Here is a 72,089-nt window from a genome sequence, read left to right as displayed (position 1 = left end):
TCTTTTCCCTTATGGTACTAGGGATTGAACCCTGGGGCATTCTACCTTCAAGTAACACCCTCCCCCCATTTTTTTGTTTGGGACTGGGTCTCCCTAATTTGCTGCAAGTCCCCCTAGTTTTCTGAGACTAGCCATAAATCTGCAGTTCTTGTCCTCACCTCCCAAGGCTTGAGTGCATTTACGAATATGCTTAGGAAACCACTTTCAGTACATTCTTATTTCATTCGATACAGATAGGACTTTTGAGAGCTGGATACCATTTTGTAGTTCCACCTAGAAAAAGAACTAACAATAATTCAGATCTTTATATTCATATGTTTATTCTACCTAGATTTTGTTTATACATGTAGAATCTATGGTTAGAATTCCTAATTTTTTAATGCTTTCTTAAGAATTTTTTTAGTGACCTCAAATTTTTCATGTTACTATTCTCCACTCCATCTCTCACGTTAAAGCTATATTTTCAGGTGCATTATTACTATATATAGAGCCAGTAGTAAATGTATCAAGTGATTTTTGGCTCATTAAAGCAAAATTGTTTGAATAAACTCTTTATAACTGTTGGAATGCCCCAGCCTAGTCCCAAGGCCATCTCTGTTTCTGTCTAGATAGAAGATTTCTTATCTGCACTTCTTTAGCTCTTGGATTTCAATTCCAATTTGACTTATCTCTGAATTGTGGAAGTACTTAATCAACAGTTGGGTGACTGCTTCTCAAACTTAAGTACAACAAAAACAAAAGTTAGATTTAGCTCTTGATTTCCATCCTCAGATCTCTCCTAGTAATCATCAGTAGCAGCCCCCTTCCCTTCATGCATATCCTGAGAACCTTCCTCCATTTCTCCATGCTTTACATTCTTGAGTCATTGACAAGATACCCATAATCCGACCTCTTTGTTTGCCACTTTTACTATTTTCAGTGTTTACTTTCCTTTTTTTAGGACCTTTATTACTCTAAATCCATTATCTTTTGCCAAGAGAATGTAACTTGCTTAGTAGTCTTGCTCCTTACATTGTCTTCTCTAGTAGCAGCCAGAATAGTTTTAAAATCTAAATTAACCCATTAAGTCCCAAGTTGTCAATTCTGCAAACATAATAAAAGTTCAGATAATATTTGAAAGTTACATAAAGAGGGTATAATTGCTGCACAACTTAAGTTTTATAGGTGTTGCACCTTTAGGAATATGGGACAATGTGGGTTTAAATATGTTACCTGTGCTCAAAACCTTTAAAAGGCCTCCTACCTTTATGTCAAAGTAATACCTAGAAACCCACACCGCTCCTTTTCGCTTCTGTCACCTTCCAGCCCTAGTGCTCATCTCTGGCTTTACTCTTGTCTGCATGCCTTCCTGTTCTTAAGACTTACCCTGTTGTCTGTGATGCTTCTCTGGTAGATACTTGGTTTCTGCACTGTTTTTAGAGTTCTCTGTTTGAATGTGGTGTCAGAGAGGCCTTCTCTAGCCAAGGTCTTCAGAGAGTTCATGTTTATGTTCTCTATTCCTCTTACCTTACTGTATTTTTCATATTAGTCATTTGACTTCTTTTAGGTTGATTTTATTTGTTGTACATTCTTACCACTAGAATGGAAGCCCGTTGAAACATATAATAGACATTAGACATTATTACACCGAGTGAAAAATCTAACTTAAATTTCCGTGTGAACATGTAGAGAGAATATTTTGGCAACAATTTAGATGTTCATAAACTAATGTGTTTGTTCACAGCCCATAAATATAGAGAATAATGTCCAGCGTCTTGAGCACTTGACATATGGCAGGTCCCTAAGAGGTGAGCCTTTTAATCAGTGGATTTATGGAGGTTGAGCAGGATGCTTTTAATTTCTGTTTGACTTTTTGATTAGCTGTATTTTCATATATCTAGGCATTTATGCACCAAAACACTACAAATACTGTGTTGTGAGAGAGAGTGCTGTCTGGTCACTTCTCAAGCACCGTGTGACAGGAGAGGTAGAGAGCTGCCTGAACTCTTCGGTGGCTCTGCTTCAGCGTTTTCTGCTCCAACTTGTGCCTTTTCAGTCAGTTCTCTAGGCAGCTGTTGTGGGTCCTTTCCTGTTCTTATAATGCACTTACGGATCTGGTTGGTATCAGACAGCTATTTCTTTTTAATGTCAAATAACTAGAAAAAGGTAGACTTAGTTGACAGAATTGAATTTTTCTTTTTTTTTTTTTTTGCGCATCTGGGGATGTAACTCAGGGGCATTTGACCTCCAAGCTACACCCCCTGCCCTATTTTTTATTATTTATTTTTGAGACAGGGTCTCACTGAGTTGCAGAGGGCCTCACTAAGTAGCTGAGGCTGTCCGCAAATCACGATCCTCAGGTCTCAGCCTCCCGAATGCTGGGATGACAAGCGTGTGCCACCACGCCCGACTTTGAAAAGTTTTTTTGAGGCTATATAATTTGCTAGGTTCTGAGCATTCTAAGGATACAGTTATGACACATTATTGGCTTATGTGACGCAGGGAGCTTACTATTTAGTAAATAGGCATGTATGCATATTAGCTATACACTAATGGAATTGCAGCGTAGGTATGGGATCCTGTGGGGCACAGAGAAGGGATACCTAGCTCACTTGGAAGTTGCAGCCACACTGAAACCTTGAGAATGATTGGAGGTTAGTAAGGATGGCGGTGTTCTAGGCAGGGAAAATAATTTTCCTAAGACCTGGAGCCAGGGAAGACCTCAGAGCAGTGCCACTGTACTGGAAGGAGGCGTGCAAAGTGTAGTTGTAAGTAGAAAGCCACACACCCAGCTTGTGAAACACCTTACAACTGCATTTTTTCATTTTAATGGGTCATTAAGTTTTGACTCTCCTGTTTGTTAACAATTAGAGTACTGACTCGTGAACGCGAGGTCTCCCAGTGTGGCTTCTTGGTTTTGCTTTCCCGTTGCTCACCCTTCCTCCAACTTGGATCTCTTTCAGCTTTGCATTTTGCCCCTTTTGTGTCCTCAGTTCCTAGTCATCTCGTGTCTTTAATGCATTGCTTCTCTAGTTTGGTACACCTCTGTAGACATTCCTATGTTATTCAAGTCATCTGGCTTCCACTTTAAAATGTCAGGTTCCTTGAGGACTCCACTTACATAGCCCGAGGACCTGGACTAACACTCAGTTCTTAGGAAGAGTTTGATCTTGTATTCCCAGTATTGGGAGGCTTGAGACAGGATCACAGGTTTGTGGACAGCCTCAGTTATTTAGGCCCTCTGCAACTTAGTGCGATCCTGTTTCAAAAATAAAACTTAAAAATAGAACTAGGGGTGTAGCTCAGGGGTAGAATGCTCCTGGGTTCATAAAAAGGAGATGGAGTGTGCGCTATATTGAACTCATTGGTTAGCAAACCTGAAAAGAAGAAAAGACTATCCAAAGAAATTTAGAAGAAGAAATGTCTACCAAGAAAGAGGGAGAAACCAGGAAATGGTGTCACAAAAGGCCACAGTTAGTACCTTGTTAGGAGTCCACGATTCTTAGCGAGGTTGAGTAGGTGAGCCGTGGTCTGGCGGCCGGTCCAGGAGAGCCCTGAGCAGGTGCAGCGAGTTCCACTGCTTGGACCTGTGGCTGCCTTCCCTCGGCAGAGGCCTCTGTGCCCTGGATGCCCCCCGCCCCCCGTCATCCTTCATGTCTTTACTGTTGGTTGGGCGCGAATGACTGCTCTGTGCAGGTGGAGTAATACTGAGTCCATGCTTGCCACCCCAGGTCTGCCTGTCTCATTTATTCAAGTGCTTTCTCTTAGCACCTCAATTTCTCAACCAATTTCTCTATACTAATGTTGACCTACACTTTACTAGTGCTTCCACAGGTGTGGGGTGCCAGTCCATATTACTCCACCCCTGAGACCTTTATTGAAAACACCCTACCTTACGTTGCACTACTCAGATGATTTTCTCAGACTTGTTCCCTTGTCGCCCCTCCCTCCCTGCTCCTGCTCCTGCTCCTGCTCCTGCTCCTGCTGCTCCTCCAGCCCTGGAGCCCAGCGCCCCTTCCTCCTCCAGTCATTCAGGGCATGCACTGCGCTAACCCAAAAGGCTAAATAAATGAATGATTTTGCTTCAAGGTTTCTTCTCCAGACTGTACTAGATGTATACTAATTGATGAGGAGAAAACGGGTTTTACCGGTTTATTTATGAGAAAGAAAAGTTTAAATACTTTTTTTTTCTTTTCTTTTCTTTTTTGCTGATGCTTTTGGATTAAACCCAGAGGCATTCCATCTCTGACCTATACCTCCAACCACATTTTTATTTTTTATTTGGAAATTGTTGAGGCTGGCCCCAACCTTTGATCCTCCTGTCTTCCAAGTACTGGGATTATAGATGTGTACCACCATGCCTGGCAATGCCATTTTAAGAAAACTTGTAGTAATAAAACAATAATATTTACAGTGTTAATGGTATTTTTAACATACAGGATTATTGTGTGCACATTGTTGTGTGGCACATCTCTAAGTTTTCCCTTTGTTTTTGTAAAAGAACTGATATCGAACAACTTCTTTCCCCTTCTTCATCCCTTGTTAAAAGAAAACCATTCCATCCCTTTGTAAAAAGCCATTCTACTTTCTAACTTTTGTCGAAGACAATTAATACTAATGTGATCATGACATGTTTCTCTACTGTAGACTTATTTTATTTCACATAGCAGAAGTCTTCGAGGTCCGTCCTTGTTACAGTGTAATGCATGATTTCTCTTTTCAAGGCTGAATAGCATTGCATGGTTTTATGTTCCACACTTTCATTTTTTGATAGACGTTTAGGTTGCTTCTACTACTTGTCTGTTGTGAATTATGCTGTAATGGTATGAGTGAACAAATATCTCTTTGAGATCTTGTTTTCAATTTTGTGGATATACCCTATGAATCAGGATTACTGGATCATTTTGTGTGTGTGTGTGTGTGTGTGTGTGTGTGTGTGTGTGTGTGTGTGCGTGCGCGTGCGGGCCTGGGGATGGAACCCAGAGGCATTTGACATCTGAGCTACACCCCCTGCCCAATTTTTTATTTTTTATTTTGAAATCGGGTCTCACTGACTTGCGGAGGGCCTCACTAAGTAGCTGAGGCTGTCCGCGAACCGCGATCCCCCCAGTCTCAGCCTCCCGAATGCTGGGGTTACAAGCGTGTGCATCATGCCTGGCTATTTGGTAATTTTTTTATGGGACAATTTTATACAGTGGTTTTAGGCTGAGAAAAAGTGAGAGGACGATTCAGAGGTTGTTTACTTCCCTCCGTACACATGCCTCGTTACCAATGTCCTCCACCACAGTGGTACATGTTCTGGAATTGATGAACCTCCGTTGATATACAGTACCCCAAGACTGTAGTTCATGTTAGGGTTTGTTTGAGGTGGTGTGCATTCTGCAGGTCAGGACCAAGTATGGTGATATGTCTACCATTTCAGTATCAGAGAGAGTATGCATTTCCCGAAAAACCCTCTGTTCTGCCTAGTTATCCCTTTTATTTATCCCTTTTCTCAACCACAGATGATTAATTATGTCTAAGGGTTTGCCATTTCCAGAACGTCATTTACCTTGAAATCATAAAGTATGCATCTTTTCAGTTGAGGTTCTTTCACTCTTACACATTTAAGTTTCTTTGAGGCTTTTTTTCATGGCTTCTTAGCACTAAAGAATATTCTATTTCTTGGTGTGTGGTAATTTATCCATTCATTTACTGAAGAGCTTTCTGCTTGTTTCCAAGTTTTGACAATTATAAATAAACCTGCTATAAACATCCATGTGCAAGTTTTTTATATGTAGATACATTTTGAACTCCTGTGGGTGAATACCAAGGGATGTGTTTGCTGGATCTGAATAATGGTAAGAGTGTCTTTATTTCTGTAAAGAAATGCCCAAACTGTCCTACAAAATAATTATGTGATTTTACATGTCTAGTATCAATGAATAAAGGTCTTGCTCTGCATCTCATCAGCAAGTTAGCACTTGCAGTTTTGTGGGTTGTGGTCATCCTCATAGGTTGGGTGCCTGGCAGTATCTCATTGTTTTTATTTGCACTTCCTCATGACATGTGGCTAATTGCTATCTGTTTATTTTTGGTGATGTGTCTGTTGAGGTCTGTGACTCATTTTTAATTCAGATTGCTTTTCTACTCAAAAGTTCTTGATATTTTAGCTAGTCCTCATTAAGTGTTTTAGCATGTAATTACACATTAATGTGTAAATATTTCTCCTCTTTTGTAGGTCCCCCAGCCCCCGGTACTGGGGGTGGAACCCCCAGCCCTATTTTTTTTTTTTTTATTTATTTTGAAACATGGTCTCACTAAGTTGCTGAGGCTGGTCTCGAACCCGTGATCCTCCTGTCTAAGCCTTAAGTATTACAAGCGTGTGCCACCACACCTGGCGCTCAGTGCTTTTGTTGAACACAAACTAATTTTAACAAAGTCCAGTCTGCCAGATTTTGTGTGTATGTGTGCATGCATATTACCATTGGTAATAGTCACGTACGAAGTCAACAATATACCAAGGTCTAGATTGTCCGCCTGCGTTATCTTATAGGAGCTTTACAGTTGCAAATGTTATATTAAGTTCTTTTTTTATATTTATTTATTTATTTATTTATTTATTTATTTATTTATTTATTTATTTTTGGTGGTACTGGGGATGGAACCCTTCTCCCTCCAGGCTACACTCCCAGACCTATTTTATATTTTATTTGGAAACAGGGTCTCTTAAGCCAGCAAGGCTGGCTTCGAACCAGCGTGATCCTCCTGTCTCTGCCTCCCAAGCGCGGGGATTGCCAGTGTGTGCCACCACGCCCGGCTATATATTAAGTTCTAATTTGATTTTATTTTTCTGAAGGACATAAAGTCTGTGTTGAGACTTCTTTTCTGCAGGGGATGTACAGTAGTTCAGGATTATTTGTTGGAGAACACTGTTGCTCCTCTGCTTGCATTTGCTTGCCTGACTCCTTACACAGGAGGATCGGGGTTCACGAACAGCCTCAGTGGGGCCCTCTGCACTCAGTGAGAGCCTGTTTCAAAATAAAGAATAAAAAGTAGGTCTAGGGTATAGCTCGGCAGTAGAATCCCCCTGGGTTCCATCCCCAGTACCGCAAAGAAAATAAATTGTTAAATGTCTCTGATCATATGACTTAATTTTCTTTTGGTCATGTTGTGGAGAGAACTGGCTTTTGATTTTTTTTTTTTTTTACTTTTTTGATATCTTGTTTTTAATTTCATCAGTATTTACTCTAGTTTTTGTTATCTCTTCTGCTTGCTTTCGATTAGATTTTTCTCATTTTTTTTTGTTTCCTAAGATGAAAGGTTAGATCATTGATTTTAGACCATCTTTTCCAGTCTGTGCATTGATCTCTAAGTTTCCCAATAAGCATTGCTTTTACTGTTCCTCATACATTTCCTTAAGTTGTATTTTCCTGATCATTTAGTATAAATTTTTGAATTATTTTTGTTTGTTTGTTTGTTTATTTATTTTTGGTGGTACTGGGGATGGAACCCTTCTACCTCCAGGCTACACTTCCAGACCTATTTTATATTTTATTTGGAAACAGGGTCTCTTAAGCCAGCTGAGGCTGGCTTCAAACCTGCGAGATCCTCCTGTCTCAGCCTCCCAAGCACGGGGATTACAAGCGTGTGCCACCATGCCTGGCTTATTTTATTTTATTGTGGGTTTGGGGATGGAACGTGGGGTCATTTGACCTCCAAGCTATACCCCCTGTCCTATTTTTTCTTCTTCTTTATTTTGAAACAGGGTCTCACTAAGTTGCAGAGTGCTGCACTAAGTAGCTGAGGCTGTCCGTGAACCACAATCCTCCAATCTCAGGTTCCTGTGTGCTGGGTTTACAAGCATGAGCCACCATGCCCAGCTTAGTTTTGAATTTTTTGAGATATTTTGTGTAAACCATGAGTCTTTAGGAAGGTTTTGGATTTTTAATCTCCAAAAGTTTTGCAATATTTTAGCTATCTTTTTGGTACTGATTTCTTTTTTTTTTTTAATTTAATTTAATTTAATTTAATTTAATTTTATTTTTATTTTTTTTTATAATTTTATTTTATTGGTGCACTGTATTCATACATCATAGTGGGATACAAACTTTTGTAGACATACATGCACACATCGCCCAGTCAACCCCCACCCGATCCCCACCCCATTCTCTCCCCATCCCTCCCTCCCATGCTTGGCTTAGTGGTTGACATCTAGTATTATAGCAATTTATCCAAAATTAAAAATGATAATCTCACATAACAGTTTCATTTGTCTGATACCAAGCTTTTGATGACTTAAAGATAACATTTCAATATTTCTTTTTGCTTTCTTTCTTACCAGAGAATATTTTTTTCTTTTTTTTAGGTGAAACTATCATATATTTATTTTTCAGAAAAAAATCTATCCTGATATGGAATATGGACTCTAGATACCCAAAACAATCTCGAAGCAAAAACAAAGCTAGAAGATGTATATTTTCTGATTTCAAACCATATAAAGCTACAATAATTGAAACAGTGTAGTACTGTTCTAAAGGCAGATATATAGACCATTGGAGTTAAATACAAGCCTAGAGCTAACTTCTTCCCTATATTGTCAAGTTATTTTTGACAAGGTATCCACGAAGATTTGGTGGTGGAAATAATAATCTTTTAACTAAATATTGTTGAAAAATAATAATTACATGGAAAAGAATAAAATTGGACCCTTACCTAATCCCACATACAAGTATTAACTCAAACTAGATAAAAGACCTAAATATAAATCTTAAGACTATAAACTTTTAGGAGAAAATCTGGGTCATAAAACCTCACAACATTGAAATTGGCAGTGATTTCTTGGATATGATTTCAATGGCACAGGCAACAGAAGAATATACAAACTCCCTAAAAAATAAAAGAAAATATTGTATATCCAAAGACAATGTAAACAGAGTTAAAAGTTACTAATAGAATTGGATAAAATATTTCCAAATGCTATATCTGAAGGTATATTAATATTCCAACTAGAAATCCTAAAAATTAACAACAATAAAGGCAAACAATACAATTTAGAGATAGGTAAAAGACTAACATAAATAATGAATCTCCACAGATAACCAATCTTAGTTGTCTGTTGGATGGAAACTCTTGTTTCTCTGGTTCTGGTGAGTGTTACCTATTTCTTCTTTGAAGTTAATCTCTTTGAGTATTTTCTCTAGCGCTGGTTTTGAAGACATAAATTCCTTCAGTTTCTGTTTGTCATGGAAGCTTCTTATTTCTCCATCTAATTTGATAGAAAGTTTTGCTGGATAGGAAATTTTTGGCTGGAAGTTGTTTTCTTTCAGAGTTTGGAATATGTTACTCCAAGCCCTTCTGGCTCTCATGACTTGGTTTGGGAAGTCTGGAGTGATTCTAATTGGTTTGCCTCTGAATGTCACTTGGCCCTTTGTTTTTGTTGCCTTTAAGATTCTCTGCTTGGCTTCCACATTGGTCATTTTGACAATTATATGGCGTGGGGATCCTCTTCTCGGATCCTGTCTAAAGGGAGTTCTATAAGTTTCCTGGACCTGTGTATCAACCTCTTGCTCTATATTTGGAAAATTTTCTGCTATTACTTCCTTGAAGAGATTGTTGATCCCTTTGGTATCACTTTCTTTTCCCTCCTCTATTCCAATTATTCTTAGGTTAGCTCTCTTAAAATGGGCCCATATTTCTTCAATATCAGATTCCTGCTGTTGGATATCTTTTTCTAGATTAGAAACTATGCATTCATTTTTGGATTGCTCATCTTCTAAGAGCGAGATTCTGTTCTCCATGTGGTCTAATCGGTTGTTTGTGCTTTGAATTGAGGCCTTTACTTCATTAATTGCATCCTTTATCTCTTTTTGGCTCTCTCTGAGTTCTTTTCGAAGCACCTCTATTATTTCTACAGTTATTTTCCTGATTTGATCTTCTAGAAATCTCTGATTTTCTGTTTTATCAGGTTCTGATGTTGTGGGGTTGTGCACATTCATTACTTCAGTGTTATTCCTCTTTCCCATGATTTCGGAGGTTTGTGCCTTCTCTGGGTTCTTCCCTTGGGTCACTATGGCTTCACTTAAGGTGCTCTGGATCTCGAGTCTGTAGTATCTCAGACCCCACTACTCCTTTACTGGATTTTATCACAGAGTCTCCGACCCAGGGAGTCGATAGAGGCTGCTTTAAACTATGGGGGGTGCCAGGTTGCACGCTCTCCTATGGTGTGATATCTCTGCCACCACCACTCCCTCACTGGGTCAAGTCCCAGGAGGCACAATACTGGGATTTCTCCTCTGTGGCCCGCAATATTTACTCACTGTTCTTGAGTATGTAGATGTAGCTGTACTGGACTCGGTGAATTCACTGCTGCTGCCGCTGCCGGTGGCAATATGGCGCCTCTGCCACGCCCTCGGCCATGAGGCTGGCGTATTTTTTCTTCTCTGGTTTTGATTTCCACTCTGAATCCCTGCAGCGTATGCTGAGCTCAGCCACTGGGAGCTTTAAATGCTGTCTGCGCAGAAAGATCCCGCCTGGCTGTTCCGCATCGGCTCACCTCGGCTTGCTGTAGCCGTCCGCTGAGTTCGCCGCTGCCGCCGGCAGTATGGCGCTGCTGCCGCGTCCTCGGGCGCGTGTGTCTCCTCTGTGGCCCTGAGCTCTGTTCTCAGTCCGCTTTCTCTCTGGAGCCTGGTGGTTTTTTTTTGTTTTTCTGATGATGGTGTTTTCTGGCTATGAAAGGCGCTGATTTTGTGGTAATGGAGATTGGTTGTTAGCGGGACTCTTAAGCCCCGCTTTTCTCGGTCGCCATCTTCCCGGAAGTCTCCTTGGTACTGATTTCTATGTCAATTTCTTTGTGGTCTTAGAACATTGTGTCTTTTCTAGATTTACTGTTTATTTAATGGCTCAGAATGTAGCCTGTCTTGATAAGTTCCTTGTGAATTTAAGAATAATGAATAATTGTCATTGCTGGATGCAGCTGTGGATAGGTACCAGTTAGATGTAGTTGGTAGACCGTGTTTAGTTCAAGCATGTCTGTGCTGATTTTCTGCCTCTGAGGCTGTTTCCGAGTGGTCCTTGCTGCACCATCCCTTTCTCCTGCAGTTCATTGGTTTATGTGTAGGACGCTAGTGTGGTTCCGCCCTCTTCCTTTGTTAGCATGGTGTATCCTTGGCCTGTTACTTTTAATCTATGTGTGTCTTCATATGAAGTGGGTTATCTATAGCCACTGTAGGTAGATCTTGTATGTTTTTTTCACTTTGGCATCAATCCCTGTGAACATGTATGTTTAGACCCTTCATGTTCAGTGAGCTTGTTGCTATAATTAGATTAGTGTCTATGCTGTCTCTGTTCTGTGTTCTCAGTTTTGTCTTACGTTCTCCTTTGTATGACTTAAACTGAGCATTTTGTGCAATTCCATTTTCTCTCCCCCTTATATCAGTCATACTGATGTTATTTAGTGGTTTTAGAGTTGTGGTGTCCATTTATATTACCTCAGATGAAAAGGTACATTACACCATGACAGAGTGGCCAATACTCAAGAAGACATAAATTGTCCTTAGGAATGTCTTTGACGACACAGCATCAGATACATGGGTAAAAACTGGTAACAGTAATCAAAGTCCACTTTCACACAGTGTGATGCTGTTTCACATCAGCATGGATAGTGTATGTCCTGTTGAAATAGGTCCAGTTCTCCTCTGGCCTTCATTTTGGGTCCTCCTGTGTCAGCCTACTGAGTGACTGATTTTAGGTGTGTGCCACTGCACACCTAAGGTTGGGTTGTTGAATGTCTTCATGTACTGAGATGTTCATATGGTTTCTGTCCTTAATTTTGTAAATGTGACATACTGATTTGCGTATATCAAGCATCATTGCATCTCTGGTGTTTATTAATGGAATGATTGTGTGTGTGTGCGCCCGCGTGCGTAACTGAGGATTGAACCCATGGGTGTTTTAACTCTGAGCTATACCCCCTGTCCTCTATTACTTTTTATTTGGAAACTGGACTTTCTAGTCTGTTACGAGCCTCAGTAAGTTACTGAGGCTGGCTTTGAACCTATGATCCTTTTGTCTCAGACTCCCAAATATTGGGATTACATGTAGGCCCCAGTAAATTACAAAAAATCTAATATTTTAGTATTTACCTGTTTTAGCCACTCTGAAACAAAAGTAGAAAACAAGCAGAGAAGGTTAAATTTTTTTTTTTTTTTGTGATACTGGGGTTCCTGGAAGCCCTTCTACCTCCGGGCTACACTCCCAGACCTATTTTTATATTTTCATTTTGGAAACAGGGTAAGCCAGCGCGGGGCTGGCTTCGAACCTGCGCGATCCTTCTGTCTCTGCCTCCCAAGCGCCGGGATTACAAGCGTGCGCCACCACGCCCGGCCAAGGTTAAAAATCTTTTAAATCTGCTGTTGGATTTCATTTGCTTTGTATATGGTTGAAAATTCAGGGATATTGCTCTGTAGTGGTCCCTCCAACCCCCAGTGTATGGTTTCAGAATCAGGGAAGTGTTGGTTTGGTAGAATGAAGTGTGGAAGAGTTCCCTCACTTTCAGTATTTTGAAATAGTTTGACAAATATTGATTTTCTTAAAAGTATTCAGTAAAGCCATCTTGTCCCAGGGTTTTGTTTTATGGACTACTTTTCTGATTCAGTTATTAATATGTTTAGGTATTCTATTATTTCATGGTTCATTTTTAGTAGGCTATATATTTGTAGTATTTTATCCATTTCTTGTAAGTTTTTCTAAACTGTTGATTCATTCTCTTGATATTATATTTCTGTGGTATTATTTAAAATGTCTTTTTTCCTCTGCTTTATTTGGTTCTTATCTTTTTCTTAGTTAATCTAGTTATTTGTTGTTACTGTTTTTATGTTCTTTCAAAAAATAAACTTTCTTTTTTTTTTGGTCTCAATTTCATCATTGATCTGTGTGTGGGGCTACCTCTGAGCAACACCCCAGCCCTAATTTTTATTCTTTATTTTGAAACATGGTCTCACTGATTTGCAAAGAGCCCAGGTAGCTGAGGGTGCCTTCAAACCACAAAGCTCCTGTCTCTGATCATTGATCTTTATTGTTTCTTTCCATCTGCTGATTCTGGGATCGCACTGTTGTTGCTTTTCTGTTTCCTTTAGTTCATTGTTAGGTGTTAGGTTGTTTTATTGTGTTCTTTGTATTTTTTTTTTTTTTATTTAGATCCTTACTCTTTTACTGTATCTGGTAGATTTTGGTGTATGTTTTCATTTTTATTACAAGTGTTTCGTTTCCCCCTTTTCTTTCATGTTAACTTCCATGCGGTTGTGCAGCTCTCACAGCTCCTCTGCTTGCTCTCTAGCTTTGTTTCAGTGTGGTCAGAGCAGATAAGTGCTAAGGTACTTGATTTTTTTTAAATTTACTGAGATTTGTTTAGTGCCCTAACATATGGTCTTATTTTAAAAAACTTTTGGTGGGCTGATGAGTAGAATGGATGTCCTGCAGCTGCTGGGTCAATTGTTCTGGTAGAGGCTGTAGGATAGTTTAATATTTCCTTTTTGGTTTTCTTTCTGGATGATTGGGCATTGATGAAAAGTGGGGTGTTGAAGTCCCCAAGTGTTACTGTTTTAGAGTCTTAATCTCCCCCTTTAGATATAATATTCATTTTATATATTTGAGTGGTCTGGTCATGATGTATATGTTTAAAGTACTTCAAATCGTGTACAATATTGGGACATTTTGAATTTGTTTAGTTAACCTTTGTTCTTCTTTTTCTTTTTTCTTTTTTGGTGGCACTGGGAATTGATCCCAAGGACTAGAGCATCCTCAGCATGTGCTCTACCACTGATACTTAGTTACTCTTACTAGTGGATTTTATATCTTTTGCTTTTTTCTACTTACTTGTTAGCATCTGTTTCTGCTTGAAGAACTGCCTTCACGTCTTCTGATGAGACATTCTCAAAGCTTTTGTTAATCTCAACTTCATTTCTTTTTTTTATTTTTTATTTTTTTAACAATTTTTTAAATTGAACATAAATAGTATACATTTACACTATATTTGGTGCCCTCCCCCCCGCCCCCGTTTTCCCTTCCCCCCTCCCACCAATGGTTGTCCAGGTTAACCATGTCTTATTCATAATTTTACACATGTTCAGGTGTAGACCCTCATTAATCAAGACCGGCCTTCCTCCTCTCCTATCTTACCATCCAAACTTAGCTAGTATTTCCCCTTCAATATCTGGAGTCCCACTGGTATCCTTTGTGTTTCCTAGTTTGGGCATATTAGAGGAAACATATGTATCTTCTCCTTCTGTGCTTGGCTGAGCTCACTTAACATAATGTTCTCCAGGGCTTTCCATCTTCTTGCAAATGATATAATTTTGTTCTTCTTTATGGCTGAATAGAATTCCATTGTGTGTATTTCCCACAGTTTTGCTATCCATTCATCTGTTGATGGTGATCTGGGTTGGTTCCATATTTTGGCTATTACAAATTGTGCTGCTATGAACATAGGTATGCATATGTTGCTGTATTTCTCTGAATTCAACCCTTTTGGAAATATACCCAGGAGTGGTATAGCTGGATCATATGGTGGATCTATTCCCACCTTTCTTAGGAATCTCCACACAGATCTCCATAGTGGTTGAACTAGTTTGCATTCCCACTAACAGTGTAAAAGAGTTCCTCTTTCCCCACATCCTCGCCAGCATTTGTTGTTGTTTGATTTCTTTATGCTTGCTACTCTGACTGGGGTTAGATGGAATCTCAGTGTAGTTTTGATTTGCATCTCCCTGATGGCCAGTGATGAAGAACATCTTTTCATGTATCTATTGGCCCTTTGTATCTCTTCTTTTGTGAAGTGTCTATTTAGTTCATTTGCCCATTTCTTGATTGGGTTGTTTGTTTTGCTAGTGTAGAATCAGTGGCTTTTCTTTATGCCAACAACGATTCCACAATGAAAGAAACAAAAACAACAATTCCATTCACTATAACCTCAAAACCAATAAAATACCAAGGAATAAACCTAACCCAAGATGTAAAAGACCTCTACAACAAAAACTATAAAACATTAAAGAAAGAAATAGAAGAAGACCTTGGAAGATGGAAAGATCTCCCGTGCTCATGGATAGGCAGAATAAATATCATCAAAATGGCCATTCTGCCAAAACTGATCTATAGGTTCAATGCAATTCCCATTAAAATACCAGTGACATTCTTCAGAGACCTAGAAAAATCAATCATGAACTTCATATGGAGAAAGAAAAGACCTAGAATAGCCAAAGCAATTCTCAGTAACAAGAAACACGCAGGAGGCATTACAATCCCAGACTTCAAACTATACTATAGAGCAATAGTAGTAAAAACAGCATGGTACTGGCACAAAAACAGATATACTGACCAGTGGATTAGAATAGAAGATACAGAAACAAACCCACACATCTTTAGTCAATTAATCTTTGACAAAGGGGCCAAACACATAGGCTGGAGAAAAGACAGCCTTTTCAACAAGTGGTGCTGGGAGAACTGGCTAACCATTTGTAAAAAAGATGAATCTAAACCCCTATATCTCACCAAACACAGGAATCAACTCAAGATGAATCAAAGACTTAGAAATTAGACCTGAGACTGTGAAGTTAGTAGAGGAGAGCATAGGTTCAACACTACAACATATTGGCACAGGCAGTAACTTTCTCAACAAAACCCCCAAAGCTCAGGAAATTAAAGCAAGAATAAACAAGTGGGATAACATCAAACTAAAAAGTTTCTTCTCATCAAAGGAAACTATCAATAACCTAAGGAGGAAGCCTACAGAATGGGAAAGGATCTTTACCAGCCACCATTCTGATAGGGGGCTAATATCCAGAGTATACAAAGAGGTCAAAAGACTCTCAACTTCATTTCTAAAGAATAGTTTTGTGGTACAGTATTCTTTGCTTTGCAGCTTTTAAAATTTTATTATCAATATGAAAATCTCATCCAGCTTCCTGTTGGTGTATGAGGGATCTTCTGAGGAATTGTTTTTAGGTAGCTGGAATATCCTTTTATGTTATTTGCTTATTTTCTCTTGTTCCAAGTTTCTAGTGTTCCAAGAATCCTTTGTTTTATCTCTAATATTTGAGAGCTTGATTATAATATCTTAGGGTAGACTTAATTGAGTTGAATATCGTAATGTCTGACCCTTCTTTACCTGGTTATTTGTATCATTCTGTAGGTTTGGGAAGTTTTTCTGTCAGCATTCCCAGTGCTGTAATCCAAAACAGCTGACCACTACAAATTAGAGGAAGGAAGATTTATTTGCTCGCAGTTCTGGAGATTTCTGGAGTCCGGTATCTCTTAGGCCAGGTTACATCAGTGAAGCTCAGCATGGTGACAGATGGCAGACAGAAGGAAAGAGCCAGTGCTCTGTTCTCACATCATGAAGGCTGACAGCAAGAAAGAGGAAGAAAGGGGATTCAAGGGTACAACTACTGTCCCCACGGGCAGACCCCCAGTGATCCATCTTGTCCAGCTACACCCTTCTAGGTATCCACTCATTGTAATGAATTTATTCACTTATGAGATTACAGCCCTCATGACTTAATAGTATCAGCTCTTTCAGGAGATATCCTGTCTCTGAATAAAATTTCAACTTCTTTGGCATTCTCAAGTCATTCTTGAATCTCAGTGAGGCGAATATTTTCTTTTAATGCGCCCCAAATTTCTCATAAGCCTTATTCTTCTTCCTAATTTTGAAAATGGCACGTTTTTAAGATTACTGATTCATTCTTTATCTGTTGTTGAGGCCTTTTGTCCTGTTTTTAATTTTGCTTAGTATAGTTTTCAACTCAAGGAATTTTTATTTATTTATTTTTTATATCTTTTGAGGTACTGGGGATGGAACCCAGGAACATTCTACGTCTGAGCTATACCTTCAGCCATATTTTTTATTCTTAGTTTGAAACAGGGTTTCATTGAGTTGCAGAGGGACTCGCTAAGTACCTGAAGCTGTCCATGAACCAAGACCCTTCTCTCTCAGCCTCCCAAATGCTGGGATTACAAGCATGCATCACCATGCTCCATTAGCTCAAGGAATTTTTTTTTTAACTTAGCTCAAGCTTTCAAGTTTCTCTCATAGAGCATTGAATTATTTCTTTCTCTTTTTTAAGCATGTTGAATTTCCTTTAAATGTCTGTTCTGATTCTGATAAGAGTTTCCGTGTCAGTTGCTCCATGGTTCGGCTGTGTCACTTTGTCTATTACTAGGCTGTGGTTCCATGGGAGGTTTTGATGCTTGTTGGCATCTGATGCTATATGCCTGTTGAAGGATTAAGAATTTTTTCTGTTCTTTGTAATCTGGTTTTTGTGCCTGTCGTTCCAGAAATCCTTTGCAAGCTGTCTGTTTCTTTGAGACTGCTGACACTTTTGGTCTTTGAGCTCTAGGAGGCTTACTAAGGCGGGGTTTGCTCAAGTCTGCGCTTGGCAGTGTTTTCACTATTTCAACACTCGTAGGTATCCTAAGTCTGTCCCAAATCCACAGCGGTATTTAGTTTAGGATTTACTAAAGTAGTACCTCAAGAGAGTAAATTGTCACTCTACTTGTCCACAGTAGTGGCTTATGGCCAGGCATTGCAGGATTCTGCTTGGCTCTGAGCGTCACTGTTGAGAGACTGGCCTCTGCCTCCCTTCAGTTCTTACACATGAACATCTACTCTCTTTATATTGTGTTGCGTGGCATTGGCGAAGAGAGGGAGAGAAGTCCTGTTGCCACTAAAATGTCAATACTGGGTTATACCTGGAAGCCCACAGCCCACTGAAGCCAGTGCCTTCAAAATGGAGGACCTAGGCTCTTGGCTACCTGTTGCTGAGGTTTATTCATGATGTCTGCAGCAGTTCTCCAGTGATGCTGGTCAGTATGAAGTCCAACAGGGTTTGGCTGTGATTCTCCATGTCTTACATGGTAGGTCCAGAGCCTGTGGTTAGTGGCCTGGAACTAGGGGCTGTTTGGATCTGCCTGGTGCTGTGTGCTCCCTTCCTCCTATCTCTGAGCAGGTAGAGCTTTGCTCTTTGCTGTGCTGAGTTTGGTGGGAGGACTGATAGATGTCCTATGGTTGTGAAAACTAATGCCCTTTGGGTTCCATCTGAGTCTCATAGCCCCCGGACCCGTGCAGTCTCCAGGATGCACCCGGGATACCCTGTGGCTGGTGATGACTCAGGCTGAAGGATAGGGCAGGTCAGAAGTTCTGTCCATTGAGCACTGGCCTGGGAATCATCATGATGTTAAAAATCTTTTTTTTTTTTGCCACATCTTGCCAGGTTTTGTTTTTGGTGCGTGCGTGCGTGCGTGCGTGTGTGTGTGTGAAGGTTGGTTTGTAGTCCAGTAGCTGTTCAAATTGACATTTCTGTGGGGAGACAGTTGCAGCAGAATCTAACAACTGCCCTCATTCTGCGTCCCCCATGTTTTCATTTACAGGTTTTGATATATCTTTTTTTATTGGTAATGAGTATGGCTACTCCTGCATCCTTTTGGTTTCCCATTGATATGGAGTGTCTTTTTCGTCCCTTTCCTTTTCAGTGTGTGTGTCCACCCGTGAAGTGAGGTTATTGTTAGCAGCAGATAGGTACACCTTGTTCCTTCACTCATCCAGCTAGTCTAGTTTTCATTTCTTCACGGTTTAGTCTTGATAGGCTTATGTAATTTTCCTAGGTTGGTTATATATGTTGGGATCATGTTAATTCCTTACCATTTTTATTTCTGTAGTGGCAGTTTGTAATGTCTCCTTTTTAACTTCTGATTATTGCTGTTTGTGGCTTGTCTTTTTACCTATCTTAGAGTTATTTTTTGCTCATCTATTTCCAGTTCAAATTTATTGTTTTCTTCCTTCCACTAGCTTTGGTTTTAATTTGCTCTTTCATCCCATAGAATGTAAAAGCTAGTTTGATCATTTATGATCTTTTTTTGTTTGTGAAATGCGGCACCTAAAATAATGAGGCTTCCTTTTCTCAGATGATTTTATGTAAATATTTAGTTCTGTAAATCTACATTAATTTTTTTTTGTTTTTTGGTGGTACTGGGGTTCCTGGAAGCCCTTCTACCTCCGGCTACACTCCCAGACCTATTGTATACTTTTTTATTTGGAAATAGGGTCGCTTAAGCCAGCGTGGCTGGCTTCAAACCTGCGTGATCCTCCTGTCTCCACCTCCCAAGCCCCCCGGGGATTACAAGCATGCGCCACCACACCCGGCCTCTACATTAATTTTTTAACTCGGCATTAAGACTCTTAAATACAATATAAAAACAATATTTGAGCACTATTGTTGTTACCTATATTTCTATATAAAAGTTAAAAGTGTTTATTTGCCTTTAAATTTTTTATGAGTGGCTTTTTAAATGGCTCAAAACTAGATTCAGTTTTGAAATTTAATAAATTCACCTGTTGCTATTTTAACAGACTACCTTGTACTGGATATAGTAGATATCTCATAGATTTATTTCTATTATTTATGATGCCATTTTTCACTCTTGATATTTTCACTCTTACATTAAAAATAACTCCTTGATTTTTTTTTTTTTTTTTTTTTTTACAAAGGCAGCAGAAGGGGGCATTCACTTAGGAGAAACCTCCAGGCAGCATTAACTGTATAGATGGATTTTACAAAGCTTGCGCCATTTTTATTTCTCACATTTTCATTCAATTTCATCATCAGTAAAGGTCATTCTAATCAGTTCACATGTTCCTTTTAGTCCTGCCCTTTAATCCTCTTTCATTATTCTCTCTTTATGTACTCTTTATGTTGCTCCTCACTGTTATTACTTTTTTGTTTGTTTGTTTGTGTTTTGGTGGTACTGGGGTTCCTGGAAACCCTTCTGCCTCTGGGCTACACCCCCAGACCTATTTTATATTTTTATTTGGAAACAGGGTCTCTTAAGCCAGCGCGGCTGGCTTCGAACCTGCGCTCCTCCTGTCTCCGCCTCCCAAGCACGGGGATTACGAGGGCGTGTGCGCCATCACGCCCCGCCATTACTACTTTCTTGTCTTTAGTGTTAATGTCTGTCAGTTGCTCATTGTTCACCCTCACACTCCACCTGTTACTTCTTTGGTGTCTTCATGCTTGTATTCATTTCTTATTCTAACATTCTTCTAGTTCATTGAAACATCTTGCTGAATTTCTCTTATATTTAGGTGGCAGCCATTTCAGTGTTTCTGATCCCCATGGCGATTTGTGTGGGGGCATTAAATATAGTTTTCTACTATACATGTCTTTAATACGTGAATTCAGTTGCTGTGTGCAGTTTTGGTAAGCTGCTTTTTTTTGTGTGTGTGTGGTACTGGGTTCCTGGAAACTCTTCTACCTTCGGGCTTCACTCCCAGACCTATTTTTATATATTTTTTTTATTTGGAAACATGGTCTCTTAAGCCAGTGAGGCTGGTTTCAAACCTTTGTGATCCTCCTGTCTCCGCCTCCCAAGCACAGGGATTATGCGCCACCATGCCCGGCAGCTAACTACTTTTAAAACCATTTCTGCCTCCTTTTCCTGTGGCTCTGGAGATCTGGCTCAGTGGCACTCCACCATCGAGCCGCGTCCCTACCACTGTGTCTTCTGGTCACTGCTGAACTGTTCCAAAAGCTAAATTAAAAGTCGTCAAGTATGTGCTATGATGATATGGAGGATTTCTGTCCCTTTTCCTGCCACTTGAGGATGAAACCATTTTATCATCTGACACTGTTCTACAACATTGTAACATAATATTTTTCTCCAAACTTCTTATTAAAAAATATCCAAGCATGAAGCAAAGCTGGAAGAATTTCACAGCTTGAAACACATATGTCCACTACTTAGCTAACTTATATTGCCTTATGACACATCCATTCTTCATTGTTTTGATGAGTTTCACAGTTAATTGCTGACACTGCACATTTTCCAAGGTGAAGCCATTCTTAAGACTTGCTATCAGATTGCCAAAGAATAAAGCCTGGCCTTCCAGGTACTGTCTTCTAGAACTTATTTTCATTTGTTTGGACTGTGTTGTCAGTTCAGTCATAGAAATAAACAGATGAAAAGCTTTGTGTTTTCAATTGAGATGTATTTTCAAGTGTTTATGTTGACTTAGAACTTGAGCTTGGCGTGGTGGTGGCGCACGCTGGTAATCCCCGCACAGGAGGATCGCACAGGTTCGAAGCCAGCCGCGCTGGCTTAAGAGACCCTGTTTCCAAATAAAAATATAAAAAAATAGGTCTGGGAGTGTAGCCTGGAGGTAGAAGGGCTTCCAGGAACCCCAGTACCACCCTCCCCCCCCTTAAAAAAAAACCCTTTCATTGGAAGTTCTCGCTTCATCTCCGGTACTAACTAAACAAAACAGCAGTACTTTTACTTCACAAATCAATATATTATGAAGTACTTTAATTTCTGATTCATAAGGGAGTCAGGAATGTGAGGCACCTATAAAACGTAAGCCACTGCCCTCGTGAGCCCTGGTTGTGGTTGGGAGTGGTGGGCAGGCGCCATCACCAAGGGAGCCTGAGCAAGGGATGCCTTCGTTTAGTTTTTCGTTTCCTCTCCACACCCTCTGCTTTTCCTTTCTCTCCTCTCCCTTTTCACTTTTCCCTCTTTTAAGAATATTTGGAGAGAGGCATTTTACTGCACATATTGGCTGAGGGTAAGAGAGTAAGGAAACCAGATGATTAGATCAGGGTCACTGAAGGGCCGGGAGAGTAGATGCTGATGCTGGTGAATATCTAGTTATTTCAATGGTGTGAGCTCCAAATATACATGCCAGACTAGGCTTGGCCCATGAGTTGGTTTGGTGATACCTGCTCTACAGGGAATAACCTTAAGCATGAAATTTACCAAAAAGTCATTTATTAATACAGGTTTCCAACTTAGAGGCCATTTATCTGCCCTAAATTAGATGTACTTGATAATTCAAGGCATTCATCATTGGAAGGAAGAAAAATTGTCCTCAACACAGTTGATGCCACCAGTAACATGGCATTTCTGCTGTGGCCTCCTTTCTAGCTTGCTTTATCACTTTGCTGCTATTTGTGACCTGTGGCAGAGAAGCAGATCCAATCGAAAGAGTTCCTCTTAATTTTCCCCTTAGTATTTTTAGTGGAGTCAAACATGGGTTAGAATCTGGTATTTAATGTGTAGCTTGTTAAGTAATTCCTCAGCAGAATGGGGGTTAATATAGCAAGCCAGCTTATGTGCTTGTGAGGATGACAACAGTTAGGACAATCAAGATCATAGCTAATAATTACACGGTGTTTAGTGTATCGACATAATATTCACACGCAGAAACCAACATTTGTCAGAGTACCTGGCTGTGTGTCGAGTTTGTTCCTGAGCATTCAGCAAGTGCTGGTTCTTGCTTGCTTCTTTTTTGCGTAGCAGAACTTACAGCTGAAAGCCAAAGAGCTCTTTTTTTTTTTTTTTTTTTTTTGATGGTACTGGGGTTCCTGGAAGCCCTTCTACCTCCAGGCTACACTCCCAGACCTATTTTTACATTTTTATTTGGAAACTTGGTCTCCTAAGCCAGCGTGCGGCTGGCTTCGAACTTGCGCGATTCTCCCGTCCCTGCCTCCCAAGCCGCGGGGATTACAAGCGTGCGCCACCACGCCCAGCAAGGGCTCTTAAAGGCTGCAGAACAGGTCTAGAGAACTATCTGCCAAGGACCTTACAGCTACTGAGCCAAGATAAGCCAACACTTGGGACAAGGTCTTCTGATTTCTCAGTCTTTTACTTTCATTATACCCTTTTCCCAGTATATATGGAAGCTTTATTTTAATATCAAGATTTTTTTTGTTGTTATTTTAGGACAAAACCTGACATTAAGCAGAATAGATTGTATTGGCATTGTGAAGTTGATAACTAATCTTTAAATATATAGATACTTTAGTAAACTTTAAGACCTTTTAAATCATGTATAGGGGATTTTGAAACTTAACAGATTTTCTATTCAGTGGTAAAGTATTACTAATTTTTAGTATACAAGTGACATGTTTAATATAGAAAAACATACTTGAACTTAAACAGTGGAAGAATTTAAGAACTCATTCAGTCACTTTACCCAGAAACGATGACTGTGAGCACTTTGAAACGCCCGTGGTTTAGTTAGTTCTACACCTGTGGCTTTGTAACTGGCCTTTGTTGGTGAGCGATGTGTCGGGAAGACTCTTGCCACCTTTGGATCTTGGTGATGACTTAGAGTTCATTTAAGTAAATCCCTCCCGGGCTTACTGATTTTTCGGGATAATAGAAAAATGCATTTGTATAAAATTGTCCAATTATTTTTGGTATGTGGGATCTCTTCATATGATACTCATATTCTTAAGATTTTTGAAATGTGCATAATTTCTCTCCAGAAAGGAAATATGTTTGTGTTCTTGGTAGGGAGCTTTACTGCAATTTGAGAGAATATGGCCTATATCTGCTATTCTTTACTGAAGAATAGCAATCCACGTTTTATATCTTCTGGATTCTATTTTCAGTTTTTAATAGTTATTTTCCTGTTTTGTATAGTTATATCTGGAGTAACGTTAATACTCAGAAGTGGGGAGTTTGTAGCACAGTCTGATTTTGGGCTTTCTCTCCGTGCATGCTGTCATGAGCGGCGCATTTGCATGGACCATTTTGACAATCTAAGCGCCAGAATGAGTTGTATGTGTTTGAGTTACTTGTCTTTGTCATCTGCCTTGGTCATTAGATTCAGAGTCCTACTTTTAAGACAAAATTGGACTTGTTTGTGTCCTGTCTCATTTTTCACCTTCGGACTGCTCATGATTAATAAGATGTAAACTCCAGTTCCACGTAGTCTTACATGTAAGATAATTGCAGGAATATTTGGAGAACTAAAATATATGAAAACTTTTTTCTTACACTTTAAGTAGTTTTCCCAGGTGTGTGAATTTAGGATAAATGAAATAGTTGTGCACTATATTTCTTTGGATCCAGTAGACTATTTTACTTAAATAGTGGTAATCTCATATCAGAAGCATAGAATTTTAGAGCTGAAGAAGCCCTAGAGATAAGAGAGTGTATTAAAATTGCTTCCTCAGTATTCTTGTTTGCTCTGCTGCAACACTTACAGTGGGGCTTTCATCTTACAAAGTAAGCAGGACATAGCATTTTGCCTTTACAGAGCTTAAAAATACTGTTTTCCTATGATAAGGTTTAGTGATAAGTTTTGGGTTCAAGGCTTTATGGAACCCACTTTTCTTAATGGTAAGCACCAGCTTTACATATTTTACTTGTAAAGTTACTTTTAACTCTCTCATGTGGTTGATAATTAAAAACAAAACTTTTATTCCACATACAAATTCTGTGTTAACGCTAAATCAGGTTTTTACAAGTTATTGAAATGAAATTGTGATTATATAAAAAGTAGAGTCTTATTTTCCTGAGGCTCACATCTAAAGCGCTGAAGTGACAAAGCTTTCAACTGTCACGCTGAGAGATTCAGGCACATGAACTGCCAGGTCAGCCCCTCCCTTTGTAGCCAGAGGGAAGCGTGCTGTGTTTACACGATGCTTTTGATAAGCATTGACACTTCTTACTGTAATATCTTAGAAAATATCGACTATTACTTTAGTGAAAAGTTGTGGTATAAATAGTGGATTTTCAGTTTTTACATCATCTTAACATGCAAGTTTATTACATCAGTGCTTGACTAACGGTGGTGACTTGTCGAGCCGCGCCCCTGAGCTGTACTAACCGCTGTGCTCACTGTTTGAATGTTTGGCACAGGAAGCGAGCAGCTGCAAAGCATCTAATAGAACGCTACTACCACCAGTTAACTGAGGGCTGTGGGAATGAGGCCTGCACCAATGAGTTCTGTGCTTCCTGCCCAACGTTTCTGCGTATGGATAACAATGCAGCGGCCATTAAAGCCCTCGAGCTTTATAAGATCAATGCCAAACTCTGTGATCCGCATCCCTCCAAGAAAGGAGCAAGCTCAGCGTACCTTGAAAATTCGAAAGGCACCCCTAACAACTCTGAGATCAAGATGAACAAGAAGGAAGGAAAAGGAGCTAGAATCGACTTTAAGGGTAAGGCGTTTTCTTTTTACGTAGACCATTAGAAATTTAAAAGTTTTTGTTTGTTGCCATATTGTGCGACCTTAAACCATCATAGGATATTGGAATTGATTTTTTCCTATGGTAAAGGACAGAAATAATGACTTAACTACATTTTTCTGACTTAGTGGTGGCTAATTAGAAGAGTACAGTCCACAAGTTCATTTCTTAATGAATTGCTTTCAAATGTATTCAGTTGTGGTTAATATCTTAAACTAGGCGACAGAGAAAGTCTTATTTCCGTTATAGTACAGTCCAACCAATCTGGCATGAGCTCTGAAACACTGGGAGTATGCGATACAAAATAGTGCAGCAGTAGGCAGGGCAAAACGTGGTTATCTGAGGATTAATTCTACTCTTCTTTTTACTACATTCTTTCCTTTTCATAAGGAAATTACTGATATTGAGTTCCAGTAAAATTTACCCATACTGAATTCCAACAGAACAAACCTGAGAGTTATTCCTAAAGAGGTAGAGTATGTAAATCATATGGGCTCCATAGGTCTGGACACCTATTGTTATAGAGCCATGGGTCAGATGTGTGGTATGCTAAAATAGAATGGTGATTTTGTGGCTTAACTTTTGGAGGCTACTCCTTCAATAATCATAGGCATTCTATAGTGTCCTTTACTATGGAGCAAATACAGTAAAGTAGAGGTAGGAATCATGTTAAAAATGTTATATGTTTTTACACAACATGTATCGGGCACAGTAAAGACAAGATTTTCAACTATAGAATTTTGGCAGGATTTTTTTTTCTTTTTGTTTTTTTGGTAGTACTGAGGATGGAACCCAGGGGCATTCTATTTCCGAGCTACACCCCTAGCCCTATTTTTTTTTTTTTTTTTTTTCTTTTGGTGGTACTAGGGTTCCTGGAAAACCCTCTCTGGGCTATCCTCTCAGACACATTTTATATTTTTATTTGAAAACGGGGTCTCTTAAGCCAGTGAGGCTGGCTTTGAACCTGCGCGATCCTCCTGTCTCTGCCTCCCAAGCACGGGGATTACAAGCGTGCACCACCACGCCCAGCTAGCCCTATTTTTTAGTCTTTTTAATTTTTGAAACATGGTCTCACTGAGTTGCAAAGGGCCTCACTAAGTAGCAGAGGCTGTTCTTGAACTGCAATCCTCCTGTCTCAGGATTTTCACTCTAAAATTATCCTCTACTTTATGTAATCTAATGATACATCTGTCAGTTCTTAACGTTATGAAGAGTATTTTTAGTATTATAGTGTTTGACTTATGTTGATCAAATGGTCTCTAGATCTTTTTGTTTTTGTGATATTGGAGATTGACCCCAGGGGCATTCCTCCTCCCAAGCTGTACCCCCAGCTCTATTTTTTATTCTTTAATTTGAAACAAGGTCTCATTAAGTTGCATGAGGGTCTCACTATAACTAGCTGAGGCTGGCTGTGAACCTGAGACCCTCCTGTCTCAGCCTCCCAAGTGCTGGGATTGCAAGTGTGTGCCACTATGCCTGGCTTAGAATTTTAATACATAAAACATACCATTTATTTTTTCTTTAAAACAAAGCGCCTTCCATTCCAGTAGCCAGAAAGTGGACAGCTTTGACCTGAAATTTAACACTTATCTCAAAAACTGGAAAAGCTGGTAAATGTGATTCAACTCTTTGCTTAAAAAGAAGAGCAAGTAGATTATGGTGACTACAGCAACTACCCTAGAACAAACTAGGGATTCCTCAAATGAACCAGTTTGGTTTGATACATTCAGAAGTAGGAAAAGAGCTATTTTCAAAAGAGAGTGCGTAAGGAACCTTTGTCAAAACCTTGCCTTCTTATTCTGTTGAAAACAGAACAAGGAAATAATAGCAGATCGGAGTGTCCTGTTGTACAGTGAGATGGTGGTAGGGTATTATGATGAGACAGCACATGGTAATCTTCCTTCATATTCACTGTTCAGCTATACTCTAGCATATATGAAGGTAGCAAGGGGAGTTTGAACTATCATGACCTTACTAAAGCAGCCATGTATTATTGAAAAGAATGTACAAGAATGGGTGAGGTTGTTGATATTAGTGGCTCATTGAAAAAAGAATAGGTAAGCAATAGTATTTGTTGAGTTTAAGTATTAGATATTCTCTCAAAATAATTCTAACTCACAAATGATAGTGCAAAATGTGGCTATTTCGCTTTTCATTCGAACTTACTGTGACAAAGTAAATGTGTGTACATATTATGAAAATAAATATTCTTTTATTTTTTCTCTTTTAATTTTCTAGATGTGACTTACCTAACCGAAGAGATAGTATATGAAATTCTTGAATTATGTAGAGAGAGAGAGGATTATTCCCCTTTAATTCGTGTTATTGGAAGAGTTTTTTCTAGTGCTGAGGCTTTGGTGCAGAGCTTTAGGAAAGTCAAACAACACACCAAGGAAGAGTTGAAATCTCTTCAAGGAAAAGATGAGGACAAGGATGAAGATGAAAAGGAGAAAGCTGCGTGTTCCGCTGCTGCCGCCATGGAAGAAGATTCCGAAGCTTCTTCCTCAAGGATAGACGATAGCCCCCAGGGAGACAGCAGCGTGCAGAGCGCGGGCTCCGAGGCTGTGTCTGTGGACGTGGAGGCTGTTAGAAGGGTCTACACCAGGCTGCTCTCTAACGAGAAAGTAGAGACTGCCTTTCTCAACGCACTTGTTTATTTGTCTCCTAATGTGGAGTGTGACTTGACGTATCATAATGTGTACTCCCGAGACCCTAACTATCTGAATTTGTTCATAATTGTGATGGAGAACAGAAACCTCCACAGCCCTGAATATCTGGAAATGGCCTTGCCATTATTTTGCAAAGCAATGAGCAAGCTACCCCTCGCGGCCCAAGGGAGACTGATCAGACTGTGGTCTAAGTACAGTGCGGATCAGATTCGAAGAATGATGGAGACATTTCAGCAACTCATCACTTACAAGGTCATAAGCAATGAGTTTAACAGTCGAAATCTAGTCAACGACGATGATGCCATTGTTGCTGCTTCAAAGTGCTTGAAAATGGTTTACTATGCAAATGTCGTCGGAGGGGAGGTGGACACAAATCACAACGAAGAAGATGATGAAGAACCTATCCCTGAGTCTAGCGAATTGACACTTCAGGAGCTTTTGGGAGAGGAGAGGAGAAACAAGAAAGGTCCTCGTGTGGACCCACTGGAAACTGAACTTGGTGTCAAAACTCTGGATTGTCGAAAACCACTTATCTCTTTTGAAGAGTTCATTAATGAGCCACTGAATGATGTTCTAGAAATGGATAAAGATTATACCTTTTTCAAAGTAGAAACGGAGAACAAATTCTCTTTTATGACATGTCCCTTTATATTGAATGCTGTCACCAAGAATTTGGGATTGTATTATGACAATAGAATCCGCATGTACAGTGAACGAAGAATCACTGTTCTCTACAGCCTAGTTCAAGGACAGCAGTTGAATCCGTATTTGAGACTCAAAGTCAGACGTGACCATATCATAGATGATGCACTTGTCCGGGTAAGTTTGGTTCCTGTTTAAAATCAGTACTAAATTTTAAAAAATGGCAGATAATGGGGAAATTGTAATACAGTTCAGTGAACTAATTTTTAAATAATAGCATCTCATAGACTAGGAACACATAGATATTTCTGATTTTAAATATATGTATTATATTTTTGTTACTCCTGACCAAATTTATAAATACATTTACAAAGTATTGATTGTCTTATCTAATGAATACTCTGAAAAATAATGGATTTTCTAAATTTTGAACACTAGCCCCCCTGGTGATTTTTTATTCAGAAGAAAAGAGAAATGGTGGAGGACTGGAACACAAGGACAGGGAAACGTAGAGATACTTAGTTTTATGTTTGGATGTGAGGTCTAACAGGGATAAGGGATAGGGTAAATCTAATCCGTACAGTTGACAATGGTATTCAAGAATTCTGTTGTGAAAAATGTGTCGTTTTGTTATTTTGAGCTCGATGAGGTGACTAGGCAGGTCGATGCATTTTGTCAGTAAGACTTTGATGAGCTACTCCAAATGTCTCCTGAGCACATTATGTGCTTGTGGAAGTTTTTGTCCTTGAATATTTATAGGGCAGCTCTGGGTCTTGAACCGTCATTCCACCAATCAAGGGCCCGTGGTTACCTGTATTACCAGCTACATCCAGGGAGATTGACATGGGGAAGTACTGTGAACTCAGGTACCCACCTTCTAAACTCCTCTTTTTTTCAGATGGTGTTCCTTCTTCACAGAAGAATTAGTGTTCCTATTTATGAATTCAGGACTGGGCAGAAGACAGAAACCAATTGCCAGTTATATTTGAAAGAATCCCGCTTGTCAGAATGCAGTACTTGAGGGTTTATTATACTCATAGTGCTAGGTCTCTTTTCATTAGTTTTCTGTTTTGTTTTGTTTTGTGTTTTTTGTGGGTCTGGAGATGGAGCTCAGGGGCATTCTACCTCTGAGCTACATCCTCTGCCCTATTTTTTTATTCTTTATTTTGAAACCGGGTCTCACTGAGTTGCAGAGGGCCTCACTAAGTAGCTGAGGCTGTCTACGAACCGCGATCCTCCGGTCTCAGCCTCCTGAATGCTGGGATTACAAGTGTGCGCCACCGCCCGGCTCATTAGTTTCTTTTCATTAACTTCAGGTAAAATTTCATGTTGAATGTTGATACGTTTGGGGAAAGATTCTTCATTCCTTGTGAACTCAAGAAGTGTGTTTTTTTGTTTTTGTTTTGTTTTTGGTGGTACTGGGGTTCCTGGAAACCTTTCTACCTCTGGGCTACACTCCCAGACCTTTTTTATATTTTTATTTGGAAGCAGGGTTTCTTAAGCCAGCACGGCTGGCTTCAAACCTGCGCGATCCTCCTGTCTCTCCCTCCCAAGCGTGGGGATTACAAGGGTGCGCCACCACGCCGGCACTAAGGGTGTTTTAACTGCCTGAAGAAATGATCATTGCTTGCTTTCCAGTGCCCTTTTCATTTTACTTAGTAGTTTGAGCCATGTGAATAATGAATACATTTGTGATTCATTGTCAGGCAGCCAGCAACTTAATTGTACGCAGTTTAATAGAATGGTGGGGCAGTTTATGAAAATCTAAGTAAGGTTTTATGGAAAGCCCCTTGAATTAATTTGTGCCTATTTATTGTTAGTGCAGAGAGTCAAATGCCAAAACTGTATACTTTATAGTTGAGTTCTTGAGGTGAAATCTGTCTTGAGCAAAAGCTCTTCCCGGCCACAGAAATATGAAGTTCCTCTCCACATTCAGTCTAGGGTTAGTTAAACAAAACTGTCTATCTTTCCTTCCAGCCTGCTCAGATGTCTTCTCAGCTTTATTTCCTTCCTTGCTCCCTACCCTTCCCTAGTAGAGTGAAGCTAGGAATCAATAAGGTAGAGGTGCTTGCTATGTATTTACTTTATTCGACTTTGAGGAAACAGTCATTTTCACTTTTAAAGCCTTCTTCTAAGCAGGTGTTAGAAGTAAATTAGCTTTGAGCTTTATAATTGTACACACACATTGTCAAAACTAGATTTCATGATTGTCCTGTTGTAACTTCAGGGTTCACTAGGTAACATCTGTATTTGCGCATTAGCACTCCATGAAAGCAGTTCACTTCAGCCACGCCGTGTGCCAGGCCTGGGGTAAGCAGGAGATACAGAGATGGGGCTCACCGAGGAGCTCGCCGCAGCCCAGTGCTCGCACTAAGCAGAGGCTGCCCTTGGCTTTTGTGTTCCTTCCTCTTTGCGTTACTTTTTCTTTCTCTTTCCATCTCTCCCTCCCATTAAAAAAAAAAAAAACATAGAATGTGAAAGTTTTAGAAAAAACTAAGGATCAAAATGGTCTTGGCAATCAAATGGGTAGTCTGCCTTTTTGCTTTGAAATTTTAACAGCAGTTTATAATTTGATAGATTTTTGTAATACCAAGTAGGAAGTTTGCAGCAAGTAGTTGCTCCCGACCTCCCCTCTGTGCACCCTCAGCACAGGCAGTCATTACCCCTTCATCATCTCCCTCCCCAGGGGTCATTCCCTGCCACGCCACATTCTTCCTTTCATTCCAAGTGTGACAGACAGGCTATCCACTGACCGCTGCTGCCTGACCTGAATTTGAACTGCACAGTAGGCTTTGTAGAGAAGGAATGAGACACTGGTGAACTCGGTATTGATGACTAAGTAAAACTGCAGAATCCGCGGCCTTAGGAGGTCGAAGGAGCCTTGGATTTCATCTGGTCTTTGGTTTGTGGGCAAAAGCCTAGGATGTGGAACTTGTGTACCTGACACTTACTTGCTTATTTTTCAGGTGTTATTTGCAAGACTGAGTATCTTGGAGGTAGAGTGAGAATCAGGAGCTTGGATGAGTAATTATGGATTTAAAGAATGCATTCTTGTACCATGAGATGTAAATCAGACCAGCAGTAATTTTTTCCCACCTGGAGCTTTGAAATGAGTTCTTTTTGATGATAAGAGGAGAATTAGTATGTGTGTTACTGTATTAAATCTAAATCTGTTACTTTAAGACTACTAAGAAGGGTGGAATAATGCCAGATAGTTGTAACGGTGATCTAAGTTGTGGGGTATATACTGATTGCAGGAATACTAAAATATAAAAAAATGAACTTTAGAATCAATGACTGACGACACAGGATGATCACATACTGTGTCTCATGTTGCTTAAGACTATCCAGCCCTTGCTTACATTTTTTGGATATTTTTCCTGAGCTTTATTTTCATCGTTTTTGTTGTTTATTCTTAGACTGTAATAAACACGAGTTCACAGCTCAGCTTCTATTTGAATGAAAACAATCCTAATGTGATGAATTTTTTACGAATTTACCCCATTGTGTATTCCTTAAAGAGTAGGGTTTTTTTTTCCTTTGTTTCTCACAAAGCATTCCCAAGGATATTGTGTATATGAAGTTTAAAAAATTACTTTTTAAAGTAATTCACCACTACTGAGAAGGAGTAGGAGGTTGAGATTGGGGGATCACAGAAGTAAGTGGTACTGCCATTCATGAGGGGCCCCAGATTGCCCTCACATCTGAATGTGAAGGTTGTCAGAAAGCAAAGCAAAGACCTGTGTGATAGATGTCAGATTAGGAGTTTTGATGCGGAGTCTAGGAATCTAGTACTTTGGTACTCCCAAGATACTCTGACAAAGCAAGGCTGCAAGTCTGTATTTGGAGAGATGGCTGTTACTATCATTTGCATGTATATATATTCATTAAAGCCGTTTTCTATCTAAGTTCATGAATCTGCCAGAATGTTAGCACAGCATGCACAGAAAGGGTGGATGCTGATATGAGACTCAGTGCTGATAAGCAGGAGTTCTCAAATTTGAGCAGTTAACTAAGAACCAGAGTGAGCTCGGCACAGTGGCTCATGCTTGTTATCCCAGTTTTTGAGAGGCTGAAACAGGAGGATTGCAGGATTAAGGTCCAGTGTCGGCAACTTGAGTGGGGTCCTTCACAAGCTAGTGAGATCCATCCTGTTTCCATAAATGATGAGTGAACGACCGGACGAACGAACGGATGGGGCTGGGAGCGTGTCTCAAGGCGTAAGGCTCCTGGGTTTCATCCCCAGGACCACATATATCTAACTAAGTAAATCCAAAAGAATGGCTGGGCTGTAGAACTGGAAGTCAAAAAGTACGAGTGAGCACACATGTAGGTGGTTGACACAAGTGAAAAGCTGCGCTGCTGAGAAGCTCTGCTCACCTCCGGTGTCACTAGCCATCGTGGGAGCAGCCTGTCTAAGCCATCCGCAGGGTGTCCCCGGCAGGGTGTCCCTGGCAGGTGCTTTTGCATGCTGTGAGGCCTGAGCCCCTTGCTTCTGCAGTGGCCAGAGCTTGAGGGTGAGACTGTGCCGCGTGCCTTCCTCTGGGTGTGCTCAGTTGCATCTTTGGCACTGGCTCTGTCATTCTCAGTCCATTTGCCATTGTGTGTCGTATGATTCATTCAATCACACGAACTCGACATGAAGAACTTCATGCCTGCTGAACTATAAGAATGCCAGAACTGGAAGTAGAACTCAGATTCCCAGGTCTTGCGGACAGGTGTAACTGTGTGATGTGGCGTTTACCCAAACTTTTAAACTTCATATTTAAGCTACAACAAACTTTTTTTTTGTGTGTGTGTGGTACTGGGGACGGAACCCAGGGGCATTCTATCTCTAAGATGTACCCCTAGCTCTATTTTTTATTCTTTGTTTTGAAACAGGGTCTCACTGAGCTGCAAAGGGCCTCACTAAGTGCTGAGGCTGTCTGCGAAGCGCACTCCTGTCTCAGCCTCCCAGATGCTGGTATGACAAGTGTGCGCCACGACACCCGAGTTCAAGCTGTTCTATTACATATAGAAACATTAAAAAGTTAAATATCTGGGTAATCTAAAAAATTACTATTTTTACGGTACTGGCGATTGAACTCAGAGGTATTCTACCTCTGAGCTACACCCCCAGCCCTATTTTTTATTCTTTATTTTATTACTGGCGATTGAACTCAGAGGTATTCTACCTCTGAGCTACACCCTCAGCCCTATTTTTTTATTCTTTATTTTATTTGATATTTTGTGGTACTGGGGGTGGAACCCAAAGGCTTTCTAACCTCCGTGCTATACTCCCAGACCTATTTTATACTTTATTTGGAAACAGGGTCTCAATTAAGTTGCTGAGAGCCTCACTAGGTAGCTGAGGCTAGGTTTGAACCTGTGCAGTCCTCCTGTCTCAGCCTCCCAAGTGCAGGGATTACAAGTGTACGTAACCACACCGGGCTTATTCTTTATTTTGAAATAGTGTTTCACTAAGTTGAGAAGGGCCTTGCCAAGTAGCTGAGGCTGGCTGTAACTGCGATCCTCTTGTTTCAACCTCCCGATTACAAGCATGCACCACCATACTCAACTTTAAAAAAATCCCATTCTAACCAGTAGTTTAAGGTTATTCATTTTCAGACTTTTATCCAGAGTCTAACAAACTGGCTTAAATATTTTAAGCTAGCCTTATTAATGTAGCCAAAGCATTCTTTTTGGTTTGGTATTGGAATTGAACCCAGGGACTTTCTACTTCTGAGGTATATCCCTAACTTGTTACTTTACTACTGCTACTACTGCTGCTGCTGCTGCTGCTGCTGCTGCTGCTGCTGCTGCTGCTGCTACTACTACTACTACTACTACTACTACTACTTCTTATTATTATTATTATTATTATCATTATTATTATTATTATTATTACTATTATTTTAAAGCAGGATCTCACTAACTTGCTGAGTCTGCTCAAATCTGCAGTCCTCCTATTTCAGCCTCTTGAGTAACGGGGTTTACAGGTGTAAGAGCCAATGCTTGTGGGTGTGTTTGCATGTGGGTGTGTTTGCTCTCGGAGGATTTTGGGGATTGAACCCAGGGGCTTCTGCCTTTGAGCCATGTCCCCAGCCCTATTTTAGTTTTCAGTCTTTGAAACCAGGTCCAAGTTTTGGAGGGCCTTGCTGAGTTGCCGAAGCTGGTACAAGAACCTGTGATCTTCCTGTCTTAGTCTCCTAAGACTAGGAAAACAGGCATATTCTCACCCACCCTGGGCATTCTGAAATATTACAGAAGCCTAGTTTATTTATTTATTTATTTATCTATCTATTTATTTATTGGTGGTACTGGGTTCCTGGAAGCCCTTCTACCTCTGGGCTACACTTCCAGACCTATTTTTACATTTTTTAAATTTGGAAACAGGGTCTCCTAAGCCAGCGCGCGCGGCTGGCTTCGAACCTTCGCGATCCTCCTGTCTCTGCCTCCCAAGCGCGGGGATTACGAGCGTGCGCCACCATGCCCGGCAGAAGCCTAGTTTATTGAATTTTGCTTTAATAAGTCATTTTAAAGTGTATGTACAAGATTGGATTTGATGTAATACCCCAGAGTATTTAAAGGTTTTTAAGTAATAGGCTTTCAACTTATTCTTAAAAATCTGGTAATGTGACAGTTTCATATTGGATGTCATCCTGCCTACGAGTTTTGGGAATGTCTGGTCAGATACATTAAAAAGTTACCTCGATAATATTTTGCCATCATGGCTTGTTAAAAATACAGAACTTAAAAATCATTTTAAGAAGTCTTAAGAAGAGTAAGCTGTACAGGAAGAGGCAAATGTTATTTCATTCCCAGTGGTCTCTATTATATTAAATACAATATATGTACTGTAAAAAGTACATACATAAAAAACTCTTACATCTGTGTACTAAAGGAATCAAGGATACTTATAAATTCTTCCCAGAACGTTCACTGATGTATTTCACCAGTTTCCAATATTCTACTGAATTTAAAACAACTTGTGATTTTAAAAATTAAGTTTTAGTGAAATGGTTATCTGAAGTGATAACCTTTATAGTTTAGTCTCTGCATAATTTTCTGATTGATTAAATGTACTTGTTTCTGAAAGAAATGAGTCCCCTTTAAAGTAGTACAGTAGCGGCCTTTGTCGGAATGACTGCTGTGAGATTTTATTCTGTTTCTGTAACCACATTTTAAAATTTTGTTTTAACGAAGACAGGATGTACATGTTTGTTTGTTTGTTTCTGTATTTATTTATTTATTTATTTATTTATTTATTTTATTTTATTTTATTTTGGTGGTACTGGGGTTCCTGGAAACCCTTCTAACTCCAGGCCTCACTCCCAGACCTATTTTTTTTTTAAATCTATATATTTTTATTTGAAAACAGGGGTGCTTAAGCCAGCGAGGCTGGCTTCGAACCTGCGTGATCCTCCTGTCTCTGCCTCCCAAGCGCGGGGATTGCCAGTGTGTGCCACCACGCCTGGCCTACACGTATCTTTAAATGACAGCAGTATTATGCAACAACACTTACGGGTCCCTGAGAATGGTACTCTAAAATACTTAATTGGAAATTTTCACCTGCAGAATTGAGTTCCCAACTATTTTTTAGAGCATTCTTCTTAAATACTTCTATTTGAATACATTCTGGTTCTGAAAGTAGCATGTACTCCTTTAAAAAAAAAAAGTATAGGGGAAGACTCAGCCCCTCACTGTGGAGAGGCCCTGAAGCACAGGATTTCAGAGCTGGCCACCTAGATCGAAGTTCCTTTTTCTTGGGTGTACTAAGTTGAGAAAGTTTTTAACCTTTATTTACCTTAGTCTCCACATCTGTAAAATGGATTAGTAACAGTACCTACCTCATGAGGTTGCTGTGGAGATTGAGTTGTTTAGTTTGAAGTGCATAACTTGTATATACTATTCTTGCTGTTATTCTTAGAATATTTTTGTTTGATAAAGTCTCTGACTAGATTTTTAGGTTATTTGGAAAGCTTTAGAACCAAAGAATGATGGTAATAGCAACAACAATAATAATAGCAACAAAAACCTTAGAAGCACTGATGCTACACAGGGTGTTGGTTTAAGCCCTTTGCGCATATATATCATGACTTATTTATCGATCACTTTTATTTTACAGATGATCCACTAAGAGACAGGTGTGTGCATATGTGTACAGTGACCCACATACTGTGTGTGCATATGTGTACAGTGACCCTAAGCACATACTGCACTCAGTTCTTTGGGCAGAACATAGAATGAACATTGGTGATCTGGAAAGGATGTGCGGTCTCTTACTGTGAACAGAGGGGTTTCTCCTTTTTCACCTGACATGTCTTAGAGCTGAGACACAAACCAGGCCCTCTGCGTCCTACCACACCATCCTGGTCCTCTAAAGGTTTCTTCGTGATGAGAAGTCAGCTGTGTCACTGGCTTAGTGGGCAAAAACGAGAGGCTGTGGTCTAAACAGAAGATGCTCAGCTTTCATTTTGGAATTCGCTGTCATATGGCATGTTTGCCTTTTGTGATTGAAAAGTAAACAAACACACGGACTAAAAGTTCTTACACTACTACAAGGTTGAGCAGGGAGGGGACTGGTCCTGGCCACATTGCAACATGGGATGTTGGCCTGGGCCCAATCAGAGCTGAGACGGGACTCATTTTAGTCCTCAGGGTTTTAGGTAACCGCAGCTTGAGAGAGCTTTCCAGCTGGAACTATTTCCCCCTCCCCCGCAGCCCCAGCAAGGTTATTTTTAAATCTCCAGTTGTTTTACTATAGAGTCTTGGAACTAGCCTAACTCAGGTTCTTTTGGGGCTGTAAAAGTGTGACTCTTCTATTGAAGTTGTTTTAAGGGGTAACATGATGTTGATATCTTAATTCTCCCTGTTCTGTAGAACTCTTTCTCACATATTCTTACTAAGCCTTCACAGCTTGGTACTGTCAGAAGTATTGTGTTCCCTTCTGTACATCTGATTGTACATTGCTCTGTGGAATGAATTCGTTTTCCCCTTGATGTTTGCAAACCACTTCATGGATTAGGCTACACACTAGCAGTTTGAGAACCATACTTAGGGCAATCATGAGTTTATGAGAATTTATTTTATAAATACTTTAGAATGTCCAAAGAAGTACTGTTATCTAAAGCACTTATTTTAGGACTATGGTACACATATATCAGTGACATTTGTATTTGTAAAACTTTTTTTTTTTTTATTGCAAGTATGGGGTTGGAAACCCAGGGGCATTCAACCTCCGAGCTATAACCTCTGCTCTATTTTTTATTCTTTATTTTGAAACAGGGTCTCACTAAGTTGCAGAGGGCCTAAGTAGCTGAGGCTGTCCGCGAACCGCAATCCTCCCCTCTCAGCCTCCTGAATGCTGGGATTACAAGCGTGCACCACCAAGCCCGGCTGTAAAAACATTTTTTAAAAATTCCATTTGGAAGCCGGGTGTGGTGGCACATGCTTATAATCTCAGCGCTTGGGAGGCTGAGAGAGGAAGATCGTACAGGTTCAAATCCATCCTCAGCCACTTAGGCTCTCAGCAACTTAGTGAGACCCTGTTTCCTAATAAAGTATAAAATAGGTCTGGGGGTATAACCTGGAGGTAGAAAGCCCCTGGGTTCCACCCCTAGTACCACCAGAAAGAAGAAAAAAAAAGAATGCATTTGAAATAATTAGAATAACTTGGCAAATTTTCATTTTGAAAAATAAAAATTGATAGCTAGTAGATGTTTGAGGAACTTAGCAATTAAAATAGATAATTTATCAAGCATGTGGGTCAATTTTAGATGTATAGAAAAAAACATGAACATTTTGCATTAGAATGCAGTAATGACTGATAACAACTGAAGTTAATGTGTTTACATCATTCTGTACAGATGAAAATACTTAATAAATGATTTATAGTTAAAGAGATGCTAGACCCCAGGGTTGGTTAGCTGAAAGGGTATGTTCCCCTGCTTATATAGAAACATGGGTAGAAGATGCATTCTAATGAACGCTGAAATGATTAGACCAGGCACATCGTATTTGTTTTCTGTCCTGTGAGCCCAGATTACTCAAATACAAGCAACAAAAATGCAGATTTTCTGCTCTACATTAAAAGCTCAGTAAAGTTGGAAAGCGACTTATTATTATGCTGGTTTCTCTTCTCTCTGTTTTTTTAATTTCTAGGAGAGTGAATCTGTCTTTGCTGGCTTTTTAAATTTTTTAAAAAATTTCCTTTCTGAGTCCATTTAAAACCAAAAAGAGGAAACCTTGACTTTGTTCCATTCTAACCCTTGACCTTCTTTCTTTTATTTTGCTTGTTTCCTGATGCTGACAGTCATCTTTGTATGTTTATCTTTTCAACCACTAGCTAGAGATGATTGCTATGGAAAATCCTGCTGACTTGAAGAAGCAGCTGTATGTGGAGTTTGAAGGAGAACAAGGAGTGGATGAGGGAGGTGTTTCCAAAGAATTTTTTCAGCTGGTTGTAGAGGAAATCTTCAATCCAGATATTGGTAAATATTTTAGTGGTATGATTGTGCTGTCCTATACTTTTGAAGATACTAGTTGAATAGTCATATACTAGTTGAAAATGCCTAAGAATTCATTTGCCTTGGTTTTAAATATTCTCAGCTCCAAAAAGCAGCGGACAAAGATGGTTTTGGTGTGGGTTACCTTATCAGATAAAAACCAAATTTGTGTGCTTTAGGAATATATTTTCTTTTCTTTTTTTTTTTTTTTGTGTGGTACTAGGAATGGAACCCTTCTACCTTCGGGCTGCACTCCCAGACCTATTTGGAAACAGGGTCTCTTAAGCCAGCAAGGCTGGCTTCGAACCTGTGCGATCCTCCTGTCTCTGCCTCCCAAGCACGGGGATTACAAGTGTGCACCACCAAGCCCTGCTAGGAATAGATTTTCTATCTCATTGATTCAAGTTTTGTGTGTGGTACTTGGGGTTGAACTCTAGGGGTGTTTTACTACCCCCAGTACTTTTTACTTTTTGTTTTGAAATGGTCTTCCTAGGTTGCTGAGGCTGGTCTGGGACTTACAATCTTCCTGTCTCAGCCTCCCAAGTACTGGGATTACTGGCTTGTCCTACAATGCCCAGTTAATTTATGTTTTTATTTAAGATTACTTGGCCAAATATTCTAATAAAGGATCTTATCACCTGGATAAATTAATTAAAAGACCTTGGGGTGGTATGTTTAGGACAACTGAAGGTATTTCTTCCTGATATTCTGAAACTTCAGTTTTTTGAGGAATGTTTGTTGAGGGAATGTTTTACCTTTGTATCAAAGTTCAGAAAGTAGCTCATGTCAAATTAATTAGGTTTACTTACGGTAAGATTTCTTGAGGGTTGAGGATGTGGTTTACTGGTAGAGCACTTGCCTAGCAGAAGTCAGATGTGGAATTGGTCACCACCGCTGCGGCACTTGGGGAAGGTTTCCTGGGACTTGTTCTTTCAAAGCACTCCAGAATTATTCTTCTCCTCCACATCTGGTAATGCTCACTCCTCAAAGAGCTTTCATTTGAATAGTTGGGGAGACCGGTCTGGAAGTAAAGGATCGGAAGCATTGGTGGTCGTCGCTCCTTGTGAGGAGCTGCAGAGTCGAGCAGGGAAGGCGCCGCCTCTTGGGTGCTCTCAGTGCTGAGCGGTTCTCGCTACTTTAATTTCTGCAGCATAACCACTTAGCTATTGGAGTTTGCTTGCAGTGGAAACTGAGGAAAGTCAAGGAAAAGGTTTCCGTGAAAGGCACATCAGAATTGGGAGGAACAGGGCATAGAATATCAGCATTAAGCTTTGAGAGTCGAGCTGTTACAGCGTATGGATTCTTTGTACCGAATGTACACTGAACTGACATTTCTCTATGCGTGTGTGTGTGTGTGTGTGTGTGTGTGTGTGTGTGTGTGTGTAAAAAGGATTTGGGGTTCATGACAAATAAGGTTAAGTATGACTAATGTTTCTCTTCTAGTCAGTGTTTCTCATTATCAAAAATCTGTTCTGTTTCTGTGTAATTTGCTCACAGTAAACCAGAAACACAGAACTGAGCCCTTTGTGAGATAGGTAATTTCTTTTATGTACTTCATAAGGAATTAGTTTATAAGCTTCAAAGTTTGGTAAACCTTAACTGTAGCTGCTTTTGTGCCTAGAAATGTTAAACAATAGCTATAAAAGTATATTTAGGTTATGTGCAAAAACATTTTTAAAGAAAAAGCATATATTAAGCCATTTGAGTTGATGGTAAAGTAATTGAAATGATGTCAGTGGGAGATCAAAATGGAATATTGTATAAGAGGCATCCCTTATGGTACTCTTCTTCTAAGTCCTACCTGGAACAAAAATAGGCCTCATGGAATCCTTCTGGATTGCAGAATTGCTGTTTGTTTGTTTGTTTGTTTTTTTTAAATATGGAGATAAAAGTAGTGAACTATGCAATTCATACACTGGTTAGTTTAGTTTATTGTTCTTGAGACTAAGCACATGCATTTGTGCCATTTTTCATATTTATTATTTGTCAACTGAAATTTTTAGCACTTCCATAGATATTGCACTTAGCCTGTAGAAAACAAAAAGTTATGTCTACACCATGAAACCCAGGTATGAGTTAGTAATTTTTGAACCAGTTTTTCATGAACATTGCACTAATTGGAACATTAGCTTGTGTTTACAAAATGCTCTGAGTAACCAAGGAGACATTTAAAAATGCCTTTTAATTTTTTAACTTAAACTAAATTGTAAATGAAGGAATACTTAAAAGCTTTCAAAATTCTCATAAACTGATTTTAAAATAGGGTTTAATTTTTAAATTCTTCTCTTGGAAATTTAAAAGTTTTTTTAGGCCTAAGTTTTAAAATAGTATTCAGTTTCACAGTACTAACTGAAAAACATAGTAAAATGTAAAAGATAAAAAGTTCATTTAAAATATTTAAATTTTCTTACACATTCACATGACACATATTTCACATTTGTCATGATTTCATACTTATATTTTTGTTATTCATCAATCTTTAATGAAATGAAAAGTAATACATTTTTAAATTTTTTTTCTTGTAGGTATGTTCACATACGATGAATCTACAAAATTATTTTGGTTTAATCCATCTTCTTTTGAAACCGAGGGTCAGTTTACTCTGATTGGCATAGTACTGGGGCTGGCTATCTACAATAACTGTATACTGGATGTACATTTTCCCATGGTTGTCTACAGGAAGCTAATGGGGAAAAAAGGAACTTTTCTTGACTTGGGAGACTCTCACCCAGTAAGTTTTTTGTCATTTTTATTTAATCTCTAGGTTTTATTTTAAATGCAAACATACAGCTTAATTTATGTCAAATTCTTGTTAAAGACTTTTGTTCAGAATCTTTGTTGATATTTAGAATCCAGTAAGGAGTTTTTATATAACTGACTGCCAGCAGCTTTTGAGTCTGATCATACAGTGTTTTTAAACATCTGCTTTGTAACATGGTGGTGTAAGTGCCAGTAAAATGAGTTGCTTCAGCTCAGGCTGGGTGTTGCAGTGGTGCATCTGTCTCTCTGGTCCACCTCAAGCACTGCGGGGTTCTCATAGAGGGTAGCGTGGAGCACGCGCCTGAGTGCCTGGTGCAAGGTTCCTCCACAGAATGGAAAGCCTGTGGTGGCTGCTTTTCCTCTCTAAGTTATGAACTATTTGGGGGCGGCGGGACACTACCTATGCTTGAGTCTTTAGTAACAGTATTCTGTTTTTCTTAGACTAGTAATGTACACTACGTGTGGTGTTTTGGTAACCTCATGTCTCCATTTCTGTTGTTAGGTTCTGTATCAGAGTTTAAAGGACTTGCTGGAATATGAAGGAAATGTGGAAGATGACATGATGATCACTTTCCAGATATCACAGACGGATCTCTTTGGGAACCCAATGATGTATGATCTAAAGGAAAATGGTGATAAAATTCCAATTACAAATGAGAACAGGAAGGTAATAAATGTTTTTCTATTGTCTTTGTTTTTGGTATTAACAATTTCAAATCCCGTGTGCTTATCATTTTCAAAGGAGTATCTAGTACAGTGTGAAGCAGGAAGTAGTGAGATTCGTGTACATGTGGAGCTGGTGTGAGAGCAAGTTCCTGAGGTCTCAGAGGACTTGGAGTACGGGAGGATGCGTAGCCAACTGGGTGCAGTGCAAAGCATGAAACAGAAGATGGCCGTGGGGGGCTTCAGAGGCGAACAGGACCTGATGGCCGAGTCCTGAGCACAGAACAAGTGACGGTCACATTTAATGCCTGCATCAGTTTCCCGTTTGGGATATAACTATACGTTTTTGTTAACTAAAAAGTATTCATCTGCAAGCAAGGAATAAACCAAAACATAGCAAAAATTCTATGATAGATGCCTTTAAGAAATGTGTTTACATTAATGTGTTTCGATAAAATGCTATACTCACTACGTTGAAATACACGGTCCAGCTTCCACTTCTGCATTGCTGCAGTAGTTTAGCTCTTAAGCAGAATATGAGCTGGGTACTCTGTGAAGCTTTGCAGGCACTGTCCTAGACCTTCGGGTTCCGCCTCGCAAGGTACATCCACGACCTTGCGTCTGTTCCACTTACAGAGGAGGATGTGGTTTAAATGTGTCTGTGATTGTGTACGTACTTGAGAGAGCCTAAAACTTGGAGGCCCCAGCTTTACAATTCAATGTCATGGAATAAAATACCAAATTCAAATTTATGCCTTTAACAGCTTAATATAGACTATCACGGAGAACTGTGAAATTGCCATATGCCTTTTCCTTTGTGTTATAAATTTTGAATTTTTAAGGATATTTTTGAATATTTTTCTCTTTAGAAAAGTAAACAGAAAAGCAATGCAGCCACTAGCTTATTTGATTAGTATGGTAGATTCTAAGAAGTTCTTGTGTTTAATGTTTTCTGCAGGAGTTTGTCAATCTCTATTCTGATTACATTCTCAATAAATCAGTAGAAAAACAGTTCAAGGCTTTTCGCAGAGGTTTCCATATGGTGACCAATGAATCTCCCTTAAAGTACTTATTCAGACCAGAAGAAATTGAATTGCTTATCTGTGGAAGCCGGGTAAGAAAGCTGATGTTTGCAATGAAAAAGCATATATTGATTTGTTGTTTGTAATGATGTAATGTAGATGTTAAGATATATTTTTTGACTTTGCAGAATCTAGATTTCCAGGCACTAGAAGAAACTACGGAATATGACGGCGGCTACACCAGGGACTCTGTTCTTATTCGGTGAGATGCTTGATTCTTAAACTGAAGCCCCTGTTCACGAAAGAAGTGTGCGTGCTGTATGCTTTTGCCCATTTGTCTCCGAGTACTGCTTCCCAGATGCAAATGCATTGTTTAATATAATCTTTTCAGTTTTATAGCTAATCTTATGATTTACTTCATGAATCATGTGTTTAAGTCTGATATTCCTGGTGACATGGGAAATGTACATTCTTTTAGTTATGTCCTTAAGATACATATATACAAATATTTCCAAACTAGTATTTTCACTAGTGTTCCCCAGGCAGTTCTATCCGCTTCCAGTCATATGTTCCTGCTATTTCTTTTTCTTTTTCTTTCTTTCTTTTTTTTTTTTTTGGTGGTACTGGGGATGGAACCCTTCTACCTCCGGGCCTTACTCCCAGACCTAATTTTTTAATATTTTTATTTGGAAACAGGCTCTCTTAAGCCAGGAGGCTGGCTTCGAACCTGTGCGATCCTCGGGGATTATAAGTGTGCACCACCATGCCTGGCACTGCTATATCTTTTCTACCCAGTGTTCTCTACTTCTCTGTACTACCCTCTTTTGTCCTAAAACACATAGTCCTCTCCACCCCCTGCAGAGATTGGTGAGAGGGTCAAGAGATGCCCTTAGGACAGACACCCAATAGTGGTGTGAGGTGAGGAGATAGGACACACTTTCCTGGAATGTGCTTATTCTAGGACTCAAGTATGTGTAACCACCAGAACAAATATTAACACCAGTAAAAAGTAATATTCATGTTATTTCATATTAAATTCCTAATTTTTGTCCTGTTCATTTTGGTTTATAGAAAGTTACTGGTGTCTCCTCTTTCTGGTGCGTTGTCAGGCATTTCTAGTAGCAGCTGTGATTGTATTTGCTCTTATCCACCAACTATACTGCTACAGTTTCAAGGATTCTTCATAAAAAGATTGAGATAAAACATGGTTATAGGATAACACTTGTTAGTCATATAGCAGTGTCTCTCTAATAATGGTTACAGATAGGATTTCTAACAGTTACTGTGGATAAAGTAACATTGTAATGAATGTTTGAGTATCATGGAAAGTATATGTGCTTTTTTTTTTTTTTTTTTTTTTTTTTTGCACTTGGTATTGAACCCAGGGGTATTCTATCTCCAAGATACAACCCCAGCTCTGTTTCTTTTTAATTTGCAAACAGGATTTAACAGGATTTTACTATGTTGATGTGAGTCTCAATACACGTTGAGACTGTCCTCTGGCCTTTGATCCTCCTGTCTGAGTCTCCCAAGTACTGGGATTACAGGTGTGGGCTGCTGTACAATTTTTTTTTTGGAGGGGGTGGTGAAACTGCTTCATAGGTTTTGGTTTATATTTCTATCTAGAGACACTTAAAGATTAGTTAGGCTAGGCATGGTTGTGCACGCCTGTGGTCCCAATACTTAGGAGACTGAGGCAAGAGGATCACAGGTGTGTGGCCAGCCTCAGCAACTTAGTGCGACTCTCAGCAAACTAGGAAGACCTTGTTTCAAAACAAACACTTCAAAGGGCTGGGAGTATAGCTTGGAGGTAAGCACCTCTTGGTTCAGTTCTCACTACTACAAAAAAGCAAAAAAGATTCAGTAAGGGCTACAAAATTGTGGTAGTGGAATTCTTTATCTCTCTTCCTTTTATTATTTGTATCAGACAGGATAAATGTATCATTTTTTCATTTAGAAATTTTCAAAATAATACGATATTCTAAGCTCTGTTATACTAAATGTTATCTTTGGTATTCTTGATAACTTGTGTTAATGTTATATAACAAGATTTGAATACAGTGAAATATACAGAATTTAAATGGACAATTAAGAGTTTTTTGAAAATTATACACACACAGTATATCTGAAATACTGAAATATAAGTGGTGTCCATTGCCCTCGAATCCCTCTACTTCGCAGCCACTGTTTTTATTGTTGTTATATTAGTTTTATCTGGATTTGAATTCCATTTAAATGGAAAAATCAATCCATGCAATTAAGTATATGCTCTTTCTGCATTCATATTTACATCAGAAGAGATTTGAGGTCCCTCTATGTTATCACATTAATTTGTATTTCATTGATTTTTATGGCAGATTAGTGTTTAGTTAGATGACTATACAGAGTTGTTTATCTGTTGTCCTGTTGAAGACAATTTCCCCCAGGTGTGGGGATATTATAAATAAAGCTTTATACAATCTTACTGTGGAAGTTTTGTCATTTCCTTGGGCACACAGAAGATGGGAGGAAGCGGAGTCATGCAGGTCCACATTTATATCCTTGAGTGACTGCAGAGGCCTGTCGCGTGGCTGCCTGCATCGCACCGCAGCCGCCTCCATCCTCCACGCAGTTGCCCATGCTGCAGCTGGCGCTCCACACAGGAGTCTCACTGCACTGGCGTCTGGCGGCACTGAGCGCCTCTCCACGTGCTTCTTGGCTGGTCGAACCTTCATGGAGTTTCTCTGTCATTTGTTATTAAGTTTTGTCTTCCACTGGAAATAGGGTTTTTCTTTTAACTATATATACACTTTTATAGATAAAAGGCCCATTTCTAATATGAACCCATTGAATTGCTTTGCACTTAGAAATCAGTTACACGTGAGTTCTCTTTCTCCTCTACGGATTTGCTTGTTCTGTTGTCAGAATCTGAGTGTGTTGATTCCTGTAGCTTTACAGGCTTCAAGTCAGATGCCATCAGTCTCTCAACTTGTTCACTGTGCTGGATTGATGTGGCTATTTTATTTTCATATAAATATTGGAATCAATTTATTAACTTTTCTATAAAGAAGGGGGAAAAGTCTACTGAGATTCTGGTTTGTGCTGTTTTGGGTTGATTAATATGAAGAGAATTACCATTTTAACATGTGGATTTTCCCAGACTTTGAACATGGCATATCTCCATTTATGTAGATTTTTATTATTTTTGATTAGCACCATTTTGGAGTTTTTAGTGTTGAAATTGTGAATATTTTGGTTAGGAATTCATTTGAGTATTTTGTTTTTGATTCTGTTGTACATGTACTTCTAATTGCAGTTTTTCTTTTTTTATTAGTATCTTGGAAAAATAGGATCTTTATATCCTGTGAACCTTACAAATTATTGGTTCTAGTGGTTTATTTTTAATATACTCGCTTGGGCTTATATGTAGTCAAGCCATTTACAGATCAAGATTCATTTACCTGATTTTTCCCAATCTTTAAGCCTTTTATTCTTGTTTCTCTGTCACTCTGACTGGCTAGACCTTTGAGGAGGTAGACTTTTTTAAGCAGAGCATACATTTCAGAGGTGTTTGGGTTTGGTTTCAGAGGTATGGTAGGAGTTTCTTGGTTTCCTAGTACATATTTACAAGTTTTTCTTACATACTACTGAAGACTGTTGAGTGTGTAATAGCAATATGCCCTGAAAGAACTATATACACACTTTTTTCTTCTTTTCCTTTTTCCCTTTGTGTTTGGGGGGGAGAAGGAGCATTCTACCTGCTACACTCTCATCCCTACTTTATTTTTTATTTGGCAAACAGGATCTTTCTAAGTTACAGAAGGTGTTGCTTCATTGCTGAGTCTGGTTTTCAACCTGAGATCCTCCTTCTATCTCAGCCTCCAAGTTCTGGGATTATGGGCATGAGCCACCATGCCTCACTCTCTCTCTCTGTATGTGTTAATTAAAAATACTTTACTGCTGATCCTCTGAGCCTTCAGGTCCTAGTCTTTTTGCTGGTGGAGGGTTTTGTTATGATGTCGATGGCTTTTAAGAGTGATCAGTGTGGTAGCTGCTGAAGCCTGGGTTGCTGGGGCAGGTTCTTAAAAGATGACAACAGGGCAAAAGTTAGTTGATGCTTCCTTTACAGAAGATTTCTCTGAAGCATGGTGCATTATCTGACAGCATTATGTACATGGTAGAGCCACTAGAGAACTGTGCCTCTGCCTCACCAACAAAGCGTCGCATCATATGCCTCACAGCTCCTTGACTGGGTGCATTCCCATGCAAGACATTTCATTCATTGCTCATCTCTTGGGTGTGTAAAGTCTGATACCTGTTATGATTTGATCATCGTCTACAGTAGTATGGTTCCATCTTCCAGTCCTCACTTGTGATTCTACGTATGCTTTATTGCAGTTCTGTTCCTTCACTGATGTCTTAAACCCTCAAAATCATCCATGTTTTTGGAATCCATGGGTGATACTTTGACTTCTTCTCTTCGATCACGAGTGTTTTTAATGGTGTCTACCAGTGTGAATTCTTTGTAGGTTTTCCACTTTTCCCCTCCTCCTCTTGTATGTGTATGTGCAAGCATGCACTGTGCGTGGGGGTGGAATCAGGATTGAATCTGGGGCTTCACACATTGTAGACAAGCACTCCACCACTGAACCACAACCCCTACCCCATCTAGGGTTTCAGTTTACTTTTCCCAGATAGATTAGAGGAATCATTGTCTGTGGCAGTGGTAATATTACAAGGTGTGTTTCTTAATGAGACTTGAAAATTCTCTTTTTGATCCATCAGCTAGAGAATAAATGTTGCTCTTGCAGGCATGAAAACAGCATTCATCTTACTGTACATCAGGTATGTCAGGTGACTAGGTGCACATCGGCGCTCAGCAATCTTTTATTTCAGCCTACTATTGCGTATATACATACATGTATTGATCTATTTCTGGGATTTTTCTCCCAGGTTATCAGGTTATGTTTTGTGTATTTTGAGCACATTGTTTGGTATTTACTGATTTAGAATCATTATGTTGTCTGGATTGTTTATCATCATTTAAAATTTCTCTTTTATGTCTTATAATTTGATTTGCTCTGAATCTGATATTACTGACCATTCCTGTTCTTAAAATGAATCTTTATATACGTTTTCCTCATCAGTTTACTTTCGACTTATATTACTGAACTTGAAATCAATTTCTTACAAAAACCATACATTTTTAGAAATCCATTCTGTCAATGTCTATCCTTTTCCTTTCTTTCCCCTCCTTCTCTTTCTTTCTTTCCTTCCCTCCCTCCCTTTCTTCTCTTCTCTTTTCTTTTCTTTTCTTTACTTTCTTTTCTTTCTTTCTTTCATGGTACTGGGGATTGAACTTGGCTATTCTAACTCTGAGCTACATACCTGGCCCCATTTTTTAGTCTTTTATTTGAAACAGGTCTCAATAAGTTGCAGAGGGCCTCACATGAAGTTGAGATTGGCTGCGAACTGCAATCTTCCTGTCTCAGGCTTCCAAATACTGCAAGTACTGGGATTACAAGCCCGGCTAGTGTCTTCCTGTATGTATGTGGGCCTGGGGATGGAACCCAGGGGCATTTGATCTCCGAGCTACATCCTCTGCTCTATTTTTCATTCTTTATTTTAAAACCAGGTCTCACTGAGTTGCAAAGGGCCTCACTAAGTAGCTGAGGCTGTCTGCGAACCACGGTCCTCTGGTCTCAGCCTCCCGAATGTGTGCGCCACCACGCCCGGCTTAGTGTCTTTTTTATTTATTTATTTATTTATTTATTTATTTATTTATTTATTTATTTATTTATTTATTTTTTGGTGGTACTAGGGTTCCTGGAAACCCTTCTACCTCCGGGCTATACTCCCAGACCCATTTTTATACTTTTTTTAAAATTTGGAAACAGGGTCTCAAGCCAGCTGGTTGGCTTCGAACCTGTGTGATCCTCCTGTTTCCTCCTCCCAATGTCTCCGCCTCCCAAGTGCGGGGATTACAAGTAGAACAGCTGCGACTGTGCTCCGAAGCTTGCTCAGCTGGAGCTGTGCGCTGGGGCCCTTGCCACGCATGGCGCCCAGCCATTGCCTCTTCCCCCACTCCTGAGCCTTCCCTCTCCTCGTCGCGCTGTCCGGCCTCTGACAGGCAGTGTCGAGTCGTGCTCAGTTTCTGTGTGTACCCCCGCAAGGCTCGTTCTCAGTCTCTTCTCCCTTTGTCCGATATGCCTGTTCTGTCATCTCGCTCTGCTATGGAGCTCACCCGTGACTCTTCTCTTTGTGTTTTCAAGACTGTAATTTCCATTTGGCTCTTTCATACCTTACCCTCTTTCCTGGCTGAGGCTGTTTATGGCTTCATTTCTCAGCAGTAGAGCTTGTCATATCCTATCGGGGCATTTCCGTGGTGATGCACTGAAAGCCGTGTCAGGTAATTCTCCCATCTTCATCATCTCTGTCGGCATCCGTTGGTTTTCTTCCCTCCTGTGATTCCTGTTCTTGCTATTACAGCTGGCTTTTGTATTAAATTTGAACATTTTGGCCATTACGTTATGAGACTCTGGGTCCTGTTTAAGTCTTTACTTTAGAGGCATTCACTTTGCTGAGGTTTGGCATGCAGGTCTTGGCTCACTTCTGTGGTTGTGGTTCCACTGACAAGCCTAGTGCTTGAAGGCTTTGTGGTGCCCTGTAGGCTTACTTAATTAATTTCTTCCACGGGGCTCCCACTGCCCTTGCTGGTGCTTGAGTCAGCGTGTCTGGTCTGAACTGTGTCACTGAGCGGGGGCAGAGTACCACACCAGTATCTGTGACCACAGCAGTATCTGTGCCCAAAACCTCCTTTCCCTGGTACTGCTCCTGACCAAATGGTGTCTTTGGGCCAGGAGGTTCCTCTGAGGCTTATAGTGGAAGGCTTTTAGTTGATTGACTGATGAAAAGTAGTGTCTCCCATGAATGACAGTGGAGTGGACATGGCAGCTGGGGAGGCCGGGAGGAGAGGAGAGAGGTGTGTCTACTTCTGCCATCCTTCTACTAATATGTTGCTTTTATTGAGGGTCATAACCACGGCAATATAAGATATTCTTAATCACAAGCAATCATGGGATGAGTCAGGGAATAACACCAAGGTAGCCAAAGATGAATTAGGGAAGGAAAGGGTAAACAGGGAAACTGCCAGGGTCTTTGCTTGTTGGACAGGGTTCCTAGTTACTGGTGCCATTTTGTCCTTGGAGACTTGTCTGCATGCAAACAGTTCCCTCTTGGGCGAGCAGTTTGTGCCCCTCCCAAGCCAGCCCAAGGTGACCTCAAAGCAGATGACCAGCTGCTCCCAATAGAGGCTCTAGTGAGAGGAGAGCTCTACCAGGGCCAGAGCCAGAGCCTGTCTGGGGAGTTCCAGGCATGGCCTCATTCCTTTTTTTTTTTTTTTTTTTTAGTGGGCAGTACTGGGAGTTGAACTCAATGCATCTGTCTCTGAGCTACACTCTCAACCCTATTTAATTTTTTTGTTTTGAAATAAGGTCTCCTTAGGATGCTGAGAGTACCCTAACTTGTTGGGATGCTCTTATCAATCCCCCAAGTATTAGGTGACAAGTATGCTCTATGTTGCCCAAATATCATTGCTCTTTGATTCTTTTAAGATATTTCTTCTATCTTATTATTCTCTAGGGCATTACTATTTTTGACCACTTTTTTAAAGTTTAATTTTGGTTTTTATATTTGACATGATTGTTTTTATTTCTAATTGCTCCTGAGTTCTATTATACATCTTCTAAAAACTTCTTTTTCTTCAGTTTTTGTTTTCTAATTTTATTTCTGATTTAGATCTTTAATAACTTCCATTACTTTAAAAATTATTTTAGCTTAATTTGAAACACTAGTTTTCATATTTTATATGAAACTGATGAAAGTGATGGGCCTCGTGCTTGTTGAATTGCCTTTTTTATTTCTTCACCTCATGTATACGTGAACTTTATATTTTCCTTGGTCTGGTTCATTTAAATGTTATTTCCAATCATTTCTCCTCAGTGTGAAGTATGTTTTATTTATTTATTTTTTGTAGTACTGGGTATCAAACCCCATTCTACTTCTGGGCTCTCCCCTCAGCCAGGGTCTTAGTAAGTTGCAGTAGGGCCTCACAAAGTAGCTGAGGCTGGCCTTGAATCTGCAGTCCTCCTGTTTCAGTCTCCCAAGTACTGGGGTTACAGGTGTGCACTTCACTTCCTTGCCTGGCTGTGAGATAGGATTTAGAAAAGGGTTTTGTTGTTGAAGAGAGGCTTACTGCATCATGTGCTATTTGTAATCATCTACAAATTAAATTCCATAGAACTCTCTCTAGCTGTGAGCCACTTTTCTCAAATTGGCCTATATATTGTCCAGTACTACGACAATTTTAATATTGTCTTGTTCCTAGAATATGTGAAATCCAGTTTCCTTCTAGCTGTCAGGGCTTTGTTCTTGTTCACTTTCCTCTTAGATTCATGGAGGATTCCATATTGCCTATTTTTATTTTGGGTCTTTGGGTTTCACATGTAGGTGTTTTTGTATGTTTGTGGTTACAGGGGATTAAACCCAGGGGCATTCTACTCCTGAGTTATACCCCCAGCCCTATTTTATTTTTATTTTTCTTTACTTGGAAACAGGGACTCATTAAGTTGCAAAGGGCTTCACTGAATCGCTAAGGGTGGCCTAGAGTTGGGGATCCTCCTATCTCAGCCTCCCAAGTACTAGACTTTGCTGCCTTTTATGGAACAGATTGGGCAGAAACTAAGCAAAAGCAAAATGTCTGCTACCATCATCTTCTCAGAATCTCTTTCTTACATTTTTCCATCTGATTTTACTAGCTCTCGGTATTACTTGAGTCCACATTCTCATGGCTGTGATCTCAAATACCTGACAAGCACAACTTAGAGGAAGGAAGATGATTTACTCACAGTTCTGAAGATTTTGAGTCCACATTAATCTGGCTTCCAAACTGTAGCTGGGCGGCAGGTACTTGGAATAATAGTGGTATGGAGAGAGGAGGAGAGAGCTATTATCAACTCATATAATCGGGGAAGAGAGGAACAGGAGGCTAATATCTCCATAATATGCATAATCATTACCTGTTGTTAGTATTCACCGTTTTTTTTTTTTACAGTTGTAAATATTGTAATGATGAACGTAAGTCTTATTTCCTTACCAATATCTTAATATAAATATACCTAAGTAGAATCACGGTACCATCAGGAATGAATCTTTAGAGCATCTAATAGTAATTTTCAAGTTGTTCCCTAATATTATTTTAATACGCTTTGTAAGTTCATATTAGTGCTAGTTATAATGAATGCCAAAGTAAAATTAATGTTCTATCTTTTCTCATTAGGGAGTTCTGGGAAATTGTCCACTCATTTACAGATGAACAGAAAAGACTCTTCTTGCAGTTTACAACAGGCACAGACAGAGCACCTGTGGGAGGACTAGGAAAATTAAAGATGATTATAGCCAAAAATGGCCCAGACACAGAAAGGTAACTGTTAAATTGTTGTGCTCCATATCCACTGAAAAATCCTGCATTTCATATAGCACACATGAAAACTGTCCTGGTAGCTTACGAGTACTTTTTCTAATTTAATAGAGGAATCTCCAAATCACAGGAGAGAAAATTTTGCTGTCATTGTTTGTGGAAACATTTAAAAAACTGGCTTAGTTAAAAATTATTAGGGTGTTCATACTGGTTTAGAATTTTTCAAATTAGTATAGTTCATTCTTTTTTGGCTTACAACTTAATTGAAAGTTATATTTTGTAATAATCAATTTAGAAAGGTTAAATTGTAGATTAAGAAATTGTTCAGCGTTAGATTATGCTAGACACTTCAGTTATATAATTTTGGCATTTAGTTGTATTTGCTCCCCATTGTATAACTTTGGTTTTTTTTTATTTTTTTTTTAATGGGATTGATTGGTATCATACCTGGGCCGTATCATATTTAAGGGTTTAAATGTATAGATATATTTTCATTAACATAATATCTTAAAATAATAATATTTATTATATATTACATGATACATCATATGCATTTCTATTTGGTATAAAACATTTTTATAGTCACATTGCTGACATATTTCTAATAAGTATTGAAGAGCACAGATTTTGCAGTTTTTAAACCAGATTTGAACATTTCCTCCACCTTAGAGCAAGTTACTTTACTTCTTAGTGGCTTCAACTCTAAAGTGGCTTTAGTGGCTTTGTACATTGGTTGTGAGATTTATTTAAATGAAGTTACAAGGGTGTTAAGTACCTAAAACAGTAGCTGATAGGTTATGATAACTCAGAGGATGCAATATGTCATCATCGGAATCATCATCATCATCACCACCACCATCTTATTAGCTTTGATATATAATGTAAAGACATACTGATTCTTGGTAGTTGCACATCAAAAAGTTAATAAGGACATGCTTTAACGTATGGTCATTGCAAACCATCTCACTTATATATACCATCTAAAAATAGGAGCATTTTATACTGAGCATGTTTCCCATGACTTACTGTTTTCCTGTTTTTCCCCTTTCTCTCTATTTAGGTTGCCTACATCTCATACTTGCTTTAATGTCCTTTTACTTCCGGAATATTCAAGCAAAGAAAAACTTAAAGAGAGATTGTTGAAGGCCATCACATATGCCAAAGGATTTGGCATGCTGTAAAACAAAACATAAACAAACAAAAACAAAAAAGGAAGAAAAAGTGAAAAAATTAAAAAAAATTAATAAATTTAATAAGAGGGATAAATTTGGTGGTGATAGTGTCCCAGTACAAAAAGGCTATAAGATAGTGAACCACAGTAGTCATCTATGTCTGTGCCTCCCTTCTTTATTGGGGACATGTGGGCTGGAACAGCAGATTTCAGCTACATATATGAACAAATCCTTTATTATTATTATAATTATTTTTTTGCGTGAAAGTGTTACATATTCTTTCACTTGTATGTACAGAGAGGTTTTTCTGAATATTTATTTTAAGGGTTAAATCACTTTTGCTTGTGTTTATTACTGCTTGAGATTGAGCCTTTTTGAGTATTTAAAATATATATACCAACAAAACTACTCTCCCAAGGAAAACATCACCACCATTTGTAGACCATGTACCCTTCAAGTATGTGCTAGTTTTTGTCCCTGTATCTAACTCAAATCAGGAACTGTTATTTTTAACGATTTGCTTTTTAAACTTGAAGTCTTGAAAACAGTGTGACGCACAGTACTGCTGTTCTAGCCCCCGAAGAGTTTTCTGTGCAAAATCTGGAGAATCAATAAAGATGGAAGGGAGAACGGGATGTTTTAATGCAGCCCTGAGAACTTTAGTAACAGCACAACAAATTAAAAACAACTCATGCCACAGTATGTTGTCTTCATGTGTCTTGCAATGAACTGTTTGAGTAGCCAGTCCTCCTTCTTAGTATATGAAAGGACAGGGAATTTTTTTTTTTTTTTTTTTGGTTCCTCGTTGTTTTAAGTTTACTGGGGAAAGTGCATTTGGCCAAATGATAAAGTCAAGCCTATTGCAACAAAGTTAGGAAGTTTGTTGTTTATTATCAACAAAAAGCATGTGAAAGTGCACTTAAAATAAACTTTTTCTTAATTACTTATTACTTAGATTTCAAATAGACAATCCAGAGTTTCTCCTTGCGTTGCCATTGTCTTGTTGAGTCAGCGCTTTCGTCAAGGCACGTGGTCAGTGTGCTATTGCAGCGCTAGGAAGGATGGCTGCCGTGCCTTGTGTCCACTTACTGATAAAGAGCGGGCAGGCCTGGAACTATTATTCCTAAGAATTACATTGTGATCCCCAAAGAGTAAATTGTACTTCAGAAAGTAAGTGTTCCAAGATTACTTTCACATACAATAGAAGAGTACAGATAGGTTTAAATGACTGGATATTTAAAGTAGTAGTTTCCCTTTTCTTAGTTTTCTGTGTCTGTGATATCAGTTTCTTTTCTTTTTTTTTTTGCATTATAAAATAAAAGGATTATGTATTTTTAACTAAGGAGAGACATATGGATATATCATTTTACTGTGCAAGCTGCAGCTAATGGGTTGAGCTTGTACTCTGATGATTGTTTTAAGTGATGACTGCAGATCAACCTGATTGTTTGAAATTGGAAGAAAAACAGTTTCAAATTATTGGAAGGGAAAAAGGATGTCTTTCAGGATTATTTTATTTCCTTTAGAAATTGAGACAGAACGGTTATGTACTATAATGTTAATAAATGAAAAAGTGGCGTTTTCACCATAATTTAGTGGGGAAATGCTTCCCATTGTGATAAGGTAACATGGGGTTTTTCTGGGCCATCCTTTCAAACCCTGTCAAGGCACTTACACTGCCTTGACCCAAGGGGTGTTCACGTGACGACAGTCACCGTAAAAGGCCTCTCATCCACTGTGCTTGTGTGTTACAAAAGTGAGACAAGAAGAGCAAATGCTCGGGGACATTTTAGGTAGTTCGTGAAGAAATTTGTGCTCTTCAGTTCTCAAGTTTTATTATCACTACAGTATTTAAGTTACACAATTGTAATAATGTATTTGTGTGAAAAATTTTTAAATGACTATCAGGTACAGAATTCATATGAAGTTTATTTAATATAAAGTAAAAACTAGAGCTACCCTTAAATTTAAGAGGATTAACCCATGGTTGTGTAGACCCACTACTCCCGTCCAGTGGTGAGTTCCTCCAGGCATGTTTCCCTTCCCTCATTACTCCTGCTTTTCCCTTGTGGTCTACTACAGTGTCACTGACCAGTCTCTTAAGGAGAAGGGAAGCCCTCCATCCCAAGTATTGTTTATAAAATTACCCTTTTTGGCTGTATACTCTCTTAAATATTTTGATTTTCTTCGAATTCTTCCGCAATCTCCAGGAAGCTCTGGGGGAAGATTAAATAATAAAGTAGTTGGGTTTAGACAAAAATATATGCTTTCTTTTTTAACCTTTTAGTGTTATAGAATATTTAAGATATGTAACATAAAAATGACAGCGTGAAGTCAGGCTTTTCTGGAGCCTGGCAACTCTAGCAAACAAGCTGTGTGTCCTGACCCAGTATACTACTTTCCTGGGCTGTGTTTAGTCTAATTGTGTGATGTAATCCGATTACTTTTTTTCTTTTAGCTTTAGTTAGAGATACATGCCCAAACATGTAGAGGGAGTTATGCATATAAAAAAGACTTGAAACTTAAAAATGAGGCCTCAGACAGAGAACTTGCTGACGTTACTCACTCCCCCTTGGCACGGACTCTTACTGGAAAGCACAAGTGGTCGTAACTGGGCAGCCTCACTCCCTGTTCCCATAAGAACATGGCTGTGCTGAAATTTCAAGGCCCTCTTAAGTATTTTCCCAGTAATGCATACAAACTGTCAGAGGAAGAAATGTCTCCCCAGAGCTCCTCCGTCCGTCTTCTTGGCCTTCCTACCTGGTTACCTCAAGAGCATTTTTTTCTGACCTTTCATCAGCTTCTATCTGAGAACTATTTGTACTCTTCCCACCCTTCCCTGGGCCACCAAAGAGTCAGCAGAACACAGCTTGTATGTGCCTCCTTTCTGGACTTGTGTTCTTTTGCCTACAGTGCTAAGTATGTAAAGGTGAAGAGAGGAATTACCCAAGCCTTTTCTCTCTCGTTTTTAAACCTGTGGATTGCCATCGCCTTGAGATTTTGATGTGTCAGATGGATTTCATGCTGCGACAGACTGCGGATCAGTGCAGCTTTACTGAATAGCAACTGCTTGTGGCCTTGTCAAGAACTCTTGTCTTTTATTTTTGACAACACCCTAAACTTGGGCTGCCGCTACTCTTAACTGCTCCTTCTTTCCTAGTTTCTCCATGTCTTACATCTGTACTCCTTCAGTTTTACTCCAAGTTCTTTGAGCATGCCCATTTAGCTTTGGTTAACCTCAGTTCATGCCCAGAGATGATTCCCCAGCTCCATATCTTCTGCACAGACCTTCATCTCCAGGATGTCTTTCTGGTACCTCAAAGTCAGTACACACAAAAATGAAATGTTGAAACTTGTATCTGTACCAGTCACTCTTTTTTTGCCCTCTTAAAAGTGTCGCCTTCAACCACATCATCAAAAATTCTCATCCCTTAATTGACACAGGTTGTCTGATTTGATCTCAAATCTCTCCTTGGTTCCTTTCATTGTACTTCATTTTAGGCTTAGATTTTCTAGCTCACTTGGACACATTATTGCTTCCTAACTTAACTCCCTGACCCTATCCTCTTCTTCTAACCCTTTTTGTTCTACTAAAACAGTTTTGCTAGTTTTAAAACTCTGCCTCCAAATTTAACTTTTTTTAGGACAAGTCCCCAGGTTTGGTCCTCCACACACTGAGCCCCACTTGTCTTCTGGATTTTTTCTAATATTATAGGCATCACTTTCTATATCCTACCCAGAATCCTCACTAGTTCTGCTTAATTATATTTCTTACCCTTTAAATTTTTAAATCACCTTTCCCATAAAGACTATTAAACTACTCATTGACTCTCAAAAGTGTCTCTGTAACCTCACAGCCTTACACATTCATGGTAACACAGCGTGCTGGGGCACATTTCTTATTTGGATATCAAGGAACCATGGTTCCTTGGCATTTCTCAGTGCCTACTCTTGATAGGATTCTTCTCACACATTCTAGCTTTGTGTTTGAAGGTTTCTGTTTAAGACTTCGCTACAATATGAATATTGTGGTTTTTTAATCTTTTTTCTCTTGAGTCATAGGTGTATAATGAAATGACAGGCTTACCATCTTTTTGATTGAAGATGACCCAGTGTGCAGTAGAATGCTGGAAAAAGCTCTTTTTTCCCCCATTAAGCATGGCTTGTTTTTTTCTTTCTCAAAAGTTTTTATTTGAAAAACTGGTTAGGATGTGTTCCCTGAGGGCGGTATCCCTGGAATCACTGGCTTTGTTATTTCTGCCTTTGGAAAGGAAATTCAGTAAGAGGTATGAAAACGACTAGGATTTTTGTGTTAAAAGGCAAGATTTTTTTTTTTTTTTTTTTTGGTATGTTTTTCCCACATCCTGACCTGACATACCTCTGCAGCCATCCTTTGTGTTCAGTCTTCTCTTCTCCCACTGGAGGGGGCAGGAGCGGGAATATCACACCATGCTGTTGTTGCCAGCTGTTCATCTTTATCAAGGAGCCATCCTCAGCCAAACACTTCTCTAACTAACTGAAGCACTTAACCAGGACGGGTACTAGTCTTTTATGAGAGTTGTAATTTTAACTCTTTAGCTTCTGAAAGGAACTTACAATACCTTGGGTACATGACCTTTCATTTTCACAGAGAAGGTCACTGTGACTTGAGAGGTTCTGTGCCTTGTCCATAGTCACACAGCCAAAGAGTAGATGAACAAGAGGCTGGACCTATGCCCATCTAAAGTCTATTATCTTCCCATTGCCCCAAATCAACCATTAGATCAGGATTCTTAGGCTCATCTGAGTAGGAACTGGAATAATTGTTTCTAGTTATTTTCTAATACCCAGGAAACCACAGAAAATGGGATGGGTTATATCTGGAAACAACACAGTGGTTGAGGGTGCAGCCTTGAGTCAAAGGGCTCTGCCCCTGATGCCTGGCTCTGCCGTTCCCTTGGCTTGGATTGCACCCAGTCCTACCTTATCACTGGTCAGCACTCACTGAAATTGGGACACATTTATAGACAACATCTTGGAAGACATCCTGAAAGAGTGAGATGGGTTCTCCCAACATTTCCCAAATAAGAGAAAGTCTATTGAACATTGGAAATGTTTGTAATAAAGACGTATTTAGAAAGAATTTTGAGCTTCCCTTATCCACCTGAAAATGGAAGAGGAGTGCTTTCCCTCATTCTTGGTTAATTAAGATACAAATCGCATACCATAAAATTTGCCCTTTTTAAATTGTAAAATTTGTGGTTCTTAGTGTATTCACAGAATTGTGCAGCTGTCATCATTATATAAATCCAGAGCGTTTTCATCACTGTTCTTAACCCCCAGCCCCTGGCAACCACTGACCTACTTTCTGCCTATGGATTTGCTGTTTTGGACATTTCTTGTGAATGGAATCATGCAATATGTGGCCTTTCGTGTCTTTTCTCCCCCGTTTAGAGTAATGTTTTCAAAGTACATCCATGTTGTAGCATGTATTGGTACTTCAGTTCCTTTTGTGGCTGAATAATGTCATTGTATTGATATTACTGTATTTTTTTGTTTGTTTATCCATTCAGTTGATGGATACTTGTGTTGTTTCTGCTTCCTGGCTGTTATGAATACTACAATTATGAACATTTGTGTACACGTTGTTAATTGGACCCAAGTTTTCATTTCGCTGGGTTGTATCTGTTAAACATCTTATTGTTTTAGTTCTTATATTTAGGTCTTTGATCCACTTTTACATGTGGTGCATTGTAGGGATCCAGCTTCATTCATTAGTGTGTTGATTTTCAGCCACACTAGCAGCAATTGTTGAAAAGACTATTATTTTCTCACAAATGGTCTCCAGCACCCTTGTCAAAACATAATTGACCATAAATATAAGACTTTATTTTTGGACTCTCAATTTTATCCCATTATTCTATATGTCATTATGCCAGTTGCCACACTGTTTTGATGACTGAAGTTTTGTAGTAAGTTAAATTTGGGATGTGTGAGTCCTCCAACTTTGTTCTATTTTGAAATCATTTTGTCTTTTCTGGGTCCCTTGAATTCCACATGATTTTTAGGATCAAGTTACTGTTTCTGCAAAACAAACACCTGGGATTTTGATAGTTATTGTGTTGAATCTGTAGATCAATTTGAGGAATGTTGCTATTAACAGTATTAAATTTTTCAATCCATGAACATGGAGTGTCTTTCTATTTGTTCAGGTCTTTAGTTTCCTTCAGTGATGTTTTCTAGATTTCAGTGTATAAGTCTTGACCTCTTTGGTTAATTTTTTTCCAAGTATTTTATTCTTTTTGATGCTATTATAAACTATTTCCTAATTTTCATTTTTGGATTATTCATTGGTAGTATCTAGAAATATAATTGATTTTTGTTTATTGACCTTGTATGCTATAACTATTGTGATTTCATTTATAAGTTCTAATTTTTTTTATTTCTTAGAGTTTTCTGTATGCAAGATCATGCATCTGTGAATAGAAGTACTTTTACTTTCTCTTCAGTCTGGATTCTTTTTATTTCATTTTCTTGCCTAAGTGCCCTGGCTAGCACCTCCAGTACAATATTGAATAGAAGTGGCAAGAGTGGACATCTTTTTCTTGTTCCTGATTTTAGGGGGAAAGCTTTCAGTCTTTCACCATTAAGTATGATGTTAGCTGTGGGTTTTTCATAGATGCTTCAAGTTGAGGATATTCTCATCTATTCCTAGTTTGTCAAGTGTTTTTATCAAAAAAAAAAAAGTATTGGATTTTGTCAAATGCTTCTGTATTAAGGTTGTCATGTAGTTTTTGTCCTTTATTCTATTGATATGTTGTATTACATTGATGGATTTTGTATATTGAACCAACCTTGCATTCCTGGAATAATCCCATTTGTCTATGCTACATAAACCATTTTCTATGCTGCTGGATTTGGTTTGCTAGTATTTTGTTTAGAATATTGCATCTATATTCATAAAGGATATTGGTCTGTAGTTTTCTTGTTATATCTCTGTCTGATTTGGTATCAGGGTAATTCTGGTCTCATAGAAATGAGTTGGGAACTTCACCAGTCCTTATATCCAAAAAAGTATATTTCACATGAACTGCTTCCAGACCTTGACGTTTGATCTTTATATGTTGGGGAGCACAGGAATGGTACTTGACTCTGAAAAGGGTCCCAAGGTAAGATCTATCTCAAGTGACCTGTGGCAGCTGGATCCAGGTCTCTTCCTACAAGGATGGGGTTGACGTAGATGTTTTTCATGAGTCACATATGATTAAGAAATAAGCCATGAACCATCTTGAAAGTTACCTTACAGAGTGGGCTTCCTGCCTCATGCCAGGGAGCCAACAACCACATACCATCTCTAGTACAGAAGCTGTGGGAGGAAAGGAGGTTGGCAGCTAGTAGCCATACCATAGAATCTCAGTTGGGATTTCCAGGATGGTGTACTCTTTGAAAGAAAGTCATTCTCCTCAAAGCCCCACTTGATGGAATATTACAACCACAACTTGATTATGACAGGATTTTTAAAGTCCCTCCCCTACAGAAGGGCCAGAAACAGGTGTACTGTGGGAAAGAGGTGGTAGAAGAAAGAGAAAAGCAGGTTACCCGTGCTCCTATCGTGGTTTTCCACCCACCTGAAGACCTGAGCCAGAGCAGAGTTGTGCCTTCAGTTAAGAGTTTGCCATTTGAGAGAGAGAGAGAGAGAGAGAGAGGGAGTGAGAGAGAGAGAGAGAGAGAGAGAGAGAGAGAGTGTGTGTGTGTGTGTGTGTGTGTGTGTGTGAGAGAGAGAGAGAGAGAGAGAGAGAGAGAGGGAGAGAGAGAGAGAGAGAAAGAACACGAACCCATGGGTATTCTGAGTTCTACCCCCAGTCCTATTTTATACTTTATTTTGAAATAGGGTCTAAGTTGTGAAGGGCCTTGCTTAATGAACCTGTGATCCTTCTTGTCTCTGCTCCTCAGGTACTGGGATTCCAGGCAAGCAGCACCATGCCTGGCCTAAAGTATATTTAAATAAAATGGTGTTTGATAGTTTACTACTATGAGTTTTATAGTATTCTCCCTCCCCTAAAGATTCTACTTTGATTTCATGATAGAGCAAGCTTGTGAAAAGAAAAAAATTGTCTCTCTCACTGCTCTCACACATATACCAAGCCTGTGATTCATGGAGCCATAGAAAGGATTTAGGAAACACTACGATATTTGTGATGAGGAAAGATCTCAACAGGATTTCCATAACTTGCCTGAAGTCCTATTCCAGCCAAAGTGTGAAATTTTTTCATTAATATTTACTGGGCAGATACCTATTGAGTATTTTCCATTATGCGAGGCATTGAAGGTTTTCGCTTCACCTGAAGCTTTTTGAACGAGGAGTCTTAGAGGGAGGCCGTATATGTTGGTAAGACATGGGGATATAAGGCACTAAGGATAGTAAGGAGTATTTCAAGTGCAATTTGGGCTGAAAATTCAGATCCAAAACTTGAGCTAAATGCTTAAGGTTTAACTAAATCTTAATGGGCAGATGTATTCTAGGAAAGTGGGTGGGAGGTAGTCACAACACATGGATGTACAGCCGGAAGGGGCCAGGATGGGGCTGGACAGGAGGACAGTTTGGGCCTTATACGGTCTTAGAGACCATACCAAGGACTTTGGTCTTTACTTTGCAAATATTGAGAAGCTAAGATTAATCCGTCATGCATATTTATCTTTGTAAAATGAATTTGAAGAATATACGAGCCCACATGGTCTTTGCATTTAGAAAGTTGGATTATTGCCCCAGTTTTAGAAAGGTAGGTTACCTTAGGATAAAAGGGACGGGGCAGTCCCCTTCAGCACTTGATAAGGACAGCTGATGTGCTCTTAAAATTAAATCCTATTTCCCAAATTAATACCATATTTCTACAGTGTCTGTCAATCTGTATTTCTGTTAACTTTATTATTGCCTAGGTCCCTCATATTGTGAGCTTGAGAGGAGTCATGGGATTTCTTTTACCCCAGGGCCTAGTATATGTTTGTTGAATGAATGAATGAATGATGCTAACATTTGCAAAAGGGCCTGATTTGTCAGCCAGACTTGCAGATTTCTACAAAACTACCAGTGAAGGATAGGACCAGCCTTATTTCTGCAAACGAAGAATCCTTCTGAGTGGAGCTTGATGGCCTTGTGAGGCTCCTCAAGCCTTCCTGCTGTGGGGCCAACACAACCCCACACTGCTTGATGAATGCACCTGGTTTTGGAAAAGGAGTAAAAGGAAAACGCTTGTTTCCCACATATTCTTAAGAAGGTGGTGAGTAAATTAGTTTTCTTAAGTGACTTTAAGAAAGCTTCTTCATTTCATCTCATTTCTTTCTATTCCAGTCTCTACATGTTCTTATACCCCGAGTCACACTTGTGACCCCGTTATTTAAAGGGTGACTCTTTTTCATAACAACCATCTTTCTGCTTTCCATGCTTCATAATCAAACCATGGAGCTAATTTACGAAATGAACACTGTACCCACGTGAAGTAGAGGCAGTAAGTCCTCTGGGACGGCGTGGACCTGCTCCACACACAGGACAGCCTCTTCTGCAGGTTGGTCCACACACAAACACACACACACACGCATGCACGCACACACACACACACATACACACACACTGTAATTGTTTAGCTGTGTGCTTTATGGCCTGAATCCTCATTCCTTCATTTGTTTTTTATTTTTGTAGTACTGAAGACATTCTATCTCTGTACTATACCCTAGCCCTTCTTTTATTTTTTATTTTGAAACAAGGCCTCAGTAAGGTTCTGCATGCTGACCTCAAACCTTCTATCCTCCTGTGTCAGCCTCCTAAATAATAGAAGTAACAGGTGTGCACCACTGTATCTGGTTTAATTCTACTTTCTCAGATTACTTTTGCTGTTATGAAACTTAAATATTTAGGAAATATACAGAAATAATAGCCACAGCCCTACTTTTAGTATTCACATAAATGTCAAAATATCACTTCGTGTGTGTGTGTGTGTGTGTGTGTGTGTGTGTGTGTGTGTGTGTGTGTGTATAGCCACCTAACTGATAAGACTTAACTGCCTTGTATATCAGAAAAAAGTCTTAAGTGCCATCTGCCCACTGGAGAAAGAAAAGCCTGGTGGTTTAATTTGCTCAAGGGCAGCTGTTCAATATCTACTTTTATGATAGGTTAAAATAATTTGATTGTGGAAAGGTAGGAATTAGAAGTAGCCCGAATGGTCATCTGTGCACCCTTCATTTGGGGACCCTTAGGCCCTAGGCTGGGAATCTCTGCCCAAGGTCTCTGGCCACTGCATTTCCATAAACCTAGAAACCAGAGCTTCTGTCTCCTGCTCAGTTTTCATTCCACTGTGGCATGCTAATTCAACATCAACTTCCTTCAGTGGATATTATCTTTGTTTAATTAAATGTGAGGCTCCCCATAGGGCTTGACTTGGGAGGGAGAAGTTCTTATGTTTCTAGACAATTAGCGTTCACTTGCCTGATTGTTTTTATTATAAAGTTTAGAAATCGGAGCCAGGTTCCCATTTCTGTTCTCTTCCAAGCTACCAAAGAAAATTTTTTATCATTCCCCAAATCATTGTCTTTTACTTTCTTTTTTACAGTAAGAGCAATACTGCCAAAAGTCAGAATCATATTCTTTAGATATTTCTCCTTGAAAGCTGTTGATTGGTGTGAAGATGGAGCCTGGTGTGAAAAGTCCAAGATGCCCCTGCTGGGTCCCAGCCTACCCTTATCTCCATGTGCCCAACCGCAGGGCTGCAGGCTGGCCATGACCTGCGTCCACTGTCTTACTGTTAAGTCCTACTTTGATTGCTGTGATTTCGTAGAAGAGGAAGGCGTTGTTCTCCCTGAGTTTGGGAGCAGTCTTGAGATCAGGGGTAAGACTTTTCATTGGTAAGTATCCAGCAACTGTTGCTGAGTGTTAATGGGCGGGGCAGGGTGGGTGGCCTTAGGAAAATTGGCATCCGTTCTCTGCAGTGATGGGGTTGCTTCAAGGCTTTGAGAACTATATTCTGCCTCTTCCTGCAACACATCTTTGGGTTCCTCGGGTATACAGTGCTCCCTTGCCTCTTTCTCCAAGGGGGCTTTTGGAAAAAGAATCTTGAAAGAGAACCTGTACAGACTGTGGGGGACTCAGGGCTCTCTCCAGGAGACACTTAACTCTTTGGTTCAGGAGAATCCCTTGTCTGAGGGTGCCTTGGATCTGAGTCAGCACGGTTGGAACCATGTGTGGTGTATTTTGGCCATGGCCTCTTTGCTCTGGGTACTCTCTACTTCTGCCATGGACTTTGTGTGCAGGAACTTGCCTTTGGATTCTCCGGCAGCACTGGCCTTGAGCTCATTCTGCACGTGCATCTATTGGGAGAGTCCCTCAGTGTCCCTCCCCTCCCACAGCAGCAGGCTGCTTTGCCCAAGAAGGTTTCTCTGTTGTGTTTCTTGTTCTGAACTCACCAGCGACTCTAAAGATAACACCAGAGCTGCCCTGCTCCCGTGTCCAGAGGAGAGTGTTCTTTCTTTTGCAGTTGCCCTCATCTCTTCCTCCAAGTCTTCCTTTAGGGTTACTCTGGAGGCTCCTTGGGCCTCCACCTTCTGAATTAGTTCATGTCTGAGAGCTGAGCAGTGTCTGTCTTTATTAAGACCGAGTTGAAAGAGCGTCTTGTGCTCCCTCCCGCTTCCGTCTGGACCATCGCCTTCACTGCTGCCTCACTGTCATCTACCAGGTGCTGCTGTAGAAGGTGTACTTGGAGGTGAGCTGTTTGACCACTTCCTTGTTGCCGGAAGGTTGGGCATGTGCCAGCTCTGACCTTTGGAGCTTTGAGTGACACCTGCTTGTAAAGGCTTTCTGCTCCATGAGCCGGACAGTGGCTTCATGGTCTTTCGTAGACGCAAGAAAACCAAGTTTCTTTTTGAGCAGGTTCTTTTCTTTCTCTTTGAAGGAATGAACTGAATAGGACTTCTCTCTTTCTATAAGCTTTATGCTCTTTTGAAATACAGAATAATGCTTGTTTCCCTGATTGCTGGAGCACTCTGGCAAGCTTTGACAGCTGCGGGTTTCTCCAGAGGATGTCCAGTGGGGTTGGGGGTCTGACATTGCTCTGCCCATGTGAGGACCAGGCAACCAGTGCTTTCTGTAAGCAGACCTGTGAGGACACTTAATGACCTGTGGGCACTGTAGCGACCCCATTATTATTAAGAACTTGTGGATTGCCAGGACTTAACAGTCTGCTGGGCAAATGTTCCTCCTATTGGTAGGGGTCCAGGGAGACTTTGTTCAAGAGTGGCATCCATCTGAAAACTATCTCCTTCTCAAGGGAATGGGGCCCAAGGCCAGCCTCCGGGTCTCCGTGGGAAGCTGGGCTGGCAGAGGCAGAGTAGAGAGGTCTGTACAGTTACTTCTCAGTCACAGGTTTTGGGGATTTCTTAAGTTTGGCTCCTTCTGCATTTCCCTGGCAGGTGGTAAAGGGAAGTTTTTAAACTAGATTATTAGTAGAGAGGAGATTCATTGTTATAACGTTGGTATAGAAAATTATGATCTGGTTTATTTGTATGAACCTCTTAAGGAATTGCTGAAGTTGTTTCTCTTCTATAATGATGAGATTAAAAAAAAAAAAAAAACTTAAAGCTGGGTGTGGTGGCGCACGCTTGTAATCCCCACGCTTGAGAGGCGGAGACAGGAGGAGCGCGCAGGTTCAAAGCCAGCCGCGCTGGCTTAAGAGACCCTGTTTCCAAATTTAAAAAGTATAAAATTAGGTCTGGGAGTGTAGCCCGGAGGTAGAAGGGCTTCCAGGAACCCTAGTACCACCAAAAAACAAACAAAAAAAACCCCTTTATTCGAAGTTGAGATTGCCCAAAAATGAGGGAGGGAAAAGAGAAGGAAAAAAGGACAAATGAGGACACCATTGCTGAGACATTTGTCAGGCAGTCCCTGGGTGCCAAGCCTGGGAAATAAGGCTCAGGGGTATGTGTGATCTTCTCTAGAAAGGTGGGCCACACAGTCCCTAGTTTGAAGCAGTGTCGAATTCCTAGTCCTGCTCTGTGATTCCTCAAATTATAGCCCTACTGACATGAGCGCCTTCACACGAACTGATGCATTTAGTTTATAAGAATTGATGAGATAGTTTGACTCCAGCCAAATTGCAGTTCAAGACTGTTACTTTTAAGGTTTCTATTTCTAATTCCCTTCCTTCCTTCCATCCATCCATGCATCCATCCCTCCTTTCTTCCCTCGTCCCTCCCTTCTAGATGTACGTGACCTGGGAGCTATACTCGTAGCTCTATTTAATTACTAGTTTTTTGAAACAAGGCCTCGCTAGGTTGCTGAGAGCCTTACTGTGTTGCCAAACCTGCCCTCGAGCATGCAATCCTCCTGTCTCTGCCTCCAAGTGTTGAGATGACAGGTGTTCACCACCATGCCTGGCTAGTGACTGGCCTTTTGACAGCTGTCCTCTTCCACTCCTTGGGTCCATTGACTGTTTCAGTTTTCCACACCGTATATAAATCACCCGTATCCCGCTCCTGTCTCTCTATTCCTATTTCCCGTACTGTCCCTGACTCTCCTCAAGACTGCACACCCCAGCTTCTTTTTCCTAAACATTGTATTCTTGAAATAGGGATTCCCTTGCTTCAGCCCATCAAGTTTTCTTGGAACCTCTTGTATTTCACAGGCAGTCTCCTCTTGGGTTTGTTCTTCTCTTTCCTTAAGAGCTAATGCTTTGCCTTGCCCCGCTTTGTGGATACAAAGCTATAATAGGTCCCTCACTTTCCTTACAAGGCGGCTTTACACTTGGCTTCCATTTAGGGTAAAGGTGGTACTCTTATTAATGAAATTAAATGATATGAAATGGTTTCTGAATTTAAAAATGTTACATAAAACTAAATGGGATTTTGAATTCAAGTGGCCCCGTTAAGGTTTCTCTTCCTCTACCAAATGGCTATCAAGTTGCTTGGAGGGCTAACCCCAAACATTCCAAGTCTCAGGGATAGGTGGATTAGTCTAGGCCAACCAGGGTAAAGGCTGACTATATCACACTGGCCCAAACCATACCAGGTCTATGGGACATGGTAGCCTGTTTAGTGTGAGCCTGGGGAAAAGAGGGCATCTTGCCACGTAAGAGTTTTGGAAAACAACACTGTCCCATCAAGGAAGCACGTGGCTCTCTCTGCTGGTGTCAGCCTTCCCACCACTAGGGAAACCTAGCCTCGACATGACACTCAGCCATGGGCAGCTCTGCGGAAGGACAGGAGAGCCCGGTTTTTAAAGTCATACCTCAGACGTCTTCAACTAATAGTATCTTGACTGATAAACTTCTGTGATTGACATAGGAAAATTTTACTTCTTAGCAAAGTATTAGAATTTCTTGGTGTTGCTGGGTATGGAGGCGCATGCCTGTAATCCTTGTACTTGGGAGGCTGAGCCAGGAGGGTCACAGATTTCCAGCCAGCTTCAGCAACTTAGTTGAGGTCCTGTTTCTAAGTAAAAGAAAAAAAAAATAGGGCTTGGGGTGTACCTTAGAGGTAGAATGCTTCCGTGTTCAGTCCCCAATACCCCCCAACTCCCAAACACACAGATTCCTTAGAGCTGTGAGTAGACTTTGTAAGGATGCAGTTGGCCCACTGCATACTGTACAGGAGGGTCCCTCTTGGACACTGCTAAGCTCACGCGGCAGGAAAGCCATCACTGTGGGTCGGTGGTCAGGAGGGGCTGGGCTTACCCTGTCCTACCTTTGTTGATTGTCTTTCCCTTCCTCTAAGGTTTATAGCTTCTATGTCAAATCGAGCCCCTGCGGGTTAAAAATGCTAGTTTGTTTTATAGTCAACAGCCTAGCGCCCTGCTTTAAAACACCCAAAGTTAATCTTCAAATAGTAATCAGAATCATTGCTAGCTGTAAATGCTGCCTTTGATTATAAATGTGCCCATGGACTTTAAGAATTTTAGAGTTGTAAAGGATCCTAGGGAAAAACTAGTTTAATCCACTGTTATGTGAAGATTGACGCCTAAAATGATGTACTGATTTTTTTGTGTGTGTGTGTGTGTGGTACTGGAGGTAGAACCCAGGGGCTTTCTACCTCCGGGCTATACTCCCAGACCTATCTTATATTTTATTTGGAAACAGGGTCTCACTTAGTTGCTGAGAGCCTCACTAAGTAGCTGAGTCTGGCTTTGAACCTGTGTGATCCTCCTGTCTCAGCCTCCTAAGCGCAGGGATTCCAAGTGTGCGCCACCATGCCCAGCTGATGTACCGATATTTTTAAAGAGAAGGAAGGGTCAGTAAATATTTGGAGATGAGTTCCCAGTGGAATTGCACCAAGTTTCAGAAGAGGACCCAGTGGGGTAGGCCCAGTGTGAGTGTGCTGGTGATGCCCCGCTGTGGGAGCATGAGGCTGCAAGCTTTTATTAGGATCGTAGGACTCTTAGCTCAGGTGGTCAGCTTAACAAACCTCAGAAGTCCATGAGGTGCTAACTTGAAAGTCCCATGACTAGTCCTTGCGTTCTCATCCCATGTTCATTCTTTCCTGGTGAAGGTCCAGTACGCTGAGCCACCTGCGTCAGGACACCAAAGCTGTCTGGCTCTTTATTTCTGACCTCTCTATTCACTTGTTTTCTACTTTGGTATAAACCATCTCAGAAACATTCCTTATGTTATCGTTCTTTCTCTATTTTTTATCCAACCCTCCAGCTAACCTCTCTTATACCCTAATGGTTCCTTCTCTGTTCAGTCCATCTTCTTCTTTGTTTCGGGGATCTAGAATGCAGCAGTGAGATCACGCTGTACATCTCACCTCCCTGGAGAAACTGGAAATGGGGAAATAAGATCACCTTTAACAAGACAAGACTCCTAGATGAGTAACTAGACCCAAGGCATTGACCTTCAGTAAAGGCCTTCCATGCAAATGCTCAGCTGGCCATAGCAATCTCTGCAGAGGGATTAATAATAGCCATTCTCAAATAATGCCCAGGAGTTCAGGCCCACGCCTACAAGGATGTAGCCCATGAACCGAGGGAGTGCATTCCTCTGTGAAGCAAGTACTTTGGTCTACTATAACCTGCTGTACCTTTATAATGTGGGTTTCTTAATCTGTCGTGTATTTAAAGGCTGACAATTTTTTTATGGGTCAGTTCTTGCTCCATTCAGCCTCTGATCTCCAAGTGATGGCTCCAGGCCAGTGTGCCAAAACAATAAAAGTAGACTTATTAGCTGGACATAGTGGCACATGCCTGTAATTTCAGTATTTGGGAGGCTGAGATAGGAGGATCATAGGTTTGAGGCCAACACATGGCAATTTAGCAAGATCCTTTTGGAAAATAAAAAAATCTTAGGGTGTATCTTAATGTACAATGTTCCTGGTTCACACACACACACACACACACAAAAAAAAAAAAAAATCTTAGGGTGTATCTTAATGTACAATGCTCCTGGTTTTCTCTCTCTTTCTCTCTCTCTCTCTCTCTCTCTCTCTCTCTCTCTCTCTCTCACACACACACACACACACACACACACACACACACACACAGAAATCTTAGGGTATATCTTAATGTACAATGTTCCTGGTTACACACACACACACACACACACACACACACACACACACACCTTATTGCTAAACCACGTGACCAGTCACGGAAGAGTTCCTGTCACAGGCCAGCCATTTCTTTGAAAGGTCAAAGAAGATGATTCATAATCAGGATATGGTTCCTTGGCTATACATTTATATACAGAGTCTTAAGACTTTTGAACATTGGGCTCCAGTCCATTTTTCCATTCTACCCACTTCACCATACAGATCATCCATTCTCCAGTTCTCCAGAGAGGTTCTTTATCATTGTATGGATTATTTTACATAACGTAATTGTGTTTGTATACATCTGCTTAAAGTTCTGAACATGATTTCAGGTGTGTATTGCACACAGTGTGAAGTCAGTGGCACCCAGGAGAGGTGAGGTTGATCATTAGGAAGTGGGGTCATAACTCACGCTGGCCATTGGGGCATGAGCTGCTTTGAAGGCACTACAGTCCAAGCTGCATATCCAGATCTAATGTTCAGACCCAAACTGTCTCTTTTGACTTAGCTGGCTTTTGGAGTATAGAAAGTACTGAAGCTTTTCTCTAACAAATGACAATTTGCTGAAGCTCAAAGATAGCCAGAGCTGCAGAATGCTCTCAGATGACAGAAAAGATCATATAGTCAGAGTGATGAGTGGGTGTGAAGCCCCCAAAAGGATATGGGACTTGGTAGAGTTGCACAGAGTGTGAGAACCAGGTTGCATACCCGGGACACTGACTCCCAGTCCAGTGCTCTCCATGCTGCACTGAACTGACCCTGCCCTTAACCTTGTTGGGGAAACAGCTGACAGAAGGCAAGGCTAATGTGTGTCCTTTGTGAATTCAGCCCCCTGCAGAGGCTCCTCTGTTCCCTTCATTCAATCTGAGCACAGGTGTGACTCCTCTTTCACTCTGCACAGGTGCTGCCCTTCTTCAAATCAGACTGACTCTCATACTCCTGGAGCTCAGCTTCAATATGTTATCAGTTTGCCAAAGTCTTTAGCTCTATTACTAAATACATCCTCGCAGAAACGGGAAGGGAAAATGAAAAACTAAAATGAGAAGGGAAGACATTCACCTACAGTGGTCTGAGTGAAAGGAGAGAGGCCTGGGCTGTGAAGTGGGACCGGGAAAGGGACCTGATGGAGATGGGCAGAACTCTGGAAGGCTGTCTGACAAAGCATTTCATGCCTCCTGACTCACTGAAATGGTTTTCGTGTCAGTTTTCATGTGACTATGCCTTCTACAAGCCGAGTGTCACCTGTATCTAAAACTCAGTAACCATCTAGTGAAAAGCTTGTTTGAACCCTGGTGGAACACGCGCACACTCATTTTCTTACACCTAGCTCTGCTGTCTTTTGGTCAGATACAGCACTTAGGCACGTATGGTAGTAACTGCAGGTTCCTATTGGGCAGAGAAAGTGGGTAAGAGCTAGCTTTTCTCCACAACCTTAATAACAGATTATAGAGAAAGCCGTGAGTCTTATCAAATTGTGACACATGTATTACTTAAAAATAAATTTCTTCAAAGGAACATACAGGAGTGTGTTCACACAGGAGGCTCCATCAGCTGTATGTTCAGTGCTTGCGACTTTGAGCTGAAATGAGAGATTTACACAAGACACTTTCTCGTGGCCTAGAGCGGGTCTGTGCCGCCTTTGACATCAATCAAAACAGCTTCTGGTCCCGTTTCTGCACACGGTTAGGGGTT

At 40.0% G+C, this 72,089-nt stretch overlaps 1 protein-coding gene across 4 annotated transcripts; it reads left to right on the top strand.

Annotated features, from left to right (window-relative positions):
* The first annotated feature begins 24,754 nt into the window (after positions 1-24,754).
* On the top strand, positions 24,755-53,893 carry UBE3A (ubiquitin protein ligase E3A). Of its 4 annotated transcripts, XM_080692204.1 has the most exons (9): positions 24,755-24,956; positions 27,222-28,471; positions 38,622-38,766; positions 41,307-41,512; positions 42,044-42,208; positions 43,163-43,318; positions 43,415-43,488; positions 52,543-52,686; positions 53,744-53,893. In XM_080692204.1, exons 1-9 carry the CDS (start codon positions 24,770-24,772, stop codon positions 53,862-53,864), a joined length of 2,448 nt encoding a protein of 815 aa, XP_080548330.1. In that variant the 5' UTR covers positions 24,755-24,769; the 3' UTR covers positions 53,865-53,893. The 4 variants fall into 4 exon arrangements, with proteins under 4 accessions (XP_080548330.1, XP_080548333.1, XP_080548332.1 ...); XM_080692207.1 differs by lacking the exon at positions 27,222-28,471 and having other exon boundaries at positions 38,626-38,766; XM_080692206.1 differs by lacking the exon at positions 42,044-42,208.
* Positions 53,894-72,089: the final 18,196 nt, after the last annotated feature.

This window comes from Muscardinus avellanarius (genome assembly GCF_963383645.1).
Source record: "Muscardinus avellanarius genome assembly, chromosome: 3".
NCBI lineage: Eukaryota > Metazoa > Chordata > Mammalia > Rodentia > Gliridae > Muscardinus > Muscardinus avellanarius.
The sequence above is the reverse complement of the archived record's forward strand: the minus strand, read 5'-3'. Positions and strand labels throughout refer to the sequence as shown.

What these genes read in the sequence shown, in the direction of transcription:
- UBE3A (XM_080692204.1), top strand. Translation starts at nt 24,770, where the DNA reads ATGGATAACAATGCAGCGGCCATTAAAGCCCTCGAGCTTTATAAGATC. An exon ending in TAGATGATGCACTTGTCCGG is followed by an intron (nt 28,472 to 38,621) that starts GTAAGTTTGGTT and finishes TTCAACCACTAG; the next exon opens with CTAGAGATGATTGCTATGGA. An exon ending in AGGGACTCTGTTCTTATTCG is followed by an intron (nt 43,489 to 52,542) that starts GTGAGATGCTTG and finishes TTTTCTCATTAG; the next exon opens with GGAGTTCTGGGAAATTGTCC.